This window comes from Rhinichthys klamathensis, unplaced genomic scaffold (genome assembly GCF_029890125.1).
Source record: "Rhinichthys klamathensis goyatoka isolate OS25496 unplaced genomic scaffold, OSU_Roscu_1.1 h1tg000001l_1, whole genome shotgun sequence".
Taxonomy (NCBI): domain Eukaryota; kingdom Metazoa; phylum Chordata; class Actinopteri; order Cypriniformes; family Leuciscidae; genus Rhinichthys; species Rhinichthys klamathensis.
The window spans coordinates 5,224,602-5,296,690 of NW_026606555.1; the positions used below are offsets into that span (position 1 = coordinate 5,224,602).

At 39.9% G+C, this 72,089-nt stretch overlaps 1 protein-coding gene across 1 annotated transcript; it reads left to right on the forward strand.

Moving 5' to 3' along the window:
* The first annotated feature begins 46,712 nt into the window (after positions 1–46,712).
* On the forward strand, positions 46,713–50,428 carry marcksa (myristoylated alanine-rich protein kinase C substrate a). Its single transcript, XM_056251664.1, has 2 exons — positions 46,713–47,086; positions 48,740–50,428. The coding sequence occupies exons 1-2, from the start codon at positions 46,991–46,993 to the stop codon at positions 49,346–49,348; spliced, it is 705 nt and encodes a 234-aa protein (XP_056107639.1). The 5' UTR covers positions 46,713–46,990; the 3' UTR covers positions 49,349–50,428.
* The last annotated feature ends 21,661 nt before the right edge of the window (positions 50,429–72,089 follow it).

The following is a 72,089-nucleotide window of genomic DNA, read 5'->3' on the forward strand; positions in this document are numbered from 1 at the left end:
CCTCTCAATTCCTGGCGACTCACCGCTTTGCACATTTTGAATGTCTCTCTTATCTGACACTCTCCCAATGAGCTGATGATCTGAATTAGGTGTGTTTGATAAGAGAGAAATAAATAAAATGTCCACAGCACTGGGGTGCCAAGAATGGAATTGAGATACACTGGTGTAGTCACTTATGAAAAGTGTAAAATCTGTGATTATAGTCTGTAGTCTCTCTCTGAGATTTTAATGTTTATAGTTCCATCATTTTTGTTAATTCAACCAAAAATTAAAAAATTGTCATCAATTACTCACCCTCATGTTGTTACATTTCACTCATCTTCAAAACACAAATGAAGAAATTTACCGGTAGTCACCGGTAGTGAGAACCTGCTCAGTATCGCTCAAAATGCTGAACGAGTTTGTTTAACGAAAGTTTAAGTTCTACACGCACACAAATCCTCTAAACAACAAAAAAAGATTGTAGTCAAGATGGTGTTTATATGAGCAGGAGACAACTGTGCCCGCATCGTAACTGAGTCCCATACTACCCCCAGAAATGTAGTTCTCTGTTGAGGAATTAGTGAACTCTTTTTGACATTGAGTCTCAGCCCCAGGCACCTCAGATGGTGCAGAACGACATCTCAATGCCGAACCGCCATCTCCTCTGACTGTTCTAGAATGAGCCAGTCATAGATGTAATCGACGAAACGAATACCCTGAAGTCTTAATGGAGCTAAAGCAGCATCCATGCATTTCGTCAAGGTGCGAGGGGATAATGCTAGGCCAAACGGAAGAACCCGATATTGGTACACCTTTCCCCCGAAGACAAACCTCAGGAATCTCCTGTGATGGGGAAGGATGTATATGTGGCAGTACGCATCTTTTAGATCTATCGTGACAAACCAGTCCTCTGAGCTGATCTGACTCACGATGACAGGTATAGTTAGCATCTTTAACCTGAATCTCCTCAGAGAACGATTCAATACCCTGAGTTCTATAATAGGACATAACCCCCCATCCTTTTTGGGAACTATGAACTACTGGCTGTAGAACCCGGATGCTCTATGGCCTTGTTTGCTAAGAGGGACTGAACTTCCTGTTCCATAACCCGATCCTGCTCGGGGTTGACAACAGTGTGAACTATTTATTATTGAAACAGTGGCTAAACTAACGAAAAAGAAAGCTTCACGCCCAGAAGTGTCCAAGCAACACAGCAGTAATGACTTTATGAACTTCTTCACTTATAAGATCGATAATATCAGGGACAAAATTATAACTATGCAACCGTCTACTACAGTATCGCATCAGGCAGTGCATTGTAGTCTCCCTGAGGAAAAATTTGATTAATTTGTTGCCATAGGAGACGAAGAATTTTCTAAACTCGTTAATTCATCTAAATCGACAACTTGTATGTTAGACCCTATACCGACTAAGCTACTGAAAGAGAGGGTTCCAGAGGTCATATATCCTCTTCTTACTATCATTAATTCGTCTTTGTTTCTAGGATATGTACCAAAAACCTTTAAGCTGGCTATGATAAAACCGCTTGTTAAAAAACGCAACTTGATCATACAAAATTAGTCAATTACAGGCCGATCTCGAATCTACCTTTTCTATCAAAGATATTAGAAAAAGCAGTGTCCTCACAACTGTGTTCCTTTCTTGAAAGAAATGATATCTGCGAGGATTTTCAGTCAGGATTCAGACTTTACCATAGTACCCGAGACAGCTCTCATCAGAGTTACAAATGATTTGCTCTTATCATCCGATCGTGGTTGTATCTCTCTATTAGTGTTACTTGATCTTAGTGCTGCATTTGATACTATTGACCACAACATTCTTTTGAATAGACTCTTAAAATTATGTTGGGATTAGTGGAATTGCATTAGCATGGTTTAAATCATACTTATCTGACCGTTATCAGTTTGTAGCAATAAATGAAGAGATGTCTTATCAATCACAAGTTCAGTATGGTGTACCACAAGGCTCAGTACTAGGACCGCTGCTGTTCACTCTGCTACCATTAGGAGATATCATTAGGAAACATGATATTAGTTTTCACTGTTATGCCGATGATACTCAGCTGTATATTTCTTCAAAACCTAATGAAACTTACCAATTCACAAAATTAACGGAATGCATAGCTGACATAAAAAATTGGATGACTAGTAATTTCCTACTACTAAATTCTGAAAAAACAGAGATTCTAATTATTGGACAAAAAACTTCTTCACGTAATAACCTAGAATTTTGTCTAACACTTGATGGCTGCTCTGTCAAGTCTTCGTCGTCGGTTAGGAACCTGGGTGTGCTCTTTGATACCAATCTTTCATTTGAAAGTCACGTGTCTAGTATCTTTAAAACTGCATTTTTCCATCTTAAAAATATATTAAAATTACGCCATATGCTCTCATTAACAAATGCAGAACAATTAGTTCATGCATTCATGCCATCAAGACTAGATTATTGTAATGCTCTACTGGGTGGTTGCCCTGCATTAATAAACAAACTACAGCTAGTTCAAAACGCAGCAGCTCGAGTTCTTACCAGAACCAGGAAATATGACCATATTAGCCCGGTTCTGTCAACACTGCATTGGCTCCCTATTCAACATCGTATAAATTTTAAAATATTGTTGATTACTTACAAAGCACTAAATGGTTTAGCTCTGCAGTACTTGAGCGAGCTTTTAAAGCATTATAGTCCTTCACGTCTATTGCGATCTCAAAATTCCGGCCAGTTGATAATACCTAGAATATCAAAATCGACTGCTGGCGGTAGATCCTTTTCCTATTTAGCACCAAAACTTTGGAACAGTCTTCCTACCATAAGTGATAAAATAAACCGAAATTCTTTATCTAATGTATAGGCAAGACAAGTAGTTTGTTTAGGCATGGTTTGTAGGGAAATTACAAACCTGCGCACATATATTCAAACGAATATAACTATAGAATCAATTCTTAATTTAATGCGCATGTGAATACATGTGAACGCCATCAGGTCACAGGTTCGCGTTTAAAGTCTGTTTAGAGAGAACGCCGTCGTCTTAATCGCCCCTAATTTAATAACAAATGATAATTTTGCTGGAAATGAATCAATCAAAACTAACTTTAGCTGGAAATAACATTATTCAAAAATCGCTATAAAGCCAAAACAATCTCTGTTACCGTAAACTGTATGTTTATCTCTGTAAAGCTGCTTTGAAACAATCTACATTGTTAAAAGCACTATATAAATGAAGATGACTTGACTTGACTTGACTTGAACTACCCCCGCTGAATTTCAGTGGACGATACTCGAACTGAATTCTGTACCCTTTTTCAACTGTGCGCAGGACCCGCTGAGATATATTTTGAAGACCTTTCCAGGTGTCTAGATATTCTACTAGGGGGGATCAGTCTCTCGAGACTGACCTCGGATGTTGTGTAGCAGCATGATTTCGGTGCCCTGAAGCGACTGATTGGCAGGTGACAAACGATTTATATTTTCTGCAGGCCATGTGAGAGGAAGCGAACTCGACAGGCCCGCAACGTTTTCGGGCGGACACTGTGATTTGCGGTCGCTGGAAGCCGATGCGTCCAGAAGCACGCGAGGCAGCTGGAAGCATACATAGATTTCCTGAGGGCTCCGTGGAGGTGCGAGATGTTGCTGCTCGCTCGCAGGGGTGGGGGTTGGGGGGGACCGCCCTCAGAGGCCTGCGCATCAGGACCTCTTAGCCGAAGCCTTCCTCGCCTGAATGACAGCCCTCAGATCTGCCTTCGGTTTAGAGGACTTCGGCTGAGAATGTTGCCTCGAACCCCAGGCCTTTTGTGGGGGGGGCTCGAGAGGCAAACCTCTCCCTCTGCTGCTGCAGGTACGAGGAGCTGGCGGCTGACTGAACAACGGCGGGGGATTAACTTTTTGAATGCGGCTGACTGTCGCGTCCCCTCCTGAAACCTCTCGAAGACAGAATTAACTGCGTTGCTGAAGAGGCTAGAAGGAGAAAGCGGGGCATCAAGGAGGAAGGCCCTGTCCTTCTCCCCTAAGCCCGACAGGTTCAGCCACGTGTCTCTCCATGGCTACCAATGCTGCCATGGAGCGGCCGATGGCACGGGACGTCTCCTTAAGGAGGTCGGCCTGGTATGCCTGCAAAATCCCCATCATATGCCGGCATGCAACAGCCCGACCCGCCGCCATATATGCCTTGCCCACCAAAGCCGATGTAGTACGGCAGGGTTTGGAGGGCAGCGCCGAAGCCTTTAGGGATGACACAACGTCGGGTGAAAGATAAGATCCCAGTGTCTCTTCCACCGCATAGCAGTTCTCTTTTGAGCCCAAAATCGAGGAATATGGACATTTAACAGAACGGCTTAATCCACGATCTCGACACCTCGGTGTGGAGATCCTACACATATAGATCTCACTTATCCAATTCCCACCTAACTTGGTCAGCATGAAGTCAAGACATTGATGATGCTAAATTGCAAGCGGATTTTTGATTTTGGTATGGCCGTGGCGTTGAAATTAAAGGTATAGCGGAGGATTTTCTTTTTCCGGGTGGGTAGCCTATACTATTGGTCCACCTAAGTGTCAATCATTCTGGTGATAAGTTTACGTAAGGCCGTCGTACGTGCTCGTCCCTATGTACTTTTCGCTTTCTGCGCATGCGCACTTTCAGGTGTATTATGTGTGATGAGTTACGGTTTTAGCCATTCCTTTGAAAATGGCTGAGGGTCGAAAGAGAAAAAATGTATTCGAAGTGTATGATAAGAAGAGAAAGGCCCCAGAATATAGAAACAAGACCAGAGTGATTTTGGGTGAATATTTCACACGCTGACGTGCGCTAAAAGCACAGGTTGGGCTTCCCACTGATGCCGCAGTCGCGAAGATTCTACTAGACAGGTAAATTTTGTCATGCTATTTGGTGAAATCCATTTAAAATCACTGCTAGTAAAAGTCAATGTAAGCTATGATCAGTTATTAATAGCCGTTCCCTCTCGGGAGCAAATAGAGTGTTGCGCATGTGCATTTTTTTAAAAAATTGGAGATTGCGGGTCTTCTCTAAAATTTGGAAAGATCCTCCTTTAACTTATGGTGAGAAAAGGGAAACACGAAGTGTGTTATAACTTCTGCTTACATTGACTGATTTGGTTGATACTTCAAGCTGTGTGTTCATTGTAGGAGGCCGATGTGACAATTGTGAGTCAAAGTCATAGCGCCACCAAAAGGCAGCAGGAAGTGTGTCACTTTTCAAAACGCTTTGAGATCACCCTCTTATTTTTACCTGATTTGCTTCAAAGTTCATCAGTATAATGTCAAAACACAGCAGATGTAGGCCTGTGAAAGGATTCTTGATATCTTAAATACTGTTGCCATGACAACATGTCAAACTTTAATAATATTCCTGGATGTTTTTGAGACTCTTAGCATGCTTCAAATTGTATGAAACTCGACACACACATTAGAGTTGTCTGCCAGTAGACATGGGCAGAGTGGAGTAGCAATAGTGCCAGTCACCAAATTCAGTACATATATTGTTATCATCAAGCTGGACAACTTTCTAATTTACAGTGATTAGAGTTTATATGATTCACACGAAACTTTTTCAACATGATGCCAAGACATTGAAGATGCTAAATTGTGAACAGATATATCTCGAACGGTGTTGCCATGGCAAGGGATTCAAATAATGTCAAAAAAGGGCAAGAGGAAGAGTCCCATATCTTCTCAACAATAAATTATACACCATTTACTTCTATATAAAACAATACACATTTTAGAAATAAACACATTTTATTCTTTTTTTTTTTCAATTCAAGAAGTATGTGTAAAAATTGACAGATTACTGCTATCTGTTTGAAGTTAATAATAAAAAACAAATTGTTAACTAGATGGGCCTATTTTTAAACAAGGTTGAGAAAACATGGTTTTCAGGTATAATTACGTTTAGTAGGAATAGCATTTTTGATGTATATTAACACTTTATCAAAAAGAGCATTTTTGGTTAAAAAGTATATAAATATTTATTTCTTTTTAGAAAATGACCAATCGTTTCGTTTGATAAGACCCGTATTCTCCAGCTGGTATCGTGTAGACTAGAGCTCTTTGAGGCTGCATTGAAACTGCAATTTGGACCTTCAACCTGTTGATAATCGTTGAAGTCCACTATATGGAGAAAAATCCTGGAATGTTTTCCTCCAAAACCTTAATTTCTTTTCGACTGAAAGGGTGAGTAAATTATCAGGAAATGTTTATTCTGAAGTGAACTAATCCTTTAAGGCCTTAATCCCTCATATTAAAAATAAATAATAATTTAAAAAAATCCTCATATTTTGATGGTTTAATCAAAATTGTTGGGTCATTAAAAACAAATATCCCCTCCTGACATTGTGTCGTCATAGGAGAGGAATGTGGACACACGTTGACACAACAAAGGTTGGCTTGCTCATCCTAAAATTCTGGACCCACTGCGCCTCGTTAAAGCCCGCCACAATCTCATGAAAGTGTGTATATTGCACAATTTTTTTTTCACGTACCATTTACGCCAAAAATATTTTTTTCTTGCATGATACGCACTTTATGGCGTTCAATACGCACGTTTACAGTGCCTATCATATGCAAGCAAAAACTATTTTTGGCGTAGCCTATAAATGGCAAGAGAAATAAAATTTGTGCTATATTCACTTTCATGAGATCATGTTGTATGTTCCCACCAGTCCTGAGATCTCGTCCGTCCATCTGTGCAAGAAGACCCCTTTAAACATGCGCGATGTTTCAGTCAAGTGTAAACACATGACTCGGATATGGGTCACAATTTAAAGAACGTGTGTAAACGGACGGTCAAAAAAATCGGATATAGGCAACAAATCAGAATTGGGCATCAAGACCTGCAGTGTAAACGAGGCCTAATGGTGCGTTCACACCGGACGCGAATAGCGCGTCAGACGCGAGTGATTTCAATGTAAGTCAATGCAAAGACGCGTTACGTGCGTAAAAAATTCCTGCGGCGCGAATGAGGTGTAGAGCGCGGCACGGTAGACGCGAATACGCCTCATTCGCGCGTGAAGTTCGTGAATTGAGCGTCTGGCGCGTTAAGCGCGTTACGCGCGAATGATTTAGTTAGTGCTATTTGTGCATTCACGCGTTTGACGCGAATTCGCGTCTGCCGCCTGAGTTGAAATATCTGAACTTCTGCGTCAATTCGCGCCGTGTTAACCAATCAGGAGCCTAGCTGCTTGCTGCTGTCACGTGGTGAAGTATCTGGATGCTTTAATAAATTATTTTGTAATATATGACTGTGGTTCTAATGCACAACAAAGCAAATATTTTATCACATAAAACTTGATTTCAATATATGAGACATATTCATTTTGCATTGAATGCTATTTATTCCATATCTAGATTATATGAAATATTATTATAATGTAAAGACAACCAACATATAAGTTCGTGTCTGGACAGTGATGTGTGAGAGAGAGAGAAAAATCACAGGACAGATGAATCACTTTTGGAGGCTGGCTTCATTTATTATCAAAACAAAAATAAATGACAGATTAGGTGGATGCGGGCGAGGGTGAACCTCGCGCCGGGCTGTAGAGCGCGGGCTCGACAGGCATAGCTAGACCACTCGAGGCCGAGGGCTTATACGGCCTACGCTGTCCTCGTCAGCGTCCTCACCATTAGGTCCACCAAACCTATCTCCTGGAGCAAATTGTGAAACTCCTGAAACCCTCCGGAGGTTCTGGTGGACCCGAGTACAGCGACGATGTCCCCTACGGAGCTGTATCTGCTCTCCAGAGCATATACGAGCGGTGACTCTCTCGAATAATGCTAATGCTAATGCTCGATAAACATCTAAAAAGATGGCCGCACAACGGGTTTCGAAACTTTCGCCTCCGGATTTCGCCTCTGACGCGCGTAAATTTCGCTTCAAACTTTTGTTTTTACGCGCGTCAATTTCGCCATTGACACGCGAATTAACACAAAGTGGTCAAGCGTCAAACTACACGCGGTAGACGCGAATTTGACGCGCTATTCGCGCCCGGTGTGAACGCACAGTAAGACTCTTTGGTGCCCCTGGGCACTGACACGACACCTAGAGTTCTGACGTCAACCCAACTTTGATTTTCAACCAAAATCCAACATCTGTCTGATGTCGGATGTTGACGTCAGTATGATGTTGGGTTCTGACGTCAACCCAACTTTCGCCACTGACACCTAGAGTGGCCGATTCATTTCGATTGAAAGGACGCAAAAAAACGCGAAACCGCAAAGCACACTCCCAGAATCTGTATGGTGCGTTTCCACTAGCCTAGCACGGAGCAGAGCGAGCGTTTTCAGTTCATATAGAAGATTAGCTTCACGCTCACACGCAAGCTTAAAACTCAACTTCCATTGGAATTAATTGAAAACACTCGCTCTGCTCCGTGCCAGTGGACCCGCTAGGTAATATGGGCGTTGAAATGAAGTGCGCGTGCTCACGCAGTAGTGTGGAAGTAGATCTGGAAGTAGATCGCGCGTCCACAAAAAATGATAATGAAAATAATAAACTTTCAACAAAACATTCAGGGAATTTAGAACGTTCTGATGAATACGACGATACGAAATAATGACCCTAGGCCTATGAATGAATCGCTTGTTTTAAAATGGAAACAAATATTTGCGTGATGCATTGCCCATATGGTTAATGGCTCTGTTCAGTTCTCATACAATGTTGTCAAGGCAGGCAGATCTAAAATATTATGAATAGCACATGACCCCAACTTAGCAAGCCAGAGGCGACAGTGGAAAGGAATTGATGAAAAAACTAGCAAGACAGAAAACAGGAAATGAAGGCAAACTAAACAACACAGGGAACATGTGACAATAAATAAATGGTTTTTAATTCCAGTCACTCGGAGAGAGCTCCATGAACAGAGTTTCTTCTTTCAGACGAATACAATTGGAGTTATATTAATAAACACCCTGACGCTTCCGTGCTTAATAATGGCAGAAGAATGTCATATATACCTAGGATGACTTGAGGGTGAGTAAATCATGGGGTAATTTTCATTTTAAAGTGAACTACTCCTTTAAATTTAGTTTCAACGCTTAAACAAAAACTGTCATTATTTCAACCACATTTCAGCTTTGAAGGTCAGTCACATCATGCCAGCTAGGAAGGTTGAAACTTCTCAGACCAGTCATCTGACTCCTCATGTTGTGTTATTTTGGCATGCTGGGAGATTAAAATTGTAAATATTATTGAGCTAAACTTGTTTCTCTTTGAGTCAGTGGTTCTCAACTCCGGTCCTGAAACCCACCGGCTCTGCGCATTTGGTTTGTCTCTCGTAAATGACTCATTTCACTGGGGCTGGTGCCAGTGCCTAGCCTGGCAGTGAGAACCACTGATGCCACGTGTAAACATGCTGTGGGGGGTTTATTGGTGTGCTGTCTGAGGCTGAGACTAGCTAAGGCTACTAGTGAGCTATCACCATTTTGTCCCTGTTGACACTAACCTTAACCCTAACCTCAGGGGGACTGCTAAATTCACAACTTACGTTTTGTTGAGTCTGGTTGTGTTCCGGCTCTGAAGTAGCAGCAGGGTCTTTCATCCGCACCTGAAAGGTCTAACCCTCCAATATGTGTGGTGCACAGGGGCGTCACTAGGCCCTTTTTAGGGGGGCTTCAGCCCCCCTAAACTTCTGCCAAGCCCCCCTAAAAATGTGAGATTAATGTAGGCTACACAAATTCGTGTTCGCTTCAGTCTTGTTATAATCAGATTCAGCACGTTCTCAATCCACAGCTGCGCCGTGCAGAGAGCACGTCAGAAACAGAGGACAGGGTGTGTGTGTTCATTTGTGTGTTCATCTGAGCCTCATTGGTCTGTCACTGCTCGTCAATGTCAGAGACGACCAATCAAATCAAAGTAGGCGGGCTTTATGTTCACAGACGCTGCTGAGCGCGAATTTTAACAGTGCGACACGACCATTTTTTACAGTCTATGGACTCGACGCGTACGGTCAAGTGCGAGATAAGATGTAAGTAGCTAAACTTAACATTTCATATTTTACTTTTTTTAGGTCATAAATGTTAAACGAATGACAAAAAATAATCAGGCAAACTAATATAGTTTTGTCTAATTTCGCCATTTTGAACTGAAAATAGGCCTATACACTCATGTAACTCATGTAATGTAATAATTAGTTTACAAGAAACATTAACAAATTAGTTTTCATCATGTTAGGCACAAGATTAATAATGAATGTGTACATATTGAGAATATAATACAAATTGTAGCCTTTAGTAAATTAAAAAAGCTCAGCTTTAGGAGGGGAAGAGAAAGGGAGGAAGTGACTGAGAAAAAAAGGAAGAGTGATGGAGATGAGAAGAGAGGAGGTATTGACAAATAATCTGCCCACTGACATGGTTTTAAAGCTATTTCTTATCCTTTTTTTATGGTCTTCAAACGTCTTGAAATGCACATATCAGAAATAAAAAATTTGAACCCCCTACCAATCTCAAATTTAGGACCTCTGTGATTATAAAGCCCTGTCTACGACCCTGTATTAGGCATAAGATCAATAATAAATGTGTAGCCTACATATTGTGAATGCATTTAATAAACTTAATTACCTTTAGTAGCTTTCAGTAAATAAACGCGTCTGAGAAAATGATTCATAGGCAAAATCAACCTATCAGTTGACCCTATGTTTACTTTCTTCACTGACAGACAAAAATGAAAAGCCTATATCAGTCAAAGCTCAGCTTTAGGAGGGGAAGAGACAGGGCAAGAGAAAAACAAAGAGAAAAAAAGTGATGCTGCTGATGAGGAGAGAAAAATTGTCAGCTGCCCACTATCCAAGTTTTTTGGCCTTCAGAACATCTTAAAATGCACATATGTAGATCAGAGAAATCAAAATTTTCTCGGGGAGACCCCGAACCCCCCTATTTGCCCTGCCTCACATTTGGGACCACAGTTATTATAAAACCGTGCCTTTGCATCGTAATGAAAATGGTTAATAGTGATCTTTAGATCCTAAACTAAAGTGTTACCTTTTTTTATAATTTGTTTAAAAATCATATTGGGGGCTTAGCCCCCCTAAAATGAAAATCCTAGTGACGCCCCTGTACGTAGCTAAACTTAGCATTTCATATTTTACTTTTTTTAGGTCATAAATGTTAAACGAATGACAAAAAATAATCAGGCAAACTAATATAGTTTTGTCTAATTTCGCCATTTTGAACTGAAAATAGGCTGTAACGTGACTCATAATGTAATAATTAGTTTACAAGAAACATTAACAAAGCCGTTTTCATCATGTTAGGCACAAGATTAATAATGAATGTGTACATATTGAGGATATAATACAAATTGTAGCCTTTAGTAAATTAAAAAAGCTCAGCTTTAGGAGGGGAAGAGAAAGGGACGAAGAGACAAAAAAAAAAAAAGAAAGAGTGATGGAGATGAGAAGAGAGCAGGTATTGACAAATAATCTGCCCACTGACATGGTTTTAAAGCTATTTCTTATCCTTTTTTGGTCTTCAAACGGCTTGAAATGCACATATCAGAGAAATAAAAAATTTGAACCCCCTACCAACCTCAAATTTAGGACCTCTGTGACTAAAGCCCTGTCTACGGCCCTGTATTAGGCATAAGATCAATAATAAATGTGTAGCCTACATATTGTGAATGCATTTAATAAACTTAATTACCTTTAGTAGCTTTCAGTAAATAAACGCGTCTGAGAAAATGATTCATAGGCAAAATCAACCTATCAATTGACCCTATGTTTACTTTCTTCACTGACAGACAAAAATGAAAAGCCTATATCAGTCAAAGCTCAGCTTTAGGAGGGGAAGAGACAGGGCAAGATAAAAACAAAGAGAAAAAGAGTGTGATGCTGATGAGGAGAGAAAAATAATCAGCTGCCCACTATCCAAGTTTTTTTGGCCTTCAGAACATCTTAAAATGCACATATGTAGATCAGAGAAATCAAAATTTTCTCGGGGAGACCCCAAACCCCCCTATTTGCCCTACCTCACATTTGGGACCACAGTTATTATAAAACCGTGCCTTTGCATCGTAATGAAAATGGTTAATAGTGATCTTTAGATCCTAAACTAAAGTGTTACATTTTTTTACTTTTTAAAAAAAAAATCATATTGGGGGCTTAGCCCCCCTAAAATGAAAATCCTAGTGACGCCCCTGGTGGTGCACAAATAGTATACATCTGTTCTCACAAAGAGAACTTCCTGTCTCTCATTAGATTAGTAATGTCCCATATATAGATCACAGAGTCTTTTCCTCTGCTTCTCTGCACACCTGAAAAAACAGGAAATAGATTTATGAATCTGCCACTGGATGTGTTTTTTTATTTTTAGATTTAAAAAAAGAAATCAGACATATTTCATCAGATTCTAACCATTTATCTATTTAATTATGGCTAGGTTAAATACATCCCTTGTCAAAAGGCAACCAAATATGTTTTCGGAAATGTTAATTGTAATGAAAAAAAAAATGTGTAACTTAAATTAGCTACAATTTTGAGCAGAGGTCTTCAGCTTCGCTCCCGGGGACACAGAGTTTAGCTCCAGCGCTAATCAAAATACCTGAACCAGCTTATTAAGCTTTCCTGGATCAGAGATTGTTTTATTTTAGGGAGATGAGAGGGTCTGTATCTCTTACCATTGGAGAAAGCATAATGGCTAACTTGGATCATGTGAAGCACCTCAGCCTATCGTGTAATGGCAGTGATGTCAGTGCCCACAGTTCAAAGCTGTATGACAGTTGGTTACAGTTTAAGCTAATTAGCGCGTTTGTCTTGTGAATAATGTTTGATATTTTTGGCGATATATCGCTAGTAAATTAGTACAGTAGGACTGCATTGTTTGTGGAATATGCTTTACTGCAGAAAAAAAGCGTGAATATCTCTATTAGCTGCAAATTAGATACAAGTCAATGCAGGGCGCATAAAAGTACATTTAAGATTACACTAAACACTTAATTGTAATTTAATACACATTTAATTAATTAAAATTAAATGTATTTTTTACCATCATTCATTAAAAAAAACATTATATTGTCATCATTAGGAACACAGCAGTCATAAATCATTACAATACAAGATTAACCTGGCAGCGATGGAAAGAACACTTCATGTTTTATTTTCATTAAAGGTGCACTGTGTGATTTTTAGCGGCATCTAGTGGTGAAGTTGCGAATTGCAACCAACAGAAGTTACGATGGCAGATAGGAAAATATGTCGTCGTCTGAGACAGCAGAGAGTCGCCATTAAGCAGTGAGGTTTCTTTACAAAGATAGATTAAGAAATTAGGTTTACTTTATTATTCAGTAAAACGATATGTTATTGCGAATATTATTGTTACTTGCTCATCATTGTGTCAGAGTTTTATTCGCTGACTTTAGCTAGCTTCCTTGCACGAAGAACAACATAGAAACGAAACGCGTTTGTCCGTTCAGGGCCACTGTAGAAACATGTCGGCACATTTCAATGTAAGGGGACCCGCGGTGTATCTAAATAGAAACGGCTCATTCTAAGGTAATAAAAACATAACGGTTCATTAAGTAAGGTCTTTATACACCACTGGAAACATAGTTATGTATATGATATTGCATTTCTGTCAACAGATCCTCCTACATATTACACAATGCACCTTTAAATAACATACAATATAACACAAAATTTACAAATAAATTAATTTTCTCTTTATTCATTAAAATGCATAATATCAGTGTCATATGTATACATGCAGTTATAATAGTCATTACAATTCTAATCATAACTGGTAAAACCTGAGAGCCAAAGAAAGAAAATCACGGTATTTTTTACTTTCTTTAGACAATATACAATATCACTCATTATTACTATTAAATACTATGGTAATGCCGTAAATGAGTCTTACCCGTCGCGACATTCCCTACTCTGCCTTTTATTATAGCCTACAATAACCTTTTTATCATAGAAAAATCTACATATCTTTCCTAACAAAAGTATTGTTTGGTGTAAAATATGTGGACAGACAGCCAATTAAGCTATTTCCTCACAAGCGGGTTATTCGGTGTAGTGAAGCCTCTTCTCCATTGACATGTGCACTCAATCACCATCATTATCTCCACTCAAAAAAATGATATGTTGGCTTTACTTAACTTTATGTAAACAGGTTCCACCGGTTCCACATAACTATGTTTAGTTAAACAAACATAATATGTTCATGTAACTTCAACATCATGGAATTTGGTCATTTTAAGCGACCCAATTAAACTCTGAGCTAATGAGTTAATTAAGTGGATAATTGAGTGATGATTGAGCATTATTGAAGACACCTGATGTTAACAAGCAGAATCTCTGAAGGAGAAAACCAGAATGTTTAAGTCACCATTATGGAGATAAGTATTTGTTTTAGTTGGGCTCTTGACCATTAACTTATTAACTTTAGATTTTGTTTGGTTGCTGTACATGAGTTATAACAGCCAGATGAACAATGAACTGAGGAGATCTGATGGTGTTGGATGTGATTTAACATAATCATTATTTCACAATCATTTGACCTCAATCACTGAACTTATATTGAACCCAATTTCTGAGTTAAGTTTACCTTACTGTCATTGTAGAGCATACTATTTTTAGCCTTTTCAATGAAATTCAAATGATCAAATCAAGAAATAAATAATAAACTTCTTAAAAAATATCCTGAGTAGGCACACACAGACATCAAGAATCAGCATATGAATCTCAGCAATGGTGACAAAAAGATCATAAGCTCATCATTTATTCATGCAGCAATGCATGATGGGAGCCATGAATGAGTTTTGATTGGTGGCACCCAGAATGCACTGCAACCTGCTTTATAATTGTCACCATTGTTGAGATTCACAGGCTGATTCTTGATGTCTGTGTGTGCCTACTCAAAATATTTTTTAGGAAGTTTCCTTTTTATTTATTGATTTGATCATTTAAATTTCATTGAAAAGTCTAAAACTAGTATGCTCTACAATGACAGTGCTGCTATTATTCGTAAGGTAAACTTAACTCAGAAATTCGGTTTAATATAAGTTCAGTGACTCAGGTCAAATGATTGTGAAATAATGATTATGTTAAAACACAGCCAACACCATCAGATGACCTTTCTTTATTGTTCATCCAGCTGTTATAACTCATGTACAGCAACCAAACAAAATCTAAAGTTAATAAGTTAATGGTCAAGAGCCCAACGAAAACACACACTTATCTCCATAATGGTGACTTAAACATTCCGGTTTTCTCCTTCAGAGATTCTGCTTGTTAACATCAGGTGTCTTCAATAATGCTCAATCATCACTCAGTTATTCACTTAATTAACTCATTAGCTCAGAGTTTAATTGGGTCGCTTAAAATGACCAAATTCCATGATGTTGAAGTTACATGAACATATTATGTTTGTTTAACGAAACATAGTTATGTGGAACCGGTGGAACCCGTTTACATAAAAAAGTTAAGTAAAGCCAACATATCATTTTTTTGAGTGTAGGTTCGGTTCTGTTTCGGTTCAGTGTCCAGTGTTGTCGATTGTGGATGTGTTGTATGTTGCTCTGTTTGTTTGGATTACCCATTGAATTTATTAAATATTACCTTATTGCCTTCATCTTTGAGTATGTTTATACATCCAGCCCCGAAAAGATCAAAAAAAAAAAAAAAAAAAAAAAAAGAGTATTGTTAAGTGGCAGGATCCTGTTTACAATTATTTGGCTCAGATTTGGCGTATTTGTTGTTGATCTGAAGGGATGGAATGTTAACTGTTTTGCTTACTCTCATGGCTTGTGGAATTGTTTTTCTCTTGGAACTTGAACAGGAATTTAGATTCTGCCTGCTCTAATTAATATCAGATGTGGGTGATCAGGGAAAAGAGAGAATAGACCACAATGCACAGCAGTAAGTCATTTATTTGTGTGTGCGACCACAGTAATGGAATAAAGAACAGACAGTATTGTAGACTGACAGAAGAATGCCTTGATATCACTGTCAATGAGTCCATTCATCTGGAGGAGCAAATAGTATTCAATGTCCAAGGTCAGACCATGAACATGCAGCTGCTGTCACACACATTTTTTCTACTGTATTACATAAAGCGGGCTCATATATGGATGAAGACTGTGGCAGCCCTTGAATTGTAATACTGACTCCAACCTTCCCCACTATGACCTCTGACCTACAACATGGTTCAACTGACACAGATATTTTAAACTAGGGTTTAGAATTCACTAGCTGTCTTGTGGGTTTATCTTATGAAACACTTGCGATGTTCAGGCACCTAAGTTTAACTATATGATGACATTACAACAAGCTGTAACAGGTAACTTGCAGTTGGTAAAGTGTATTCAAATTTGGAGAAAGGTGACCTAGTATTAATTTGTTAACACTTTAGAATAATGGTCATTCATTATTAGGTATCTATGGAAGTAATATAGGACAAATGAGTAGTACTACATTAAAGGGATAGTTCATCAGAAGCTCATCCGTATATGCTTGACGAGCGAGAACAAACCTCTTGTGGAAGCTCAAATGTGCTGCATAACACGAGAATGAACCTCATTGGTTCTTTCAGAAGTTCAAACATGCTGCGTAACACGAGAATGTACCTCATTGGTTCTTTCAGAAGTTCAAAGATGCTGCGTAACACGAGAATGAACCTCATTGGTTCTTTCAGAAGTTCAAACATGCTGCGTAACACGAGAATGTACCTCATTGGTTCTTTCAGAAGTTCAAAGATGCTGCGTAACACGAGAAGGAACCTCATTGGTTCTTTCAGAAGTTCAAACATGCTGCGTAACACGAGAATGTACCTCATTGGTTCTTTCAGAAGCTCAAACGTGCTGCGTAACACGAGAATGAATCTCATTGGTTCTTGCAGAAGCTCAAACGTACTGTGTAACACGAGAATGAACCTCATTGGTTCTTGCAGAAGCTCAAACGTGCTGCGTAACACGAAAATGAACCTCATTGGTTCTTGCAGAAGCTCAAACGTGCTGCGTAACACGAGAATGAACCTCATTGGTTCTTGCAGAAGCTCGAACGTGCTGCGTAACACGAGAATGAACCTCATTGGTTCTTGCAGAAGCTCAAACGTACTGTGTAACACGAGAATGAACCTCATTGGTTCTTGCAGAAGCTCAAACGTGCTGCGTAACACGAAAATGAACCTCATTGGTTCTTGCAGAAGCTCAAATGTGCTGCGTAACACGAGAATGAACCTCATTGGTTCTTGCAGAAGCTCAAACGTGCTGCGTAACACGAGAATGAACCTCATTGGTTCTTGCAGAAGCTCAAATGTGCTGCGTAACACGAGAATGAATCTCATTGGTTCTTGCAGAAGCTCAAATGTGCTGCGTAACACGAGAATGAATCTCATTGGTTCTTGCAGAAGCTCAAACGTACTGTGTAACACGAGAATGAACCTCATTGGTTCTTGCAGAAGCTCAAACGTGCTGCGTAACACGAGAATGAACCTCATTGGTTCTTGCAGAAGTTTAAATGTGTTGCGTAACACGAGAATGAACCTCATTGGTCCTTGCAGAAGATCAAATGTACTGCGTAACACGAGAATGAATCTCGTTGGATCTTGATAAAGCTCAAACATGCTGTGTAACATGAGAATACACATTATTTCTTGCAGAAGTTCAAACATGCTGCGTAACACAAGAATGAATGTCATTGGTTCTTGCAGAAGCTCAAGCGTGCTGCGTAACACGAGCTGCGTGGACTCATTTAAAGTAACACATTACTTTAAATGTGTCCACCCCGCAAGATTACGGTTATAAACATGATCCTCGTCTGAAAGGCAAAGGGGGAGGTGTTGCTGTAATTTATAGTAATATTTTCAGAATTACTAAGAAATCGTTTCAAATATAATTATTTTGAAGTGTTGATGCTTAATGTAACAATATCTAGTGTAAATGATTAATCACGTTTGAGATTTGTGCTGGCTACTGTATACAGGCCACCATACAGACTTTATCAAAGAATTTGCTGACTTTCAATCAGAGTTAGTACTCGCTGCAGATAAAGTCCTAATTGTTGGTGATTTTAATATACACGTAGATAACGAAAAAATGCATTGGAATTGGCCTTTAAATATATTCTTAACTCTATTGGAGTTACACACAACACGTGTCAGGACCTACTCATTGTCGCAATCATACTCTAGATCTAATATTATCACACGGAATCAATGTTGATGCCATTGAAATTCTGCAGCAGAGCAATGACATCTCAGATCATTATCTAGTCTCGTGTAAACTTCATTTAGCCAAGGCTGCAAAGCCGACTCCGCGTTACAAATATGTTAGACCTATCAATTTTTCCACTAAAGATTGCTTTATTAATAATCTTCCTGATCAGTTTCATCATCTCAGCATCCTAGATAGCTTAGAAGAACTCACGACAGAAACTTTTAACTCTCTTTTCCAGTACTTTAGACACAGTTGCTCCGTTGCGCTTAAATAAGAATGAAGAAAATAGTCCAACACTGTGGTACAATGAGCACACTCAGGCCCTTAAGAGAGGAGCCAGAAAAATGGAGCGAAACTGGAAGAAAACAAAACTAGAGGTATTTCGCATTTCATGGAAGGAGAGCTCGATTGCATACAGAGAGGCCTTAAAAGCTGCTAGATCTGCTTATTTCTCAACCCTATTAGAAGAAAATAAACAAAACCCTAGGTATTTATTTGAAACAGTGGCTAAACTAACGAAAAATATAGCTTCAAGCCCAGAAGTTTCCAAGCAGCACAACAGTAATGACTTTATGACCTTCTTCACTTATAAGATTGATAATATCAGGAAAAAAATTATAACTATGCAACTGTCTACTACAGTATCACATCAGGTAATAATAATAATAATAATTCATTACATTTATATAGCGCTTTTCTTGGTATAGGGTCTAATATAGGTAGTGCATTGTAGTCTCCATAAGGAAAAATTTGATTCAATTATTACTATAGGAGAGGAAGAATTTTTTTAACTCGTTAAATCATCTAAATCAACAACATGTACAGTATATTAGACCCTATACCAACTAAGCTAATGAAAGAGATGCTTTCAGAGGTCAAAGATCCTCCTCTTAATATCATTAATTCATCTTTGTCATTAGGATGCATACCAAAAACTTTTAAGCTGGCTATGATTAAACCCCTTGTTAAAAAAACACAACTTGATCCTACAGAATTCGTCAAGTACAGGCCGATCTCGAATCTACCTTTTCTGTCAAAGATACTAGAAAAGGCAGTATCTTCACAACTATGTTCATTTTTAGAAAGAAATGATATCTGCGAGGATTTTCAGTCAGAATTTAGACCTTACCATAGTACCGAGACTGCTCTCATTAGAGTCACAAATGATTTGCTCTTATCATCCAATCGTGGTTGTATCTCTCTATTGGTGTTACTCGATCTTAGTGCTGCATTTGATACCATCGACCGCATTCTTATAAATAGACTCGAAAATTATGTTGGCATTAGTGGAATTGCACTAGCATGGTTTAAATCATACTTATCTGACCGATATTAGTTTACTTTGTAGCAGTAAATGAAGAGATGTCTTATCGATCACAAGTTCAGTATGGCGTACCACAAGGCTCAGTACTAGGACCGTTGCTGTTAACTCTGTACATGCTACCATTAGGAGATATCATTAGGAAGCATGGCATTAGTTTTCACTGTTATGCTGATGATACTCAGCTCTATATTTCTTCACGTCCTGACAAAACTAACCAATTTACAAAATTAACGGAATGCATAGCTGATATAAAAAAATGGGATGACTAGTAATTTCCTACTACTTAATTCTGAAAAAACAGATTCCAGTTATTGGACAAAAAAACGTCCTCACGTAATAACCTAGAATACTGTCTAACAGTTGATGGCTGCTTTGTCAAGTCTTCGTCGTCGTTTAGGAACCTGGGTGTGCTCTTTGATAGCAATCTTTCATTTGAAAGTCACGTGAATAGTATCTGTAAAACCAAATTTTTCCATCTTAAAAATATATCTAAATTACGTCATATGCTCTCAATGACAATGCGGAACAATTAGTTGTTCCGCATGCGTTCAATGCGTTCATGACATCAAGGCTAGATTATTGTAATGCTCTACTGGCTGGTTGCCCTGCACGCTTAATAAACAAACTACAGCTGTTCCAAAACGCAGCAGCTCGAGTTCTTACCAGAACCAGGAAGTATGACAATATTAGCCTGGTTCTGTCAACACTGCATTGGTTCCATATTAAACATTGTATACATTTTAAAATATTGCTGATTACTTACAAAGCACTAAATGGTTTAGCTCCCCAGTTCTTGAGCGAGCTCTTAACACATTATTATCCTTCACGTCTATTGCTATCTCAAAATTCCGCGCCAGTTGATAATACCTAGAATATCAAAATCGACTGCTGGCGGTAGATCCTTTTCCTATTTAGCATCAAAACTTTGGAACAGTCTTCCTACCATTGTCCGGGAAGCAGACACACTCTGTCAGTTCAAAGCTAGACTAAAAACACATCTCTTTGACCTAGCATACACATAACACATTATAAACGTCTATAATTCAATGTTAGGCTGGATAGATTAGGTCAGACGGAACCGGGGACACTTCCCATAAATCCTGATGTATTCGTTTCATCATAAGAAAAAATGGCGTCTAAGCTAATATTAGTCTCTCTGTTTATCCCGAGGTTTCCTGTATTCCACCGGACTCAAGCCGTATCCATATCCGATGAAGGACCTGCGCTTGGACATGACGACAGCGCAGTCCTGAAGTATCGACTAGACTCTCCCCTGTGAAGGCCTCCTTCCCTTCCCTTTACCTCTGTACCGATAAAACGTTGTAAAAATAATTCCAGTTCACATGGCTAAGTGGAAGCGATAAATAATTCTGTATTATACATTAAGGCCAGACAAGTAATTTGTTTATGTCAATTTTTAAAGAAAGACTACACGCACATATATATTCAAACGTGCATACTAAACACGTAATACGCATGTGCACACCGTCAGCGTTTTTGAAGTTTGCGCAGAGAACTTTTTTTCACCCAAAATTTTCAAGGCTTGCACCTTGGAACCTATTTCAAGGTTTGCGTTCTCGAGCCACCAGGCACTGTTGTTGTGCGAATTAGCAGCCGGAGCGTGTCAAAGGTTTTCTGTTAGAACGGTGTCGTGTTAGCGGCCCTTAGTTAATAACTAATGATCTTTGCAACAGAAGTGAATCCATCACAACTAACTTTAGTTGGACAATAACTTTATTCTAAAGCTGCTGTAAAGCCAAAACAATCTCTGTTACTTTAATTTCCTATTATCCCTGTAAAGCTGCTTTGAAACAATCTATATTGTTAAAAGCGCTATATAAATGGTGACTTGACTTGACTTATGGGTTTGGAACAACATGAGTGTGAGTAAATGACAGAATTTTCATTTTTGGGTGAACTAACCTATATAAACACTTCAGCTATACTACTATAAACTAATATGGAAACAGGTTTAACTAATCAGTAAGTAATATACAATTTTGGACTAAGATAGTTCCGAATTACCAATTAATTACTAATCACAACATTCTCTTGTGTCTGAGACAAAAGCAATCATCTTTTTTACTCTGATTATAGTAATAAAATGCATCACTAATTACTCACGTGTTACCTAATCACTCTGGATGCATTAATCTGGACCATTATTCAGAAGTGAAAAAACATCACTTTAAAATTATGGTCCAGATCTTGAAGATTGTGTCTTTTTTTTTTAAACACAGAACATTATCATAAAATGCATCATAATTACTCGTGTTACTCACTCAAAAACCTTCCACAGACAGTAATAGATGGTTAAATGACTCAGTGAATGATAATTCAAATAATAATTAATGTGTTTGTCAGGGGCCCATTAGTTATGCAATGTTGAAATCTTGAGCAAACACTTCTTAAATGTGAAATGATTTCTGTAAATCCAGTAATCAAATGCTGTGTGGATCTCAGTTTTCAGTGATCGTCTCATGACTAGTGGCTGGTATGTGTGTGTGAAATTCCACAAATCTGGAAAACCTTATGAACATATATTAGCTGTAGGTTTTTTAGAAAGGAAAATTTTAAAGATAAAATAGTAGTACAGAGAATCAATGAATTATGAATAATTTTCTGCAATTGTGAAAATAACATGTAATCATGTCATCCATAAAAAAGTAACACGAATACAAGTATTTTAAAACGTAATATACTAACAAGAACTTAATTTTTGGAATCTGATTACGTAATCCTTACATGTAATGAGTTACTACCCAGCACTATGTATAAAGCATAGGCTATAGATATAATAAGGGACTTGACGATTATACTGCCTCATACTGATAACTTGTATAATATTTATACTCTGTACTGTTTGTAATACTGTTCATGTTAACATACTTGCTCTTTGTCTGTTTAATTTTATACCCCAAATTCCAACATGCATTCAAAAATTCCTTCCTTAATCCTTGAACTTGGACATCTGTCCATCTCCAACCAGAAACACACCCATCCATTTCTGTACCCAACCCGAATACTTTGAGCGCCACCTAGCGTAATTTAGTTGAATGATTGAATAACTGATGACAGACCAGGCAAAATCCCATTGATCCCTTACAGAAAAACCACATACATTTCACATGTGTTCCACATGTGATCACAATAGTGGCTTTTGACATGTGGATCACGTTAACACATCACAAATACAGCTTCACTGCTGTTACGTGTACCCTGGTGTTTTGTGTGTGTAATGTCTTGTTCTCGTTTCCTGTCCAGTGGTGGTTGAAGTACCTTGTAGTTTTATATATTTATTTATATAACAATGTCAGTTTCATTTCCTGTCTCCAGAAATAGCTTTACAAATTCACTTCCACAAATTCAGTGGTTCAAATTCAACATTTCACATCCGGGAACTGCAGGAAAAGCAGTAGATTACTGATAATAATCTCCATCTGCAGTAAGTCTGTCTCACCAGTTAGTGAGTCAGTTAGTAAACTCGTGTTGATGAAAAAAAGCGTAACAGTCAGTCATTTATTTATTTCATTCAGAAAAACGGATTTACAGAAATGGAGCAAGCGGTAAAGCCGGGTGCACACTGTGCGATTTATAATAGTCCTTTACGATTGTTGCTTGTCAGACTGTACGAACATGATCATCGCTGTAAACCATGCCACATTGTAAGATCTCAGCAGTCATGCGTCTTGCCTCGCCTGAAATGTAGTCGAGAGTAGGCGGCTGCAGTGAGAGGAGGAGTGAAAAAAGCGCAGGCAAGCCGGACAGATCTCGCTTCTCGCTTTTTTGTTACACACAGCAAACATCTCCTCACTAACCGCTGGCTGCCTGTCCCCTGAACACACTGTAAAGAAACGCGATCTCTGTAGACAGCCCAGGGTCCACAAACAGCAACAAAAACAAACTGGGCTAACCCGCTCCACGAAACATGACAAACAGTTCCAGCCAATCACCGACAAGAAGGACTTGGGGGCGGGGTTTGGGGGGGTTAGTGGGTGGATGAGGAGGAGGGAGGGTCTAGCTAGCCTCCGTTTTGTTTGACAATACTTTAAACGTCAACAAGAAGTGACGTCACCCGACATCGCTTAGAGAACCTTTAACTTTATATTGCAGTACTGTGCTGCAGTACTGGGAGTTCCCTCAATACCTCATACTCCGGGATTCAGTCTGGATATATAAAATGAACATAGATTATAAGATTAACATAGCAAAATGGACTAATACAGTGATATAAAAGTCCAAACTCACACCTCATTGTAGATGTAGGCTATACTAAATAGGCCACAGGCAAGCAGATGGACTCTGCTTGAAATATGAATGTGAAATTTTCAACAATTTTAATTTAATTTGAATGAAATTAAATTTGAGCGAAATACTGGCATAAAGTTGGCTTGACATTGGATGTTCGATATTCGCGAATTAAGGGGGCGTCTCTTAAGTTACATACAACATTGGTATACACGTTCCGAACTTCAATAGTTATACTATACTAAATAGGCTTGCCTGTAGCCTAATTAGTATAGCCTACCATCCACAATAAGGTGCGAGTTTGGTCTTTTATATGTATTAGTCCATTTAGCCACGTAAATCGTTTTGAGGGAACCCCCGTTATACAGCTGCTTACATGTACAAATAATGTACAAGACATTAAATTAAACATAAGCGCAGCTTTTGTGCCTTTACCAGCTATTCCATATATTTACTGGCCCTGATAATCATCACACATACACTTGCTTGCTCCATTTCTGTAATCCCATTTTTGTAAATTGTCTATCCAATAATCATCATGTCATTCCAACTATCAGTCAACAATCAGTAATCAACATGTCTACCCAATCAGAGTGGAGGCATATATATATATATATATATATATATATATACGCAGTCGACTCACCTATGTTCCTCAACGGTTTTCAGCATCCTTCCACCACCCAGTCTCTTCACACATGTCTGGTTACTTTCCTAGCCAGAAATACGGGGGGAGTACTCTGGGTTCGGGCCAAAATACAGAACTCTGGGTTCGAGCCCTCTCTTCGGACAGCACGCCAAATATGCATACTAATTTAGTCTATCTGATTATTTGTAAGTGTGAACTCGTGAAGTAAAAAATGCGAACCTGTGAGAACGTTGACGGCGTGCTCATGCGTATTACGTGTTTAGTATAGGTATGCGCGTTTGAATATATATGTGCGCAGGCGTCTACAAAACCTCAACAAAATAATTGTCTGGCCTTAATTTATTATACAGAATTATTTATCGCTTCCGTGTAGTCATGTGAACCGGAATTATTTTGACAATGTTTTATCAGTACAGAGGTAAAGGGAAGGAGCCCTTCACAGGGAGGGACCAGTTGACACTTCAGGACTGCGTTGTCGTCGTGTCCAGGCGCAGGTCCTTCATCTGATATGGATACGGCCTGGATCCGGCGGACTGCAGTAAACCTCGGGATAAACAGAGAGACTAATATTAGCTTAGACGCCATTTTTCTTATGATGTAACGAATACATAAGGGATTTATGGGGATTTATGTTCCCGGTTCCGGCTGACCTAATCTATGCAGCCTAACATTGAATTATAGAAGTCTATTGTGTGTATGCTTGGTCAAAGAGATGTATTTTTAGTCTAGATTTAAACTGACTTTTGAGATCGCAATAGACGTGAAGAACTAAAATGTGTTAAGAGCTCACTCAAGTACTGGGGAGCTAAACCATTTAGTGCTTTGTATACATTTTAAAATATTGCTGATTACTTACAATGTTTAATAGGGAGCCAATGCAGTGTTGACAGAACCAGGCTAAAATGGTCATTCTTCCTGGTTCTGGTACACTCGAGCTGCTGCGTTTTGGACCAGCTGTAGTTTGTTTATTAAGCCTGCAGGGCAACCACCCAGTAGAGCATTACAATAATCTAGCCTTGATGTCATGAACGCATGAACTAATTGTTCTGCATTTGTCAATGAGAGCTTATGACATAATTTAGATATATTTTTAAGATGGAAGAATGCGGTTTTACAGATACTAGAAACGTGACTTTCAAATGAAAGATTGCTATCAAAGAGCACACACAGGTTCTTAACCGACGACGAGGACTTGACAGAGCAGCCATCAAGTGTTAGACAGTATTCTAGGTTATTACATGAGGAAGTTTTTTGTCCAATAATTTGAATATCTGTTTTTTCAGAATTAAGTAGTAGGAAATTACTAGTCATCCAGTTTTTTATATCAGGTATGCATTCCGTTAATTTTGTGAATTGGTAAGTTTCATCAGGGCGTGAAGAAATATAGAGCTGAGTATCATCAGCATAACAGTGAAAACTAATGCCATGCTTCGTAATGATAGTTCCCAAGGGTAGCATGTACAGAGTGAACAGCAGCGGTCCTAGTACTGAGCATTGTGGTACGCCATACAGAACTTGTGATCAATAAGACATTTCTTCATTTACTGCTACAAACTGATAACAGTCAGATAAGTATGATTTAAACCATGATAATGCAATTCCACTAATGCCAACATAATTTGAGTCTATTTAAAAGAATGTTGTGGTAAATAGTATCAAATTCAGCACTAAGATCGAGTAACACTAATAGAGTGATACAACCACGATTGGATGATGAGACCAAATCATTTGTAACTCTAGTCTCAGTACTATGGTACGGTCTAAATTCTGACTGGAAATCCTCGCAGATACCATTTTTTTCTAAAAATGAACATAGTTGTGAGGATACTGCCTTTTCTAGTATCTTTGAGAGAAAAGGTAGATTCGAGATCGGCCTGTAATTGACTAATTTTCCTGCAGGATCAAATTGCGTTTTTCAAACAAGCAGTTTAACCATAGCCAGCTTAAAAGTTTTTGGTGTGTATCCTGATGACAAAGATGAATTAATGATATTAAGAAGAGGATCTATGACCTCTAGAAGAATCTCTTTCAATAGTTTAGGGTAGGGGTGGGAATGGAAAACCGGTTCCACTCGAGAACCGATTCTAAGTTTTATGAACCATCGATATTGTATGCCCTCGACGTTAACGAGTCCTCTTATCGATGCTCCTGCTCCGACTCCCAGCCATACAGACCGTGAACTCACAACTGTCCCTTATGTCCTTTATCGGGCACCATAGCATGGCATCCTACGCATCTGTGCGTCATGACGTTAAAGCGATTTGAGCAAAGGAGGGGATCATGGAGAGGAAGAGATATCTAAATCATGGCTTTATTTTACTAAACGGGACGAAAATTATGCCGTTTGCAATAACTGCAAGGCTGTTATTTCGTGAAACGGTGCAAATACAAGCAACATGCTTAAATATATCTACCCATGTGTGGCGAGCAGGACGATGTTGAGGGCCGTGGGAGGCCGGTGCCGTGATTACTGATGAGTGACACCAGTGCGTCTCAATCATGAGACTGGTGCGTCGCGCAGGTGTCACTCATCAGTAATCACAGCACCGGCCTTGCGCTGTCTTCCCATGGCCCTCGAGATCTTCCTGCTCGCTACACATCGTACTAAATTGCAGGAATGCCTTGTTTTTGATCCGCTGCGTACATCTGCCCAAGCTAGCAGCACCGTAACCTCCATTGAACAGTGTAATTCAATGTTAAATATCACTGGCGTCTTACAAATAACAGGCATATTCTAAGAAAACACTGTATTATGTATAACTATTCCATCCCTGTTTTTATAGAGAATAGTTTTAATTCTATATTAGGAGGAAGAGTTTCTGGCCTGTATACTTGTGTTTACAGAAGTTTTTTGTTGTTTTTTTGTAAATCTTATTATTTAGTTTGCTTACTCAAGTGTAAGCTTTAAAACAAATAAAACCACTTGGGTTTTTTTGGCAAAAAAGCATATGACTACAGTGCTATCAGGAATCGATAAGAGAATCGTTAAAGAATCGGATCGATCAGCAGAATCGTCAGTGGCATTGATATTGATAAAGTCTTATCAATTCCCATCCCTAGTATAGGGTTTAACATACATATTATCGATTTAGATTTAACGAGTTTAGAAAATTCTTCCTCTCCTATAGCAATGAATTAATCAAATTTTTAAATCAAGGAGACTACAATGCACTGCCTGATGCGATGCTATAGTGGACGGTTAAATAGTTATAATTTTCTCCCTGATATTATCAATCTTGAAAGTAAAGTAGTTCATAAAGTCATTACTGCTGTACTGCTTGGAAATGTCTGGGGTCGGGGTGGAAGCTTTATTTTTCGTTAATTTAGCCACTGTTTCAAATAAATTCCTAGGGTTTTGTTTATTTTCTTCTAAGAGGGTTGGGAAAAAAGCAGATCTAGTAGCTTTTAAGCCCTCTCTGTACACAATCGTGCTCTCTTTCCATGTGTGGCAGGCGGTGGGGCACTGATATAGATATAGTATTCACTAATGTAGATAAAGAGCAGATTACGCCACCCCGTTTCACGAACGGGGAAATTTCATAAGACCCAGGTTCGCTACCACAGACGACAAGAGACGTGGATATAAATACAAAATACTTTATTTTCACAACAATAATTTAACATGTATAGGACAGTTGACTCAGAGGGCAAGAGTTTACACCGCTACGGTGTGTACCAAACAAAAAAAACAAAAAAAAAGGACTTTCAGGCTGAGGCTTACCAGTAGGGCTGCTAGCTGGGCAGTGAGTATCCTAAAACACCACTCACCAAACTCCACTCAAACACACTCACACTCGCTAAGTGAAGGAAAAGCAGGTGCCAACGGCAAAACACTCAGTGAAGCACCACCACCAAAAGGGCAAGAACAGCTAGCCTCCCTACACCGGGGGCCTTCAGCTCCTGAAAGAAACAATATACACTCACCTAAAAGATTATTAGGAACACAATACTAATACTGTGTTTGACCCCCTTTCGCCTTCAGAACTGCCTTAATTCTATGTGGCAGTGATTCATCAAGGTGCTGAAAGCATTCTTTAGAAATGTTGGCCCATATTGATAGGATAGCATCTTGCAGTTGATGGAGATTTGTGGGATGCACATCCAGGGCACGAAGCTCCCGTTCCACCACATCCCAAAGATGCTCTATTGGGTTGAGATTTGGTGACTGTGGGGTAGGCTTGCCGCGATAGACGGTGTTGACGGTGTTACCGGTTTTAAGCCCCATCACCGGTGACATCACTTTCCGTGACACCGCGATGTCTTGACTTTTTTAAAGTATTAGTTTTTGCTAAAATATTTATTTGAATTAATTAAAAATAATAATTATCAATTATTTAGTTCAGAAGAGAGCATACATTATAATTAAAAACTGAACTGCGCAGTGCGTGCCAAGAGCCAGTCACGTCACAGATCAGCAAGCATCAGGATTCCATTTAGCACGTGTGGAGAGAACGAGTCAAATTACAGAAAAGCAAGATAATGGCGGAATGTGTAATTTATTTAGGCCTGTTTTATTTTCTTATTCGTTAATAAACGTTTTATGGTTCTTATTTGTTTGGGCCCACAGTTTGACGATTTTCAGCCTATGCATGGGGTTATTTTTATTCGTTCGTTATGCTAATAAAAGTTCTGTCTATAAATAAAAGTTTTATTATCAGCGAGCCGAGTTGTTGTTTTTTTGTCCATTCAAGCAATTGACGCTGAATTGCCAATTGACGCTTATTTCGAAAGTGAAAGTATAACGCGCACGCATTTAAAAGCTATTTAACCCCCCCGCCCCCCACGGTGACACCGGGATTACCGGTGTTGTGACACGTCGATTAACCGGTGGGAAATTTTCCTCACCGCGGCAACCCTACTGTGGGGGCCATTTTAGTACAGTGAACTCATTGTCATGTTCAAGAAACCAATTTGAAATGATTCGAGCTTTGTGACATGGTGCATTATCCTGCTGGAAGTAGCCATCAGAGGATGGGTACATGGTGGCCATAAAGGGATGGGCATGGTCAGAAACAATGCTCAGGTAGGCCGTGGCATTTAAACGATGCCCAATTGGCACTAAGGGGCCTAAAGTGTGCCAAGAAAACATCCCCCACACCATTACACCACCACCACCAGCCTGCACAGTGGTAACAAGGCATGATGGATCCATGTTCTCATTCTGTTTACGCCAAATTCTGACTCTACCATCTGAATGTCTCAACAGAAATCGAGACTCATTAGACCAGGCAACATTTTTCCAGTCTTCAACTGTGCAATTTTGGTGAGCTCTTGCAAATTGTAGCCTCTTTTTCCTATTTGTAGTGGAGATGAGTGGTATCCGGTGGGGTCTTCTGCTGTTGTAGCCCATCCGCCTCAAGGTTGTGCGTGTTGTGGCTTCACAAATGCTTTGCTGCATACCTCGGTTGTAACGAGTGGTTATTTCAGTCAAAGTTGCTCTTCTATCAGCTTGAATCAGTCGGACCATTCTCCTCTGACCTCTAGCATCAAGGCATTTTCGCCCACAGGACTGCCGCATACTGGATGTTTTTCCCTTTTCACACCATTCTTTGTAAACCCTATAAATGGTTGTGCGTGAAAATCCCAGTAACTGAGCAGATTGTGAAATACTCAGACCGGCCCGTCTGGCACCAACAACCATGCCACGCTCAAAATTGCTTAAATCACCTTTCTTTCCCATTCTGACATTCAGTTTGGAGTTCAGGAGATTGTCTTGACCAGGACCACACATCTAAATGCATTGAGGCAACTGCCATGTGATTGGTTGATTAGATAATTGCATTAATAAGAAATTGAACAGGTGTTCCTAATAATCCTTTAGGTGAGTGTATATTTACAATTAGCAAACAGACACATGTATCAAGTTATAGAAGTTCAAAAATGACAAATTACTGGCCACAGAAGTTAACCAGGCTGGTGTAACACAGTTTACAGCACATAACCATTACATTTAGTAGACACACACTAACTGCTATAAACAAAAACAGAGCAAAACACACAATAAGTAAAACAATACAAAATGTAAACTAATAATTGGACCGATTAAATCACAGAAAGCAAGTCCAAAGATAGTTAACCGACTGCTGGTGGCAATATAACAAAAGGTGGGGCTAGTGTGCAGAATTACCAGCACGTCACACTTTAAGGGACAGCTCGGAGACTGGCCGCTCTTCACCTAGACCACCAGCAATAGCATTAAGCTACAAATACATACATTTTGGTGTTCTCAGGTACGGAATACTACTCACTTTTCCCACAGTCACTAGGAAAGCGCCGACCAAAGAAAAGCACCAAAGTAATACAACTGATGGTGGCAATATAACAAAGGGTGGGGCTAATGTACGTTACGTAATTAACAGTACGTCACACTTTAAGTGACGGCTCTGACACTAGCCACTCTTCACCTAAACCACCAGCATTAACATGGAACTACAAATATAAAAAAAGAACGAGAAACGGTCACACCGTAGGTAAAAATGGCAGCAGAACAAACAGTGCAGTCTAACAGCGTTGTCTAGGGCACATTTGCCCCGCAGTCCACTGAGACCGACTGCTCACGAGCAGATTGATGCACTAAAAATAGATACAATTTAATGAATGAATTAAAAACACCCACCCCATAATGTTCAAGTGGTTAGATATACATACCCAGTAGTGGATGGCTAGACCCGCAAAATATTCGGTTACTCACAGCTTCGTTCATAATAGAGGGTTTTCACTACGCGTCATCAATCCGGAAGTCGGCCATTTTGGAGGCATTGAACAAACAATGCCACTGAACTGAACGGACTCGCAAATTTGGCAGATTATTGCTGCTGAAAAATGGTCGAGTTTTGGTCTGTACTAATCGGTCGCATCGGGAAAAAACATTGAGTTCTATAGACTGTCAAAAGTTAAAGAGAAGAGTGCAAAAAACTGATGAAAGAATGCATTTGTGGTTGAGAGAGGTACAGCATCAGCCACATGTGTAAATGAAGCGTTGACTATGGCTAACATGTTGACGTAGTTAACTATGGCTACATTCACACTGTCAGTCCAAATCCGATTATCTTTGTATCCGATTGGAATCGGATCTAAAAATGATGTCCACACTGTGTATCGCAACTGTTTAGATCCGATTTGTGTCCGTGCAGCTCTTGGGCAATATGGCACTGACATTGCGTTGATGGAGGGGTTTGAATTTGCAATAGAGATGTTGATTTATTTAAATTTTACAACATGGAAATGTGTAGCCGCCGCGCTGGACTACTACGTATTGAGCTGCAGAACTGTAGGAGGCTGTTATGTACAGCTTTTTTTCACGCTCTTGTCTGCGCCGGTTTCAAAATAATATGTTTCAGAAATAATCATTTTCTGCTCGTCCGGCACTTTGCAACAACTTTCAGCATGTTTCCTCTAACAACGTCTGACGTTTACATTTTTACGTGGCGTTAAATTTTTACCACGCGAAATCCGATCGTTTAGATTGAAGCTGCTGTCCTGATATGCGATTTGAATAGGATTTCAAACCACATATGGATATAGCTTGAAACTGATTTCATGTGCTTTTTTGGACTGACAATCTGAACGTAGCCTAAGTCGGGATATGAAATAGAAGGAAGAATTGCAGTACGGGCTAGAGAAGCTAGCTCGTTTGGACCTTTACCACATATTAACTAGTTTGTCATTTTTTGCGCTCTCTCCTGCTTACTAAGCCCTTCTCTACATGATTTCGCACCTATCACATGTTTTTTTCGTGGTTTTTTAGTGTAACAATGTGTTCGGTAGTACATAAACAGTGCAATCCATGCTGTTGTTTACATCCGAGTGCCTCCATAATGGCCGCGCGGTTACCGCCCAGAACGTGACGGTGAAAACCCTCTATAGGCAAATCACAAATGTACAGGTGTTCCATCTGATCACACACATCAGCTGCAATAAGATGGAAGGTTACCAGGGGTCACATCAGAACAAACATTAGTCCGTTGGAATAGACATGCCTGTTGTAAAAGACAGCCCGCACCAAAAAGCAAGGTCGCACCAATCCTAGCCATAACCTGGCTAAAACAAATACATCCCCACTTTAATAGTGCATGTGCACTAGCAGCAACATTAGCCAAACAGCTAGGTGCATACCTCCCGCAGAGCTGTGCACGCACCCACACAGAAGCGATTGAGACAATGACGCATACACAGGTGGCCTGAACTCCACCTTAAATAGGCCAGGGACGGCTGCTAATAGGCTGTCACATCCATCACTCATGTGATGACCACAAATAATAGGGTGGGATCTAACCCGCCCTGCCACACATGGAATGCGCAAAAAACTCTAGTTTTATTTTCTTCCAGTTGCGCTCCATTTTTCTGGCTGCTCTCTTAAGGGCCCGGGTGTGCTCATTGTACCACAGCGTTGGACAATTTTCTTTAATCTTCTTTAAGAGCAAAGGAACAACTAGGTCTAAAGTGCTGGAAAAGAGAGAGTCAAACGTTTCTGTCGCAATATCGAGTTCTTCTGAGCTATCTGGGATGCTGAGATGATGAAACTGATCAGGAATATTATTAATAAAGTAATCTTTAGTGGCAGAAGGTATAGGTCTAACATATTTGGAACATGGACCAACTCCAACTCTGTAGCTGAGGCCCTCATCCACTCATTCATCACCTCCCGACTTGACTATTGCAATGGCATCCTGTTCGGTCTACCCAGCAAAGCCACTGACAGACTACAGTATGTGCAGAACTCTGCGGCTAGGATGCTCACACACACAAAACTTGGTCTTCACATTGCTCCCATCCTGATGAAGCTTCATTGGCTGCCAGTTAAGTCCCGCATCAAATATAAAATCCTCCTCCTGACGTACAAGTCCCTTCATGGACTTGCACCCCAGTACATTACTGATCTTCTCCATCCCTACACTCAGTCACGGTCCCTGCGTTCCTCTGACAAGGACCTGCTTGCTGTTCCTAAGTCCAGGCTTAAGACATTTGGTGATAGAGCTTTCTGTGTTGGTGCTCCTTCACTTTGGAACAAGCTTCCCCATGAGATCCGCTCTGCCTCCTCACTTTTAACCTTTAAATGCCAGCTCAAAACACACCTTTTCAATGAGGCCTATGGACTCTAGCTCCCCTGGCCTTTGCCCTTATCTTAATTCTACCCTTCCCTTTCTCATGTTGATTGTTAAGCGTCCTTGGGTACTTTGAAAGGCGCTATATAAATTGAAGTTATTATTATTATTATTATTATGGAGTCAGGTTTGTAGCCTTGGCTAAATGAAGTATACATGAGACTATATGATGATCTGAGATGTCATCGCTCTGCTGCAGAATTTCAACGGCATCAACATTTATTCCATGTGATAATATTAGATCTAGAGTATGACTACGACAATGAGTAGGTCCTGACACGTGTTGTCTAACTCCAATAGAGTTCAGAATGTCTCTTAATGCCAATCCCAATGCATCTTTTTCATTATCTATTCTACATGTATATTAAAACCACCAACAATTAGGACATTATCTGCAGCCAGTACTAACTCTGATAGAAAATCAGCAAATTCTTTGATAAAGTCTGTATGGTGCCCTGGTGGCCTGTGATGGCCGATGACGTGGCCACACAAAAGGATGGTAACTGAGAACATACATGCGTCCTTCTTTCTGGGTTGTTTACACATTATTATTGCACACCATGCGGCCAATAACATCGGAGGACAGACTAGGATCATACCATTATGTGAAAGAAGAAAGGGGGACACACGCTCCAAAGATGGTGTGTGCAGTGGTACAGGCCAGGTAAACAGAGCGACGGGGAAGCCGGATTTAAATGCTAATGTTAAGATTTTTGCCTTTATTTTATTTATTTGCTTTGGTTCTGTGTTCAATTGTTCAATTAAAGTTTTATTAAAATGTTAAATAATAGTAACTGTATTTTTTTTGTAATGAACAAATGCAAAAAAAATAAGGCTTTTATGAAAACACTGAATAAAAAATAGCTTACCAACACACAAATCATTCACAATTGCTAAATTGAGCTAAAATAGAAAGCTCCAAGTGATACTAACTGAAGACCCATTTGGGAGCTCTTCTAAGTGATCCGAACCAAAAGAGCCGAATCTTTGAAAAGAGCTGGACTTCCCATCACTAGTTTAAGTTGCTTACGTGGGAAGAGCAGAGGTTTGGCGCTGTCTGGGGCACGGCGCAGCGCTTCGGTGGAGGTCCGTTCCAATAATGGACCGGCTGGCATCAGTTGCCGCCATTTTGTTCTGTTGGGCTAATCCATGCTGCCAATTAGCTGGGGGGTGCAGGAATAATTGTATGTTTGTTAGGGTTAGGGTTAGATCTTTGGGTATATTACTTTGTTTATGACCCATTTCTTCATATTTCTGAAATTGATTACTTTATTTATTTTAATTGTGTTAAGTGATGTTTGTGTTATTCCCTGTGTGTGTATAATGGACTAGTCCTTTGTGTATATAAGTTCCCCATGTGTTTCATTTAGGAGGTCGTGTTTTTTGTTAAGTTTGGTTTGCTTAGTTGGTTTGATTACTGTTAAGTTTTGTTCTGTTCAGTTGATCCTTTTTATGGGCCAGACCTGACTTTATTTCGTTCAGTTTTCAAGTAATTTAATTTGTAACTTTGTTTGGCATTTAATGAATAATGTTCTTTGTTTGTAAATCCTGCGTTCTGTGCCCTTGACTGCTTGGTCCCTCACATGGCCTGTATACTGTAGCCAGCACAAATCTCAAACATGATTTATCATTTACACTAGATAAATGCACAGATACACTAGATATTACATTAGGCACCAACACTTCAAAATAATTATATTTGAAACAAGACTTCTCAGTAATTCTGAAGAAATTACTATAAATTACAGCAACACCTCCCCATTTGTCTTTCAGACAAGACTCGTGTTTATAACGGTAATCTTGGGGGGTGGACTCATTTAAAGTAATGTAATCTTCTGGTTTTAGCCAGGTTTCTGTCAAACACAGCATTACAGGTTATAATCTGTAATCATATCATTAACAATAGGTGCTTTTGAAGGAAGGGATCGAATATATTCAGCAACCCGAGCTTTATCATTTGTTCATCTGTATTACATCTGTTTTTTATTTGTTAAATTTTTACCCTTAAATGGGTTTGGGAGTTTTTTGTATTTCCTATTTCGGGGAACAGACACAGTCTAGATATGATGATATCTAGGTGAAAGAGTCTCTATGTGATGGGATTTACCTGACTTATGTGACGTCTTCCAACTTCCAAGCCTAGTTGTCTAGATGAAAACATTTCCACATTTCAGGTTGTGAGTGAGCGAAACTCTTTGGCCCAGTCAGATGCCCGGACACTTTTCTCTCATCCGCCCTCCATGGGATCACTGCAGTCGACCTGGAAGACAGTAAGAGAAGACAGTGACAGTTATTTATTTATTCTGTGTAGCCTTAAATAATTTGCACTGTGATATGTGGTACCATGGTAGTTTCCCTTTACCTGTTGTGGCCACACAGCTGTTGCATACAGCTTTAATTTCATATGGCCATCGGGGTGTGAAAGCACCTTGTTTCACAAAAACGTGTACCATTGCCATGTCCCCTTCTGAGAATTTTACCTTAGAGTTTGGGTCGAACTGTGCATCATTAACTACAGTAGTCAACATTTGAAGTGGATCAAAACCTTTCATCAAAGTTATACATGAATTTTGAACAATACCCGTTCATGTCTTAGGACAACTTTGATTGACTTTTTTGATCCACTTCAAATGTTGATTACTGTAAATCTGACTGTTGTTGTTTCAGAGGGGCAGGTGCATGTAGCACTTCCAGCCTCTCTTGCAATTGTTTTAACACAGACTGTTGAGTTGCAATCATTAGAGGCCCCAGGTCTGCTGGGGTAATTTCTGTGTCTATGGGTACATAGGGGACTGATACCTGTGGCTTTTGAAGGGGTTGCCCGCAGTACTGTTAGAACTGTGGGCAAGGCGTCAGTCCATTTCTTTTTGTGTTGTGTAATCTGTTTCAAGATGCTTTTTTTATGGTACGATTTACATTGAAATCTTTGTTTGATGTTCAGCATCTGGCATTTGTGTTTCATCACCTGACCACACTCAAAAAAATGATATGTTGGCTTTACTTAACTTTTTTATGTAAACAGGTTCCACCGGTTCCACATAACTATGTTTAGTTAAACAAACATAATATGTTCATGTAACTTCAACATCATGGAATTTGGTAATTTTAAGCGACCCAATTAAACTCTGAGCTAATGAGTTAATTAAGTGAATAACTGAGTGATGATTGAGCATTATTGAAGACACCTGATGTTAACAAGCAGAATCTCTGAAGGAGAAAACCGGAATGTTTAAGTCACCATTATGGAGATAAGTGTGTGTTTTAGTTGGGCTCTTGACCATTAACTTATTAACTTTAGATTTTGTTTGGTTGCTGTACATGGGTTATAACAGCCGGATGAACAATAAACAAAGGTCATCTGATGGTGTTGGTTGTGTTTTAACATAATCGTTATTTCACAATCATTTGATCATTTGAGTCACTGAACTTATATTAATCCGAATTTCTGAGATAAGTTTACCTTACGAATAATAGCAGCACTGTCATTGTAGAGCATACTATTTTTAGACTTTTCAATGAAATTTAAATGATCAAATCAATAAATAATAAATAAACTTCCTAAAAAATATTTTGAGTAGGCACACACAGACATCAAGAATCAGCCTGTGAATCTCAACAATGGTGACAATTATAAAGCATGTTGCAGTGCATTCTGGGTGCCACCAATCAAAACTCATTCATGGCTCCCATCATGCATTGCTGCATGAATAAATAATGAGCTTATGATCTGTTTGTCACCATTGCTGAGATTCATATGCTGATTCTTTATGTCTGTGTGTGCCTACTCAGGATATTTTTTAAGAAGTTTATTTTTTATTTCTTGATTTGATCATTTGAATTTCATTGAAAAGCCTAAAAATAGTATGCTCTACAATGACAGTAAGGTAAACTTAACTCAGAAATTGGGTTCAATATAAGTTCAGTGATTGAGGTCAAATGATTGTGAAATAATGATTATGTTAAATCACAACCAACACCATCAGATCCCCTCAGTTCATTGTTCATCTGGCTGTTACAACTCATGTACAGCAACCAAACAAAATCTAAAGTTAATAAGTTAATGGTCAAGAGCCCAACTAAAACAAATACTTATCTCCATAATGGTGACTTAAACATTCCGGTTTTCTCCTTCAGAGATTCTGCTTGTTAACATCAGGTGTCTTCAATAATACTCAATCATCACTCAATTATTCACTGAATTAACTCATTAGCTCAGAGTTTAATTGGGTCGCTTAAAATGACCAAATTCCATGATGTTGAAGTTACATGAACATATTATGTTTGTTTAACTAAACATAGTTATGTGGAACCGGTGGAACCTGTTTACATAAAAAAGTTAAGTAAAGCCAACATATCATTTTTTTGAGTGCAGTGAAGTGTGTACCCTGGTCAGATTCAATTTGGATTGGTGCTCCCCAGAGTGGGAGGACAGGTGCCACTGTGCTTGCGTTGTTATTGCAAAAAGGAATCGCTTCAACCCATTTGGAAAATTTGTCAATTATCACAAGGCAATAACGATACCCTCCTTTGGCACTGGGTAGTGGACCAATAAAATCAAATTGTAATGATCCCAACGGTCCTTTGGGTGGGTCTGGTCTACATAATTTACATAATGTTGGTTGATGGTGGCACATACGATGCATGTGTCATTTCTGGCCGCCAGAAGTTCTTTTGTATCAGCTGTTTTATCATCTCTTAAAATCATGCCTTCAGTGACTTTGACTTGTTGGTTCTGCTGCAGATGCGGTGCTAGCTCTCCATCAGAAGTCCACAGTTCTTGTTGGTACTGTTTCAAGTCAACAGGCATAGTTTGAACTCACAGCAGGAACTATCAGTTTGTCAGACTGCCATTCTTCTGGATTTTTGTTCATGTGAGCGCATACTTTAGTGAAGTGGAGAATCGCACGTTTTAATCTCATGCCAAATTGCCACTGAGCCATAAAATCATGTACTCTGCCGAATGCGTACTGGCTATCAGTGAACACGCACAGCGGTTCATGGTGTATTCTGATTGTTTCAAGCAATGCAATAAGTTCAGCTTCTTGCGCAGATGTGTTTGCTGGTAATTTAATTAGCAATTGGTTAGTGTCTGAATTGGGAGAGTAAGGAGTCCACACTGCACATCCTGTATGGAATTTACCATCATGCCAGTATCGGGAGCTTTCACTGTACACTTGTGTCTGATTTGGACACATATTAGAATCCATTGGCCTTAAGTTGAGTGTCCAAACAGGTTTGAAGATTCTTTGAAATTTATACATTTTTGTTGCCATCTCGTCGAACTGTCTTGCCCACCCTTGTTGCTTGTATGCGAACACTTTGATTTTAATTTTTCCCCCTCAGCCGAATACCAGGAAATAATTTAATTATTGCTCCACTATAGATTTAATCCTTTGTCGCTTAATTGAACAAGGAGGTCTTGTAATTACACGTCTAGAATCTCCATAATCTCCTCATCTACACCGTCTTCTCAATCTTCCCGTCTTATTCTTATGCCACACCGGATTTCGACGGTATTATGTCTAAACAGAGGGTATTCCGACAAGTACCACAGATGTGTCTATATGTGAGGTGCAAATAAACTTTCCCTCAACAATTTTAAAAAGCAAAAAGAATTGACTTAACACAGCAGCTGGAGATAGAGGAGAAGGAGATCAAACCTCATGTCCCGTGCAAGAATCAAAACTCAATATCGTGCTGGAAAGAAGTTGCTCGCCTAAGTTGCAAGATCACGTCGGGGTCACCACTTTGTAAGGGTCGCCCACTGGTCCAAGCACGGCAGCCTATGGCGCGGTAGAAGGGTATTTGCGTGTTACTGTATTTCCTTTTATGCAACAGGCGATTGACTAATATTCTAGATGGCCGTACTCTATTTGCTCATTCTAGAATATATTATTTAGTCCCCATATATCTGAACACACTTAATTAAGGGAAGATTATATCTACCCAGAGGTCATAACCATACAACCAAGCTGACCAACTTGACTTCCTCTATCAGTATCCAGATCAGATGGAGGACCTACGCCTAGACAGAGAACAAGATGGCGCCTGTGTGTTCGGCTGGCCACCGGTTTCTCTCGTGTATATTTATATGGATGTTTATCTGGACTTTAATCGCTTCACACATCTGGTCTATGACCGACAGTCACTCCTGGTCATTCATGTCTCTTTTTATGGACATAAGCAGGATGTAGCGCACGTTTTTAATCAAACGTACAGAAGCTTCACTACGGATATTCCAGAGTGTTTTCACCAGTGGCCTCTCATTACTTCGCGGAGGAAACGCTAAAGGAAACACGGGAGTCGGGGTTGACGCACCATCAGACCTGAAGCGCATCTCTTCAAGCTGGGATCGATTTAAACCTGTGTAATGGCGGCTTTGCTGCCTGTCGGCCGCGAGTTCGGCCTCATCGGTGGCTTCAACCTATTATCCCCCTGCGCCCGTCTCCTGTCTCTTTGGATGGCGTCCCTCGGATTGGCCTTTATCGTCCGTGAAATGGCGTGACTCCTGGAAATCTGCGTTCGTTGAGGAAAGCTTTGTTTTCCCCCGATGTTATTCCTCCGACTAAAATGGCTCTGATCAACGCTCAATCCATGGTGAACAAAACCTTCCTGCTCAACGACTTCTTCACACAGCAAAATCCCCAGAGTTAAATTAACTCTGCTCAGAGAACATTTGGTCCCTCTCTACAGAGAGTTAAAATAACTCTGAATCGGAGTTAAAGTTAATGAGATACTTAAGTGATTAATTAAGTGATGATTGGGCATTAATGATGAACACCTGCTGTCAACAAGCAGAATCACTGAAGGAAAGAGAAACAACAAGAACAGAAAAAAAGATAAACACAAGAACTACAACTGACTTCAGCCACAGCCTTAGATGAAATCCAATGTAGACAAAAGACATTAAATCTCTCTAGTTCTCAGCAGAGGAGGATTAAACAACTCCACAAACAGCATTACCAGCTTCACTTATTACTAACCAGACTGACTTTATTTCTGTTAAGTCTACATAAGGTCTTATTGAGAATTAACAGAAGTTTAGATGTTGATGATTTATTGAAAATGTTTGATCACCATTATGGCGATGAGTGTTTCCTTTAGTTGGTCAGATTTGACTCTTGGTTTTTGTTCTGAGTTTGTGGTTTTTGTAACAGGTTTTACCATAACATGTAGTTTGTTACAAAGAAAGCCAAGAACAGTGATGATCAGGTGATATAGTTTTCAACAACAAAAAATAGAATAATGCACTTATCTCATCACTGTCCAAAAGTGGTTATATGATGTTAATACATTATATTCACTAACAATCCTCTCTTGCCACAGATCGGACATTCTGATTTGTGACTTTTAAAATACATTATGGGGATTTTTTTTTTCCAAGACACAGACATCAAGAATCAGCATATGAATCTCAACAATGGTAACACGCTTCATGCCGCAATGCATGCTGGGAGCCATACGTTTTATATTATTGTGGCTCCCAGCATGCATTGCGGCATGAAGCATGTTACCATTGTTGAGATTCATATGCTGATTCTTGATGTCTGTGTCTTGAAAAAAAAAATCCCCATAATGTATTTTAAAAGTCAAAAATCAGAACGTCCGATCTGTGGCAAGAGAGTATTGTTAGTGAATATAATGTATTAACATCATATAACCACTTTTGGACAGTGATGAGATAAGTGCATTATTCTATTTTTTGTTGTTGAAAACTATATCACCTGATCATCATTGTTCTTGGCTTTCTTTGTAACAAACTACATGTTTTGGTAAAATCTGTTACAAAAACCACAAACTCAGAATAAAAGCCAAGAGTCAAATCTGACCAACTAAAGGAAACACTCATCGCCATAATGGTGATTAAACATTTTCAATAAATCATCAACATCTAAACTTCTGTTAATTCTCAATAAGACCTTCTGTAGACTTAACAGAAATAAAGTCAGTCTGGTTAGTAATAAGTGAAGCTGGTAATGCTGTTTGTGGAGTTGTTTAATCCTCCTCTGCTGAGAACTAGAGAGATTTAATGTCTTTTGTCTACATTGGATTTCATCTAAGGCTGTGGCTAGAAGTCAGTTGTAGTTCTTGTTTATCTTTTTTTCTGTTCTTGTTGTTTCTCTTTCCTTCAGTGATTCTGCTTGTTGACAGCAGGTGTTCATCATTAATGCCCAATCATCACTTAATTAATCACTTAAGTATCTCATTAACTTTAACTCTGATTCAGAGTTATTTCAACTCTCTGTAGAGAGGGAACAAATGTTCTCTGAGCAGAGTTAATTTAACTCTGGGGATTTTGCTGTGTATGACCGCTTTGTATTGGTGGATGATTTTAATATCCACGTGTGCTGTCAATCGAACACTTTATCAAAAGAGTTCCTCAGCCTCATTGAGTCTTTTAACCTGGTCCAGTGGATAAATGACTATACTCACATTCAGGGTCACATTTTGGACCTTGTACTTTCCTATGGGGTGGCAATTAGTGAGGTTGTTATATCTGATTTTATGCTCTCGGACCATAAGCTGTTATTATTTTCTACATCTCTTCCCTGCCTTTCTCATTCCACTACTGGAGATGTAACATTGTCTCGGTCCTATTCCCCTCAGTTTGGCTCAAATTTTAACAAGCACTTTATGAAATCCTGCTCATTCACCGCTACTGGACTTGGATGCCGACCAACAACTTGGTCTATTAAACTTTGCTTGGCTGGATGCCTTAAATGAAACTGCTCCGCTTAAGCCTTATAAACCCAAACTTAAATCTGAACCATGGCTCAACGCGGATATCCGTCGACTAAGTTAGTAGCTTCTTGAGATTTTTCATTGACAAAATTTCTAATCTGAGACTCAAAACAAGCCCTTCTCATACTGAACCCTCTAGTCAGTTGTTGCATTCTGTTTCCTGGGATGCTTTTGAACCCATTTCTCTGAAACTCCTCAAAGACATTATAGTCAATATGAAACCATCGTCCTGCTCTCGACATCATTCCGCCTAAGTTTCTTAAATTAATTGTTGATTCGGTTGGGCCTGGATTGGTGTCCTTTGTAAATAAGTGTCTCTTCACTGGCTCTATCCCTGCTGCCCTTAAGGTGGCCACTGTCACTCCGTTACTCAAGAATCCTTCACTTGATCCTGCTGTTCTAAACAACTTTCATCCTATTTCTGTACTACCTTTTGTTTCGAAGGTGTTGGATTTTTTTTTTTCTAAAGTGCAATGGAATTTCTGAAAGATTTCAATCTGGTTTTAAGTCTGCTCACAGTACTGAATCTGCTCTTTTGAGAGTTTTAAATGACATTTATCTATCCACGGACACTGGTGACTCCGTGGTTCTTGTACTCTTAGATCTATCAGCAGCCTTTGACACTGTTGACCACTCTACCCTGATATCCAGACTAGAGTATTATGTGGGGATAAAAGGTATCATCCTCCAGTGGTTCCAGTCCTATCTCTGTGATCGGAATTTCCTAGTCAAGTTAGGCCATTTTTTCTCTTCTGTTGCACATCTAACCTGTTTATCCCGAGGTTTACTGTAGCTGGATCCGGGCCGGATCCAGATCAGATGGTGGACCTGCGCCTAGACACAACCAAACTCATCCCTGAAGTGTCAGCAGAGATTGTGTCAACTAGACTGACCGCTGTGAAGGCATCATAGACACGTCAGCCATCGGCACTGATCCTCAACAAACCCGTCTCCAAACCGCCGTGATGAATCTGATCTTCAACCAGATGGAACTGGATAAATATTCGGAATGTTCCGATCCAATCTGACTTCTGACTTGTAATGCTGCCTGAATCATAATCATACACGGGTCATTCGTTAACCAGCCCCCTAACTAAGCCTAGTTTCTCCCAAGGTTTTTTTTTTCTTCATTCTGCCACCTGATGGTGTTTTGGTTCCTTGCCAATGTCGCCTTTTTCCACCTTTGTTGCCATTGGCTTGGCTTGCTTAGTTGGGGACATTAAATTTAACATTTAATTTAATATTCAACAATAATATTGATCTGCCTGCATTGAGACTATTATACAAGAATTGAACTGAGCTGGACTTTGACATCACGGTTTACTCCAGAGCGGCAATATATATATATAAATTAACTAAACTTTTTTAAAACAAAAATTAAACATGAACTTATTTAAGCTGGACTGAGATTTGACTGAGAAATTAGATGCTCTGCACGGGGGAGAGCTTGCTCTTCTCCCAGTTGACCCGAAGTCCCAGCCAGGCTAAGTGCCGAATGACCAGGTCCCTGTGTTTGCATACCAGCTCTCAAGAGTTAAATTTGCCAGTCATCAAGGTAGTTGAGTATTCGAATGCCTACTTCCCTTATTGGGGCCAGGGCGGATGCCCTTGGCGACGGGCAGACGAGCATTTCTCGTGGCCTGGAGGCATCTGGACGAGGCAAGATGTCCTAAACACCTCAGTCTACTTTTCTACTACTGAGAACTGCTAGGCAAAGTCCTTTACAGTGTCACCAAATAGGCCACCCCGTGAGATAAGGAGATGAGCTCCCTCATCTCTGCAAGGTAAGCCAAGAATGGCATCCTAGGACCACATATGTGGACATCGTCTGGCCGACAGATTGCGCCAGGACTTTACTTGTTCTGAAAGCAACGACAGCCGCCGAACACAGTTCCTGCATCAATCTCCACTCAGCACTACCCTCGGCAGCTCTCTGCCTGATGGACCTGCAGGACTGCCATGGCACGCAGGGTGGAGGCGACCTGTCCAACAGCACTGTAAACCTTCATCCCAAGGGAGGAAGTAGTCCTACAGGCCATAGATGGGAGTTAGGACAATTCCACCAGGTGGCGGTGCTCTGCGGCCATAAGTGCACTGCGATTGCACAATCACCTGGGGAACCTCATCCATTTACCCCACTGTCGAGGGTAGTGAGGGCAAGGGTAGTAGTGCTCCCATACTTTGTGAGCTCTTCGATTGTGGCCGTCCGAGGATGAGATATCGACCGCACCCACACTGAAGAGAGAGAGACCTGTATTGTGCTGAAATCTAGCAGCAGATGCTCCATTGCAGAGGTGAATGGATTTGCTTCTCATGCAGAGTGAAGTGATGCTGGCTTAGGCTCCAAAGAACAAAGCTGAAATGTGTAGTGCATCCGGCTCACCTTATATACCCGTATGTCTGGGGGCTTGGCGTGCCCTGGCATGCAAATTCTACATGGCAATTCCATTGGCCTTTTTTTGAACATGTTAGAGGTGTTTGGGGCTCTAAAGGGTGGTATTTCAACACAACGTCGAAAGTGATCGACAGAAAGGCAATCAAGACTACACATCATATCAGTATTTTGCCGTTACAGAAATGCAGGGTTCCAACAAAATCCCTGTCTTCGTGTCATTGTGTGTGTGTGTGTGTGTGGTCCTTGTATTCCCTACGTGTATGTGTCCTCACAAAGATGGCAATATCCGAAAGCTTATAAATCATACTAAGTGATTTTTTTTTAAGTTTTCTGTGATGGGGTAGGGTTAGAATAAATAGAATATAGATAGAATATAGAATATCCAGTTTGCAGTATAAAAATCATTATGTCTATGGAAAGTCCCCATGAAACATGAAAAAAACCGTCACAGAAACCTTGTTAAAAAGTCTTAGAGTCTTAACTGACATTTAATTAATCCATAGTGATTTATTTAATTAATAGTACAAACATATTGACTGAGCCACAGCAAATTGTGAGTAAAAATTACCTATGACATAGATGGATTTATTCTTCTTTTTAATTGTATCTATATGTCCCTCTAGTCTTGTCTGAGTCATCACCATGGAAACTGCACCACTCCTGGTTCTTCTCTTTCAAATGGGAAAAAAGGTGATTGTTTTCATTTTTTCAATGGTACCTGATGATATCAAGAGTTAAACTGAAGAGTTATTATCTTTGCTCCATTAAAGGGTTAGTTCACCCAAAATTTTTAAATCTGTCATTTATTACTCACCCTCATGTCGTTCCAAAACCGACTTTAGTTCATTTTCGGAATACAAATGAAGATCTTATTGATGAAATTTGAGCAATTTCTGTCCCTACCACTTTGACGCTTCAAAAAGTTCATAAAGAGATTGTATAACTAATCCATATGGTTTAGTCCAAATTTTCTGAAGGGCGCTTTATATGATGAACAGATTGAAATTAGGCTTTTATTCACATTCATATAAACAGCGACCATAAAGGGAAGGGAAGCTCTTCCGAACCTGATTTGAGCGCAAGAACAAACCTCTTGCGGAAACTCAGGCGTGCTGCATAACGAGAATGAACCTCATTTTTGCATGTCAAGAGAATATGCTCGAGCTTCCATTTACCACAACTGATGTGTGAGCTGATAAATGTTTATATGTGAATAAAACTCTAAGTTCAATCTGTTCATCATATAAAGCGACTGTGTCTTTTCAGAAAGTTTGGACTAAACCGCTCAATTCAAATGGATTAGTTTTATGATCTTTTTATGAATGTTTTGAAGCATCAAATTGGTAGTTGCGTAGCTGTCAATGGAGGGACAGAAATCTCTCAGATTTCATCAAAAATATCTTCATTTGTGTTCTGAAGGTTTGGAACGACATGAGGGTGAGTAAATTTCATTTTTGGATGAACCGTCCCTTTCTTTAACATGCCATTAAAACTAAATAAAGCATTGAACTGTCCCCCTTCTTGCATGTGTGACTGCTAACATGTTATCGCTCATGCAAATTATTTAGGCTACATGAATAACAGTGTCACTTTACAAATTAACAAAAAAAAGTGATGATGTTATGCACAAAGGTCTATCTTTTTATTTTGCATCTTAAATAACTTTTATTTTGTGAATATTAACTTAGATTTGCTGGAGATCAGTACACATTTGGCAGTCAAATAAATAAAAGGGACGTGTTTCTCAAATTATTAGAAACAAGATTATTACTAGAAAAATCACGTATCTTTAAAAGTAAAATGTTGCTTAATTTTTTTTAATGGACAAATTAAAAGTTTTGATGATAACCTCATGATGAATGCTGGGACAGATGTATGGATTCTCTAAAATGATTCTTGGTTTTATATTTACAACAATGTCAGTTTCTATTGTTCGCTTCAGACAGTAAGACGCGCCCAGATTCAGACGCTCTGCTACGTTTGGCTGGTTCAGATTTAAGTCGCGCCCTCTCGCTGATAGTCGATCCTGATTGGTCGACGACGGCTCCGAGTGACGTCATCGCGCGGAATGCCCATTCATCGGTGCAGTTGGGCGTTGGACTCCGCATCTTATTAGCGACCAGGGAAATTTCTCCATTTTCTGTGCAGTCTGGAGTGTTACGGGCACAAATCTAGGATTTAAATAAATACTTGCACTTGCCAGGGTTTTTCCTACCGGTTTCCTTCTCTGAGACTGGGTTCGCTCGCTTCGTTGACTCGCAGTGAGCTCGTCGGCCAGGTGTTTATTCCGGGGAAGAGGCTTCGCTTGTTGCTCTTTGTTCTGTGCTGGGTCTGTTGAGCTCTTTGTTGGAGTGAAAGCATGGGAGCGCAAGTCTCTAAGACAGCTGGAAATGGAGAAACAGCTGCAGAAAAACCCGGAGAGGCTGCAGCTTCACCATCCAAAGCCAACGGACAGGTAACCGTTATAAACCCGGTCATTTCACAGGAGAACTGGTTTAATCATGTTGTGTTCATTATTGGAGTTCTGCTGGAGACCCCCATCAAACAACCACACGAATTATGCCATGTTTATTACCCGGGCGCTTTGTCAATCCTTAATATCCAATATATAAGAAGTTCTTATGTATTAAATATATGTATGATCGTAAAATCTTGCTTAAATTGTTTCCGAAATCAGATTCGGCGTTATTTGTTCAGGAGAAGCCTTTGTTTCGAATTGAATAGCGGTTTTTTTTGTGGGGAGTTGAGGTTGTGTTGGGGTTATGCGGACAAACTATAGGGGATTGTGTGGGTAATAATTTAATTTGCTGTTTCAGTGTGTGTGTGTTTTTTTACCGTCTTGAGAACGAGGGGGAAATGTGGGGGTTGATTGTTAGAGTAACAATGACTCGCCACGCCTTTATTCACAGAGGTTAGACAGACGCTTCAGGATCACAATGGATGGAATCCGTCCATAGGGGAAATCGCATCAGAGCAACGAAAACGGCTGTAATCATCAAATACATTATAATGTGCCATGATGGCCATTCATACAATCGCTGTTTTGTACAGGTTTTTGTGCTTTTTTTGGCGCGGCGTTGGTGGCGGAAGTGCGCCTCTGGCGGTTATGTTGTGTTTTACACTAAGTGTAACGCGCCTCGACTCCTATGGCAAGCCGTTTATACTTTTAATCATTCAGGATATGAATTCTTCATATCAACAATTCAATTTTCACTAGTTAAAATGCTAATTCTTGATATCAGGAGTTAGATTTCTACTAGAAACAATGGCCATTTTTGATTTTTTCCTCAATTTTCCTCACTAGCTAGTAAAAATGTTAATTCTTGATATAAACAATGACGTCAACACTAGCAGAAGTACGAATTCTTGATATCAATAATTCAATTTCAACTAGTAAAACCTATATTTCTTGATATCTGTAATTGTATTTTCACTAGTTAAATGTCTCCATAGGCTGCCATTGTTATTCAATTATTGATATCGAGAATTTATTTCTTAATAGTTGAAATTCACAAATCAGAAATGTAACTCTTAAGGTCCTTGCACACTGAGTTAGAAATTTCTGCACATAAAAAAAAAAAATACAACCTCATGTTGTGTCAGTCACGTTTACACACTGCCTCCGAAACTTTTGTCCGCCATAAAGATATTCGCATCGGGTTCGATTTTCTGCGTTTTTCGCATCCGTAGCAATCATTTTGAGAGGTGTTTTGACAATCCAGAACCACCGAATGACGAATACGAAAATTTCAGACTTTTACTATTACAAATCCTACTGTTTGATATCATGATTGTCATTTTAGATATCTGAAATTACTCTCCTTATTATTCATATCAGAAATACATTTTCAGATATAACAAATGTAACATGTCGTAATACATTTACAGATATCAAGAATTAAAGGGATTGTTCACCCAAAAATGAAAATTAGCCCATGATTTACTCGCCCTCAAGCCAATCTAGGTGTATATGACATGCTTCTTTCAGACGAATACAATCGGAGTTATATAAAAAAATGTCCTGGCTCTTCCAAGCTCTGTAATGGCAGTGAGTGGAGGATGGGAGTTTGAAGCTGGATGTGTAATAATGCTCTGTGTTTTGCTTCAGGAAAACGGTCACGTGAAGGTGAACGGAGACACGTCTCCAGCGGCGGCTGAGGAGAAAGCGGAGGTTCAGGCTAACGGCAGTGCAGATGGAGAGACGCCTGAGGATCCTGCAGAGAAGGAGCCCGCGGAGGGAGAAGAGGAAAACACAGAAGTGAGCGCTCCCGCTGGAGAGGAGTCCGCCAAACCTGAGGATGCTGCAACTCCCTCCGCAAGCAACGAGACGCCGAAGAAGAAGAAAAAGCGCTTCTCTTTTAAGAAATCCTTCAAGCTAAGTGGCTTCTCTTTTAGGAAAACCAAGAAGGAGACTGGAGATGGAGCTGAGGATGCGGTGGAGGAAGACAAAACTGAGGGAGCTGAAGCTGTTGAAGGACGAGCGTTAGAAGAGAACCCCAAACCAGCAGAGGAGCCAGCCGGAGAAACCAAACCAGTAGAGGAGAAACCAGTAGAGGAGCCCAACGCTGCCAGTCCTGCCACTGAAGAGCCCAAAGAGGAGGAGAAACCAGAGGAGTCCGTGCCAGATCCCACTGCCTCTCCGAGTGAAGCGCCTGCTCCCACGGGACAAGAAGCAGGAGCCAGTCCCGAGGACCGCCCCGAACCGGCCACAGAGTAAGAGAGAGAGAGAGATGGAGAAAAAGAACAGATAATCAAGGAATATTTCCGTTGTACAATGGAGTAGTGCCAGGGTATTGGACTTTGGAGAACTTTGTCTGCAACAAGGAATATTTTAATGATTTTTTTAGTCTTTAGGGTTTTTTTTATATCTGCCCCTCCACAAATCTCGCTCGACCAATGTGGTTATTCCTAGAGCTGTGAAATAGATGGCTGAATTGAATACAGAAAAAAAGTGATATTTATCTATTTTTGGCATCAGTATTAACTCTTTGTTTTTTGGGGGGGATTTTTATACAAATAAAACTGTAAACTTGTTTAAAATGTCTGGACATGACTGTGGATAAAAGGCAGCTTGTTTAGGGGTCAAAAGGGGATGCAGGTATTAGGAATGGGAGTTTTTTTTTTTTTTATATATACATGTGGCACCTTGATCACTCAACATTAAACCACAGACGTAAAGAAAAGCCCCAAAACAGAATGACCATCAATTCATCCACTACAGTTTACAACACTAAAGTGATTTCATTTTTTTATATGCTAAATTCCAGCCAGTATAATCAACAATGCCAAGTTTATAACTACATATTTTGGGAACTTTAAACACTTTTAGCTATCTGTGATTTCAGTAGGAAAGCGATTTGCATATGCTTTATGGTGTATTGCTGGTTCTATGAGCTTATTAAAGTGTAAGTATGTATAGAAGGGGTGTTTTAACTGTGATTATTGTACAAATGATATCTTGATCTCAAGAAGCACATGCAGCTCTTTTATCATCCTTAGACCATTGGAGCAAATTTTGAAGTCAAACCAAGCTGTGACACGTGTTCTGGTTCCTGTTTATACTGTGCTCTGTTTTGATTACAACAGATGATGCCTTTTGACAAAATTAAGGAACTTGTCAGATGCAATGTTTGTGTAGCATCTTGTCTCTTTCTTTTGTAAATATTGGAGAAGCTTTTACGTTTGACTTAGAGATTGAATGTAACTTTGCCTACAAAATTTCAATGAAACTTGCTGAAGGTGTTCTACATTTTTTGTGAGTACACTAAAAGAAAAATAAATGTGAATAAAATTTGAATCGTTTCATCTCTTTTATTTACAAGCCATTGATAATTAGTTGCCATTAATCTTTAAAAAAAAATGCTTTTTGTTTAAAACATTTAAAACAAATATTTTAGACAATAGTATGTTGCATTGTCACATGTCCTTACCAAGTGGAGCAAGTGAAGGATTTAAGATTTTAAAGTAATTTTGTGTACAAAAACCTTCATCCTTCCCTCGCGTTCTGTAACAAATCCTTTCCTCAAGGGTGAAAATGATCCGAAGCCCTAAAATTATACTTTATTTTTTTTTTTCAAAAAGTATTTCTTTTTTTGTTCTTTTTTTTTTTAATGCACTTTTGTTCTTTTTTATTATATATACCTTTAAATTACTAGATTTGATCAATAAATAGTAATTTAAGCCCATTCCTCACTAGCCTGGCTAACGTCAGACCACGTCTCATTGCGATTGAGATGTGGTCTGGGAACCACATGTTCATTTTCTCGTATTTGAGGCGTGGTTTACGAATGCCCAGAGCCGTTTATTTGGTGCTACAAATGTCTATCAAATGTGCCTGTACGTAGCTCATAGCCAATCGTTTCAATTATACCAGATGACGTATGTAGAGCGACAGAAATTAGACGAGGAAGAAGACGATGGGTCAGAGATTTATGTGTACACGAATGGCATATCTAAGGCTGCATCGAAAGGTAACTTCGCGTTTGATCCATAGGTATAAACAAACTGCTTCAGTGTGTCGCATAGATGTCGTCATCGTCTTGCTGCTCCCTCCCTGTTCTGTGATTGGTCCCCTCGCTGAGGCAAAAATCTGGTCCATGGTATCCAGACTGCCTAGCAGCGTGAATAAAATCGCGCTGCGCAAAGGCAGCATGAAGAAACCCAGGCTAATTCCTCACATTCTTTCAACTTAAATTCAAAATGACAATTTCATGCATAACCATTTTAATTCAGCTCAAAATATCTTCCATTGGGTGTCTTTGCCGAACTCTTCTGGAAAAAAAAGTATATAACATGATATTTCATGACTCTTGCCACTAGATGGCCTTATAGCTCTATATGGAGCAAATGAGCTGTTTCTGCTGGGTCCTAAAGTCAGTTTTTCTTCAGTATGCATTCCGATACACAATACACAAGTTTTAGCATTTTTTGTTTGAATTTTGAGCATTTTTTGTTTTTTTTTCTATGTGTACTGAAGCATCCCTCGCATTCCATTCATTCCTATGGACGAATGATGGGAACTCTGAACTCCGATCGATTGCTCCTGTCTGCCTTGCTGCTGGTTTGCGTCTGTATGCTCCGTATAGCTTTCTGCTTTGAATCTCTATTTACTATCATTCCTTGTTGTTTATATTGTTAAATATAACTTACTCATCAACATATATTAGATATTGTCTAATATTGCCTATCACATTAATTTGACATCCCTAGCTTTTATCTAAATCGTTATCGCTATCACAACACGCTAGTATCTTGCTAGCATGTTAACCTGCCATCCATGCTTGCCGTCTTGACTGCCTTTTATGAGTCTATTAAACAACTGGTAAGAAGGATCAGTCAACAAACGTGGTGAGTAATGTTATTGTCACTTGCACTTCGTGTCACATGTATGGTATAGCCTTCTCTGTCAGTGCCGAAGGCTTCACATGTGATAAATGCAGGGAGATAGTCAGGACGTGAGATGCTGTAGTCGCGGGACAAATCACAGCTCTTCCGTTCCGATTACAACATTAAACCGGTTCTCCCCACTCAGTGAAACACCCACTGAGAACCATGTTGAATGTTCCCTAGTTATTGGCGATTCTATTACACGGAACGTGAAAATAGAGACACCAGCCACCATAGTCACATGTTTGTCGGGAGCCAGAGCGCCTGACATCAAAGCAAATTTAAAAGTGCTGGCTAATGCTAATGGTAAATTTTCTAAGATTATTATTCACGTCGGCACTAATGATGTTCGACTTGGCCAGTCGGAGATCACATAAAATTAACATTAAAGAGGTGTGTGAACTTCAGTGTTGTGTGTAACGCGTTACAGTAACGTAACTACTTTTTCGGGTAAAAAGTAGTGTAACACGCTACTACTGAAAATTTGGTAACGAAACGTGGTTCCTTTTTCAATTCGGCAAAACGTTACTTTTCCCAGGGAAAGATTTGACAGCGATCTCCGTCATTTGACAGATTTGACAGCGATCGCCATCTCAGTGAACGCCTACAGAGAGAAATGCACACAATGGATTACATAATCAGAGAGTAGCCTATTTCTTTTCGTTTTGAATTGTTTCGTTTAAAGACATTTCAAGTTTTCTATATATAGATATATTTCTCATGTCTGTGAGGCATACGCTGAGTTTCAGTTAATTTATGATGAGATGCGCTCCAGTTCACGCGCAACAAGTGACCGCGCCGGCGCCTCCATGTCATGATTATATTGTCTGCTATATTTGCTTCTTATTTATTAAATCCAGGCAATTCGCCTTTGGCTAAGCCCTGCCCCCCTTAGTTACTGTTGCTACGTCCGACAAACAAACTTCATCTGGGCTCTGGTATCAACATGGCTTATGCTGTGACAGCTCTTCCTGCTGAAATTTTATCAAACTTTTATAAAGCAGCAAATAAAGTGTCCGATAGAAGTAGGCAAAAGGGGCTGCAATATACGTTCGAAGGCTATATTCACGACACATACAGGTGAAACGCAAGGAACAACAAGGCATCCAAATAGAGGCAAAAGTATACCGGTCACAGTCAAAAAATTAACCACCGCATATCCTACTAATCGAGACAGAGGCTGGGACTAACAATATCAAGGAGCAACACTGTTCATGCAAAGCTGGGTAGGTCTCTATTCACTTCTATAATCGTTATTACAAAGCAAACGGACTACGCATAACGTTGTATTTATTAGCAGCGTGTGCTAGACGACACTTGTCAGGATTTGACTTCGGTTTGGGAAGGGGAAAAAACGGACACCCACCTCCAACCTCTCTGGGAAACGCGTATCTGTGTTACAAATTTCCCAGGCACAACGTTTAACCATATTTTTGATAAAACTATGACAGTAATAGCCTGCCGAGACCAAAAATATGAGACGCCTGTGTTAAAGTCAATGGAGCGCTGTGAAAAAGTGTCGGACCACTGTGGGAGCTTGTTCTTGGCTGCGCTGTGATTGGTCAATTTACATTCTAGGGTGTGGCTTAGCCAAAGGCGAATTGGTTGATAAAAAATTTATTAAAATTATGATACAATTTATACAAAACGAAATTCACTTTAACGAAATGCTTTCTTCAAAACTAAACTTAATGAAGTGGTCAAAATCATGTCTGACCGAATGTCTCCCGATATATTGCGCATCCATCTTACAAATGCGGTTCACTTTTCATAATCAACATAGATGGAAAAAAAATAACATTATAATATTTTAACAAATATGAAACTAAATGCGCTTATTTAATGGCTACAACACGTATAGTAGGCCTAGACTCTCTATTTGTACAAATTGCTGCACATTCATTTAATTCTGAATTTTGCACATAAGTTGAAAAAGGCATTTGTTTACGTGCATAGTAAAACATATCTGCAACATTTATCAAGTTCACGGATAATTGTGCGTGCATTTATTAATCATTATGATACTAAAATCATAATAATGTAGGCTATACTATGTACAAAAAATCAGATGAGCCCAGAATATGAACGCAACGCGTTTAATTACACGTTAAGCATTTTCCTCCCATAGAAAACCATTATAAGAAGAACGCTTAGTTTGGCTCAATGTAGATTAGAATATCCCCTTATTATGTCGAAATAACAAGATAAGTTTTCTTTTTTTTCTTCACCATGCGGTTCAGGACTTCCATAGAATACAGCCTGAATATAATTGCTTCCAGAAATTATTTTTGGGGGTGTTAACGGGGTGCTTTGGTCTTTCTTGGGGTTTCTTTCTTTCTAGCCTCTCCCTAGCGCCACCCATGAATATGCCTATCCATTAACGGGCATTTCTTCATAAATATAAAAATTGATAAATGCATTATGCATTTATGGCATTATATATGGCATTATGCACAGTAGAACTTTATGTAGGCCTACGCATTTAGGAACAGATATTGGGTTCTGCCCAAAGTCAAGCAACATAAAAGTAATGTAAAAGTAACGAGTAACGTAAAAAGTTACTTTCCATATGGGGTAACTAAGTAAAGTAACAGATTACTTTTTTTAAGAAGTAACGAGTTACACTACTTTTTAAAAGTAACTTCCCCAACACTGGTGAACTCGCAAGTACGATGTCAGGCACTGTAATTTGCTCTGGCCCCCTTCCTGTTCGAAGGAGTGATGAGAGTTAGTAGACTGTCCTCACTCAATGGATGGCTGTCTAAGTGGTGTCTGCAAAATAATATAGAATTCATAGACAATTGGAAAAGTTTTAGGGGCAAACCTGACCTGTTGAAAAGAGATAGTATTCATCCCTCCTGGTATGGTGGGGCTCTTCTCTAGTAATATGGCACATAGTCTTAGAGTTCAAATATGACAATCTGGGGCTCCGGTCAGGAAGCAGACAGACTGGCTAAACCGACCGTCCGCCAGCTGTCTCACGTCACTGAGGGCAGATAAATCCCATCACATAGAGACTCTTTCACTTAGATATCATCATATAGAGACTGTGTCTGTTCCCCGAATTAGGATAAACAAAAAACTCCCAAACCCATCTAAGGGTAAAAATTTGATTGATGTTCAAATATAATGCAGATGAACAAATGATAAAGCTCGGGTTGCTGAATATTCAATCCCTTTCTTCAAAAGCACTTTTTGTTAATGATATAATTACAGACCATAACCTAGATGTGCTGTGTTTGGGTAAAACCAAACCAATTACTTTACTTTAAATGAGTCCACCCTGCAAGATTACTACTATAAACACAAGGCTCGTTTAAAAGGAAAAATTATTGCTGTAATTTATAGCAATATCTTCAGTATTACTCAGAAATCTTGTTTCAAATATAATTAATTTGGAGTGATGGTGCTTTCTGTGCCGTTACGTAGAGTAAGTGATAAATACCGTTTGACTTTTATGCTGGCTACTGTATACAGGCCACTAGGGCACAATTCAGATTTTATCAAAAAAAATTCTGATTTTCTATCAGAGTTACTACTGGCTGCAGATAAAGTCCTAATTGTTGGTGATTTTAATATCCATGTAGATAATGAAAAAGATGCATTGGGATTGGCATTTAAAGACATTCTGAACTCTATTGGAGTTAGACAACACGTGTCAGGACCTACTCATTGTCGTAATCATACTTCAGATCTAATATTGTCACATGGAATAAATGTTGATGCCGTTGAAATTCTGCAGCAGAGTGATAACATCTCAGATCATTGTTTAAACTTTTTTGAACCGCTCTTAGTCTGACCCGTCGCCTAGGACCTGTTTGCCTTGGGAGACCCTACCAGGGGCATATAGCCCCAGACAACATAGCTCCTAGGGTCATTCGGGTACTCAAACCCCTCCACCACATTAAGGTGGCAGTTCAAGGAGGGGAAGAATTGTCTAAACTCGTTTAATAATCGACAACATGTATGTTAGACCCTATACCGACTAAGCTATTAAAAGAGATGCTACCAGAGGCCATAGATCCTCTTCTTAATATCATTAATTCATCTTTGTCACTAGGATAGTGACAAAGATGAAATCCTAGCGACAAAGATGAATTAATGATAATTCCATCTTTGTCACTAGGATAGTGACTAGGATATGTACCGATAACTTTTAAGCTGGCTGTTATTAAACCTCTTATTTAAAAAAAAGCAACTTGATCCTAGAGAATTAGTCAATTACAGTCCGATCTCGAGTCTACCTTTTCTGACAAAATTACAAGAAAAGGCAGTATCCTCACAACTATGTTCTTTTTTAGAAAGAAATGGTATCTGCAAGGATTGCCAGTCAGGATTTAGACATAGTACTGAGACTGCTCTCATTAGAGTTACAAATGATTTGCTGTTATCATCCGATCGTGGTTGTACTATTAGTGTTACTCGATCTTAGTGCTGCATTTGATACTATCGACCACAATATTCTTTTAAATAGACTTGAAAATTATGTTGGCATTAGTTGAATTGCATTAGCATGGTTCAGATCAAACTTATCTGACCGTTATCAATTTGTAGCAGTAAACGAAGAGATGTCTTGTCGATCAAAAGTTCAATATGGCGTACCACAAGGCTCAGTACTAGGACCGTTGCTGTTCACTCTGTACATGCTACCCTTGGGAGATATCATTAGGAAGCATGACATTAGTTTTCACCGTTATGCTGATGATATTTAACTCTATATTTCTTTGCGCCCCGACGAAATGCATCAATTAAGCGGATATAAAAATTTGGATGACTAGTAATTTCCTACTACTTAACTCTGAAAAAACAGTGATTCTAATTATTGGCCAAAAAACTTCCTCACGTAATAATCTAGAATACTGTCTAACACTTGATGGCTGCTCTGTCAAGTCTTTGTTGTCGGTTAGGAACCTGGGTTTGCTCTTTGATACCAATTTTCATTTAAAAAAGTCACGTTTCTAGCATCTGTAAAACTGCATTCTTTCATCTTAAGCCTTGATTATTGTAATGCTCTACTGGGTGGTTGCCCTGCACACTTAATAAACAAACTACAGCTGGTCCAAAAACGCAGCCGCTAGAGTTCTCACTAGAACCAGGAAGTATGACCATATTAGCCCGGTTCTGTCAACACTGCATTGGCTCCCTGTTAAACATCGTATACATTTTAAAATATTGCTGATTACTTACAAAGCACTTAATGGTTTAGCTCCGCAGTACTTGAGCGAGCTCTTAACGCATTATAGTCCTTCAAGTCTATTGCGATCTCAAAATTCTGGCCAGTTGATAATACCTAGAATAACAAAATCAACTGCTGGCAGGAGATCATTTTCCTATTTAGCACCAAAACTTTGGAACAGTCTCCCTAACATCTCCCTAATGCGCCTGGACACGGCCACAACGCATCCTTGAAGTGCCAGCCTCATCAGCCCTGTGAAGGCATCATGGACACCTCAACAAACTCGTCTCCATACCGGCTTGATGACTCCGACATCCAACCAGATGGAACTGGATAAATATTGTGAATGTTCTGATCCAATCTGATTTCTGACCTGTAATGTTTCCTGAATCATAATCATAAACTGTTCGTTCGTTGGCCAGAGGAGAACTGGCCCCCAACTGAGCCTGGTTTCTCCCAAGGTTTTTTTTCTCTATTCTGTCACCTGATTGAGTTTTGGTTCCTTGCCACTGTTGCCTTGGCTCTTGGCTTGCTTAGTTGGGGACATTTAATATTCAACAATATTATTGATCTGCCTTACTTCAGGTGGACGATGACGCAATTTTCTTCTAGAAATTTTCTTCTTGTTGTATTATTTTAATGTTATTTTAATGATACAATTTGTATTGTAAAAAGCGCTATATAAAGGTGACTTGACTATAACACACTACACTGAATTTGTAAAACTATAAACGTTTTTAATTAAACAAAAACACAAAACCATAAAATTAAATGCAACAACATATACACTTTCGAAAACTCACAATTCACCCTTGTCCTAATGTGGAGAAAGGACCAAAAGGTGAAAGCTGGTTACTGAGATTTATTGCTCAGTAGCATAATAATAATAATAATAAACTTTATTTTCTATAGAGCCTTTAAAAGTAGCATCTCAAAGTGCTTCACAAGAATAGAAACATGATAAAACATACAATTATACAAACAATGCATTAATGACAGAAAAAAATAAGGCAGTCTACCATTCACCTGCCATCTTGGCAGATGCAGAACTAGAGAAGGAAACTCAAAAATGTCCTGGCAGCAACCAGGTGGAGTGTAGGAGGTATGCTGTAGACAGGAGACACTTAAGGAGATATGAGCGAAGACTCGGCAAACAATAAACTGACAAAGAAGTGAAAAACAGAGACTTATATAGCAGAGAGATCAAAGCAAAGGAGCAACAGGTGTAATTTTCATGAGCACAAGTGCAAAGCATGAACACTGTTTACAGTTGTGCCAGAGAGCATGTGCAGGATAGTGAGCCTAAACAAGATAACGACAAATCCTGGTCTATAATTCACCTTGGTCTATGTAGTAAAAGCTGGGCAATAATAATCTGCCTCTGCTGGTGGGTTGCCAACACATGACTGGTGGTGCCACCTGTCACGTCCATCACAGGGAATCTGAACGATCATACAATATCATTTCACAAAATAATTGTATTTCAACATTAGATTAGATTAATCTGTTACAACTATGTTTTAAATAAATAAACTAAAAACTCATTTAAAAAAAAATGTCCCATTACCCAAGCAAGTGTCAAGACTGGATCACTTGGGTTGTCTTCTCCACAGAACCTACAGAGATCACTTAAATCTTCTACAAAAGTGTACAGTGTCAATAACATTTAGACACTGGATTAATCATAAAGCAATCAGCCATAGAATTAAAACCACTGACAGGTGAAGTGAATAACATTATCTTGCTACAGTGGCACCTGTCAGTTCTCAATGTTGATGTGTTGGAAGCAGAAGAGAATGAGCAAACGTAAGGATCACAATGCTAACATTAAATTCAAAAGTATACTTAACCATTTGTAACAATCTGACCGTACAATACAGCCGAGTTACAAAATAATTAAGAACGCCTGTTCTATCTTCCTTTTTTAAGATGGTTGAAATCAGAGTTCATTGAACATACTGCAAATTCAATATCTCCTTCCGTGTATTTCACACCAAACATAGAAACAAACAATAATACCATATACCACAACAATATAACCCGTTGTATGAGTGTATGTGTGTATGCGTAAGTTCGAACGCAAGTTCAATAGTCCCGCGTGTGTGTGTTAAGATCAGCCTCACCAGACGGAAAGTCAAAACCGTGAGCGTGATCAAATGCGGGGATGACAGGCTTTTGTCCTCGAAAAGTAATCCTGGCAACGAGCCAATAGAAGTTCTCCACGGAGGAACGGCGACTCGGCGCTTCTAAGACAATCGATCCCGGGAAAATCCACATAAACACCGGCCGGTTTGTGAATGAGAAGACGCTTCTCCCGAACAGCAGCTTTTCGGTTCCTTTTATCACAAACTAAAAGTCTTTTCCTGTTTAACTGTGACAAACGCCCACGTGACAAACCTCATCACATGTTCAAGCACGCACAGACCTTGGGATCCAAATACAGTACAATAGCAAGGCATACAGAGTACAGAGTAAAGTAGAAAAAGTTAGGAAATTCCAGTGACTAAACATTAAATAATAGTCACTAACCTTATCTAAACTTTCCTCCTATGTGGCCACGCTACATAGATTCCCCCCCCCCCCCAGCCTTCGGCATAGGAGGAGATTGTCCGTACCAGCGCTTTAGATTAACCACATTTACAACATCTGATTTAAGTGGATTGCCCCAACTCACTGTGTAATTTATTGGCCCCATCCTTTTTAATATCTCAGCTGGACCCTCCCACTTGGGCGCTAGCTTGGCAGCAAATCTAGTGGCGGCAAACGAGAGAGGGTGAGTCCTAATCCAGACTAGATCTCCCGGCTTGAATTGCGCATCCTTCCGTCGGGCATTATAATATCTAGCTTGTCTGGTTTGTTGTACCCCAACTCGGAGTTTTACCTCCTCTGCCATGTTGTTTTGACGTTCGACTAGAGTATAGAAAACTTGGTCAGGCGTGGGGGGTCTAAGGATCAACCTCTCCAGAGGTCCATTAAGCTGACGACCCAACATTAACTCAGCTGGAGCTCTACCGGTGGTCTCTTGGTGAGCAGTATTGATGGCGAACCTTAGCTCCGGTAACCACTGATCCCACGTCTGATGATATTGTCCTACATAGGACGCAATCATGGTCTTTACTGTCCTGTTGATTCTTTCAGTCAGGTTGGTTTGCGGATGATAGCTGGTAGTGAGTTTCTGGATGCTTCCCCAAGACCGGCATAGTTCAGCTAGTACCTTGGATGTGAATTGTGCTCCTCGGTCCGATACCAGGTATTTAGGCACCCCCCATCGGGTAAATATTTCTTCTCTGAGTATTTTAACTACTTTCAGCGTCTTGCTATCTCGCAGGGGAAACAACTCCACCCACTTTGTGAAATAGTCAATAATCACTAGAAGGTATACGTTTCGTTTCTTACTCAGAGGAAATGGACCCATGAAATCCATCCCCAAAGTGTGTCTTGGTTCATTAACCTGGGTATGCTGTAGGAAGCCGCTTGGTTTTGTATTTTCAGGTTTATATTTTTGACATATTTCACATCCTTTGACATACTGCCAAACATCCTTACGGACGGACGACCACCACGCTACTTCTAAAAGCCGCAGCAAGGTTTTTAGTCGGCCTAGATGTCCTCCCAGCGGGTTATCGTGGAAGTAGTGTAAGAAACCCGGTATCAGCTCCTGAGGCACAACCAACTGGAACCGCTCTCCATCATTCTTGATTGGTATGCGCCGATATACCACCCCCTGGTGTTCTACTGCTGTGTCCATTTTTCCATTTTTTTCTACGAAGGTAATCCGTTGATCCTGCCGCTTACGAGTTTGGGGGTTCCCCAGCAGGAGAGCAATATTACTGTCACGGCTTTGGGCCTGCGAGATTTCTCCTAGAGTGTGAGGTATGTCGGATGCATATCTGGGTGGGGTTATAGTCATACAGTGTGCACTGTCTTTTTCCAACGGCCCATAAGCTCGAGACAAGGCATCTGGTCCCAAATTGAGACATCCTTTCCGATGATGCACTTGGAACGTAAATTGCTGCAGTCTCAGAGTCCATCGAGTTAACCGTGAAGAGGTTTTTGGACAATTAAAGGCCCACGTTAAAGCAGCATGATCACTGTAAATGTCAAATGGCCTTCCTTCCAGATAATGTCTCCATTTTTCCACAGCCCAGACCACCGCTAGACACTCTTTTTCCGATGTAGAATAGTTTACCTCTGGTCCTCTCAAGGTTCTTGAGGCATAAGCTATTACTCTCTCCCCTTCAGGGGTAAGCTGTGAGAGGATAGCCCCTAGGCCCACATCGCTGGCATCCGTGTGAACCTGGAATGATTTATTGAGGTCCGGCTGCATTAAGACAGGTGGGTCTTGCAATTTCTGTTTGATAGTCTGCAGACTGGTTTGGCATTCTGGAGAACAGTCCCATTTTACTCCTTTCTTCTTTAGATGGTTTAGGGGAGCAGTGATGTCAGCGAAGCGTGGAATGAATTTGTGGTACCATCCAGCTAATCCCAAGAAGCGTTGGAGGGCTTTAAGATCTTTGGGCGTGGGATAATCTGACACTGCCAGGGTCTTTTCAGGATCCACCTCCACCCCTTTCTCCGACACAATGTGTCCCAGGAATTTTAACTGTCGTTTAAAGAAGTGACACTTCTTCATGTTGAGAGTAAGTGAAGCCTGATGAAGTCTGTGTAGAATGGCATTCAGATGTTGTACGTGCTCTTTTCTTGTCCGGGAATATATTATAATGTCATCGATATATACAAAGCAAAACTGCCCTCTCAATTCTCCTAAGACTTTTTCCATCAGCCTCTGGAAAGTGGCTGCGGCATTCCTGAGACCATAAGGCATAGAGCGGAATTGGAACAGCCCCTGTGTGGTGATGAAGGCCGTTTTATTCTTACTTTCCTCCTCCATTTCCACTTGCCAGTATCCTGATCGCAAATCCAATGTGGTGAACCATGAGGCGCCTTCCATGGATTCAAGGATGTCATGAATGAGTGGCATCGGATATGCGTCCGGTATGGTCTTACTATTCAACTTCCTATAGTCGATGCAGAACCTGTAGGACCCATCCGGTTTGGGGACCAGGACTACGGGAGACGACCATGGGGAGAAAGAGGGCTCGATAATGTGGTCTCTTAGCATCTGACTGAATTGCTCCTCAATTATTTTTTTCTTCAAAGGCGACACTCGGTAAGCCCTAGATTTAACAGGCAGCTCATCACATAGTATGATCTTGTGTTGTTCTACCGATGTTTTTCCGAGCAGCTTGGAAGTGGTATGAGGCCAGGTCTGAACCAGCTTCTGTAACTCTTCCTGATCGTCGGAGTCCCAGTTGGGAGTGACTTCCGCATCTGGCGAAGCGAGAGAGAGATGCCCTGTAGAAGGTAAGGCATATTAAAGACTCACTGTAGCAGAAGAGGGTTTTCTCTCTCCTACCGGCATCGTAAGACCTCCGGGATTTATGGTAGTTGTTATAAAAGAATGATACATATACCCTTTGCCCACTTTCAGACCATATCTCCCTTGGCCTACACCCACTACTGCTTCAGTGGCTCTGAGGAAATCCAAGCCAGCTATCAGGGGAAAAGCCAAGTGAGCATCCTTCATAATATATGTATCCACCCCACATACTTTCTCATGCCAGTTGTAACAGATGGTTTTCTTATTGAATGCTTGATGTATCTTCCCGTCCGCCATAATGAACTGCTGAAGAGGTACCGGAGGGTTAGCATTTGGTTCACCACCTAACTGTTTCCACAGACTTTCTTGCATTAGGGTGTAAGTGCTCCCTGTATCTAGTACAGCCTTCACCTCTTGCCCTTTTATTGTTACCGGGACTACTAACAGGGAACTTATAGGGTGTGGTTGCGCAATGGATAATCCTGCTAGACTTTTAGAGATATTCCGCTCACTTGGTCTTTTATTGGTCTTTTCTTTCCCATTCTGACAATCCACCTTCTGCCAGTAATCCTTAAGTCCCATGCAGTCTTTTTCCACCATTGAACCCACTTTTACCAGTTGTTCCACTGTTTTCACCGTTCCCCTCAAACAGCCTGCCACCCTGGGATTCGTGTTGTTAAGGATGCGGCTCACCATCTCTTCTTCAGCCATATCAGGTTTCCATTTAAGACATAGCGCTCTGTAATCATAGGCGAAATCTCTTAGGCGTTGACGCGGCAACTGTACCAGAGACCGCAGCTTATCCTCCACCTCAGCGAGGTAATCATCTGGAAGAAACGCAACCATAAACGCCCCTTTGAATGATTGCCAATCAGTTACCTTTTTCCTCTCAGCCTTCCACCAACTCAGGGCAGGTCCTTTAAGAACAGTGCTCAGGGTGCCAACCAGCTCCACACTGGGAAGGGGTCTGATGTTAAGATAGTTCTCACACTGTTCAATAAAGTTGAGCACATCCGAAGTCTCAGAAGACTCGCCAAACGTCGGAAACTCCAACCGAATTGGGGGCCGCCCGCTGAAGGACGAGATACTGGGAACCACTGGAGGGGTAGGCACATTAGATATAAGATTATTTACAGAGGTTACATCATAAGTAGCATTGACGGTCTGGGAGGTGGGAAATTTAACTCTAGATGTATGCGTGGTAGTTCTATAATCATGAATCGACGATATGGGAGTAGTTGGAGAATAGGGCTGTAATCTAGATAGATAAGAAGGAGTACTGGAGATTCGTAGTTTTTTCAATTGATTCTCCCATTTTGCATCTCTTCTCAGGAAACAATCAAACACAGCTCTCTCCAACTTTTCTTGTGAACTGCGGAAATATTCTTCCAACTCTGCCAAGCCAGCGTCCACTGCCTCACGGAAACTAGTTTCTCTATTAAGTGAACTGTCCACTGACTGTTTATAATCATTTTCATTTGTTTGTACTCTAGCGCTAAGAGCCAATAAATCCACTTTAAGTTTATCAACTTCAGTTTGCATTGTTTGTACCACATTCACATTCAATACACTGCTTTCATCATCATCATCATCATCATCCTCATCATCATCAGAAATATACATTGAGCTAATCATAGATGTTATTTCACCGGTAGGACTACGTCTAGTTACAAACGGACCAGCAGTGAAATCTGCTGCTGGGGTTACACCCAAACTCAATCTTGAGTCTGGAGCACCATCATCAGAGTTATTGGTATTTACAACTGGGATAATTACATTAGCATTTCCATTCTGAGACTTCATCCCATCATTTACATTTATCCCTTCATCCATAACCAGGGACAACAAAGAAACAATTTCACACAAAAAAAACAGCACGTCCCCATACGGGCCACCACTATGTAACAATCTGACCGTACAATACAGCCGAGTTACAAAATAATTAAGAACGCCTGTTCTATCTTCCTTTTTTAAGATGGTTGAAATCAGAGTTCATTGAACATACTGCAAATTCAATATCTCCTTCCGTGTATTTCACACCAAACATAGAAACAAACAATAATACCATATACCACAACAATATAACCCGTTGTATGAGTGTATGTGTGTATGCGTAAGTTCGAACGCAAGTTCAATAGTCCCGCGTGTGTGTGTGTGTTAAGATCAGCCTCACCCAGGGCTGGACTGGCCATCGGGCATACCGGGCATTTGCCCGGTGGGCCGACGTGCTTTGTGGGCCGATACATCTCATACTTATTTTATTTTTTTTTATTTTTTTGTCTGAACGGCCCATAAAACTCGTACATCGGCGGCCCATTGCGTTTAGTTTTGTTTAATTGGCGGCTCTAGGATCTTTGTGCCGGTGTAATGCATTGGACAAAAAAGTCAGCGTAGGTTTTTCTTTTTCTCACAGACCGGCGCATGATGAAACGCATAAATCAGCAGCCCATTGGTTATTTTCTTGATTGACACTGGGCTGGTCCAATCACATCTTTAAACTCCTCCCCCTTTGAGCTCTGAGTGAGCGAGCAGTGTCAGTGTGTATCTGTCAAAATAGTCAAAGCGATGGAGAAGAAACGCAAGGAATGTGCAGAGAAATAGCGTGAAAAAAGAAACTTCAAAGGCCCTTCAAGTGTCTGAGGAGGATAAGGAGAGAGATGAGTGAGTGCAGAGAACTGTGGTAAGCAGAACTAGGCTATACTGTCACAACACTTATGGTGTGTTCACACCGAACGCGAATAGAGCGTCAAATACGCGTCTATCGCGTTTAGTTAGACGCTTGAACATTCGCTCGAGTTCACATTTTTCAACTTGCGCGGAAGACATTCGCGGCAAACGCGTCGCACAATTCGCGTCATTCGCAACGCCCGGCGCAAATGATGCGTCTATTCGCGTCTTTGCATTGACTTTGTATGTAATCTACTCGCCCAAATAATTAAATTCGCGTTCGGTGTGAACACACCATTAGGCTATGTAGGAACCCACTACCCAGTTACAGATTATTTACACATCTGCATATTTGACGATTACGCATTTGATTAGAATTGTAATGAGACAATAATGAGTAATGAGTTTGTAAACCATATTATTCTTCAAAATAAAAGCTCGATGCCGTTTCCGTCAAAATAAAAGATCATGTGCTTATCTCTGTATAGAAATTAGTACGAAACTATTTATGAAAGTTGCTTTTATTTTTCAGTGCATTTGTTTTACAACATATGGCTATTACTGTCATGGGATTAATATTATAACTATTATTATGTAGTAGTGTAATGTAGACAGACACTATATCACAACTAAAAGAGTTTTGAGTTTTTCTTTGTTCAATTTGCACACTGAATATGGGTGTTACATGTGTGTCCTGTGTTTCCCCCCGTCATTGTGATTTGGTTGAGTCCTGTGTTTCCCCCGTTCTTTGTGTATTTGGTTCAGTCCTGTTTCCAGTTTCCCGCTCCTCGTTAGTGTTTAGTTTATTCACCTGTGTCTAGTTCATTTGCCCCAGCTGTGCCTTGTTTCCCTAATCTGTTCTCTGTCTATGTAAACCCTGTGTTCTCCCTCACTCCTTGTCGGTTCTCGTTCGTTTATGTAACGTTTGTGTATGGTGTGTTGCTGTTTCCCGTGATCCTTGTTTTGTTTGAGTAAATTATATTTGAATTGGACCTGTTGACTGCTGCCTCTTCCTCTGCCTGCACCACACCCGTAACAATGGGTTGGAGCTCTTTATTTTTAACTCTCAAAGTGCACCAGATTGATGAATTTAACATTAAAAAGCACAACATTTTCTTACGGGGGGAGAATGCCCCGGAACCCCCCTAGAGGGACAGAGGTGCACTCACCACAGATTTCACAAAAACCTGTGGGAAAAACCGGTATTGCTATCCCAGCTTATAGCTTTCTTTAGGATTCATCACTGTGTGGAGTATAGTTCAACTTAGTAGTTATTTCATCGGTTAACTCTTACTCACTCCTATTCAGTTATGGCATTAGTGGTTTTAATAGGAGTTGGTATACATATTCAAGGGCGTGCAAAGTTCGGTTGTGTTATATAGTGGGCCAGTCTGGGCCAAAATGCCCGGGCTGATTTTTTTGTCCCAGTCCAGCCCTGGCCTCACCAGACGGAAAGTCAAAACCGTGAGCGTGATCAAATGCGGGGATGACAGGCTTTTGTCCTCGAAAAGTAATCCTGGCAACGAGCCAATAGAAGTTCTCCACGGAGGAACGGCGACTCGGCGCTTCTAAGACAATCGATCCCGGGAAAATCCACATAAACACCGGCCGGTTTGTGAATGAGAAGACGCTTCTCCCGAACAGCAGCTTTCCGGTTCCTTTTATCACAAACTAAAAGTCTTTTCCTGTTTAACTGTGACAAACGCCCACGTGACAAACCTCATCACATGTTCAAGCACGCACAGACCTTGGGATCCAAATACAGTACAATAGCAAGGCATACAGAGTACAGAGTAAAGTAGAAAAAGTTAGGAAATTCCAGTGACTAAACATTAAATAATAGTCACTAACCTTATCTAAACTTTCCTCCTATGTGGCCACGCTACACATTATAATAGCATTAACTGTTTAGAAACCTATCCCAAATAATTATCAATTTTATAAATAATAAGAATCTCAAGAAAAAGTTTGAAAAAACAACTTGATGTCATGGTTATGTCTACGCCAGGATAAGCGGAACGGTAGAGCTGATGCTGAGGCGGAAGGTGATGGCCGATGCTAAGGCTGGCTTGCCACCGTATGATCAGGGCCGGCGCTCCGCACACGCACACGCACATCACGCACTGCGCGTAGGGCACCAAGTGCTTGGGGGGGCACCAAAAAATCTGGGTCGTGAAAAATCATCACAATAGGCTACTAGTATAAATAACAAATAAAAAATGTCTAAAGCATGTTAATATACAAAACCAATACAAAAGTAATATAGGCCTAGACCAAATTATTTGAGAAAAAGGTGAATCTCCTGTGCCAGTCTCCCTCTGGTGCCCCCCCTTCCCCACCTCCCAGTGGTCTGTTCGATTATGCCTCAATCAATGTAAAATTTGGCAGACACCGACCTCAGACATGGCCTCGAAAAGGCACCAAGAGTCGGGGGCGGAAAAAAGGAAAAAGAAGAGACAGCGGGATGATACTCGCGCGTCGCTTGCAGGTAGACAATGTTTTAAATAAAAATGTTAGTTTTGTAGCGCGGGCGCCCTTGCGTCGTGAATGCATGTCCAGGGGGGCGTCGCTAGTAGTGCAAATGATCCGGGGCTTTTTTAGCCCTGCATGTTGAATCTTTTATTTTAACGGGGGTCCGGGGGTTTCTCGAATTTTTAAACTTGGGCTGTTTAAGATGCAGTTAGTTTGTTTGAGAAGAAGAGGAAGACCGCTTAGATACGTTTTTTCGTTGTTGTTCTATGCGGATAATTTTCAAGAGGTTCATAGGCCAAGGCCCAAGGGCGACATCTGTTGGTGAAACTGCAATTAGATATAAAAAAAAAAAACACAATCTCAGTGTTTGTATATTTTCGTATTCACAGAGTTGTCAAATTATTAGGGCTGGGAAAAGATTAATCGCATCCAAAATAAAAGTTTGTGTCTACATGATATATGTGTGTGTACTGTGTATAATTATTTTGTATATATAAATACACACACATGTATATATTTAAGAAATATTTGCATGTATATACTGTATATAATTATATATAATTTATATTATATATAAATTTAAATATTTTATATATAAATAACAAATATTTCTTAAATACATACATGCAAATGTGTATATATATATATACAAAATAATTATGCACAGTACACACATATATCATTCATGTTCCAAATCTGTGTTTTTAGTAATTGTGGTGGTTTTTGGTATTTATAATTTTAACCTATATATTATATTTCTTTTCATATTTGGTGCCATTGTTAATGTAAAATTATTTATTTGCAGCAGTTATTTTGGAAGTAAAGAGAACCTAACTAAGAAATTCTGAATGCTTGTTATTACTTGGGTTGGTGGTTGGGAGTGGGGGGGCACCACCAAGCATTTGTGCTTAGGGCACCCAAATGGCTAGCGCCGGCCCTGCGTATGATCCATCTTCTCCCAGTTCTGTTGATTCCAGGGACGGGGCGCGACTGAAAGTCCGCTTAGCCCGTTTGCAATATGAGGCACAGGAGAAAGCCCAGGCACGTCAAGCTGAGCTAAATCTGCGGTTGGAAGTACGCAGGCTTGAAATTGAGGCTGAGACTCAAGTGAAGCTGCGACAGCTTGATCTGGACGCGATGAAGGTCACTGCCCGTTCGACTGCGCAGTCGAATCCAGGTCCGGTCTCTGATGTTCCTCCGCGGTTTGATTCATCCCAGGTGAAATTTGACTTAAGTAAGCACATTGTCTTAGTTCCTCAGTTCATAGAATCAGAAGTAGATTCTTATTTCAACGCTTATGAACGAAAAGCTCAAGAGGTTTGTTCTACTTTATCTTTATCTTTAGAAAGTTTAGAGTATGACTCTATGAAGTCTGCTATTCTTCGTGCGTACGAATTAGTTCCAGAAGCATATAGGCAGAAGTTTCGAGGGCATAAAAAGAATTCGGCCGAGACATTTGTGGAATTTGCCAGAGAAAAAAGGAATTTTGTTTGACAAGTGGTGCACAGCTAGCAAAGTGAGTGACTTTAGTGAGTTAAGAGAACTCGTACTGCTCGAAGAGTTCAAAGGGTGCTTGCCTGATCGTGTTGTGGTCTATCTAAATGAACAGAAGGCAATTTCGTTATCTCATACACCCGTGTTGGCAGATGAGTTTGTTTTAACTCACACAAATGTTTTTTCACTTGTACATTCAGAGAGGTCACAGCCTGTTCCTGTGCACAATCAAACGTTTCGTTCTAAAAATAGCCCACCTCGTGCTAGAGATGATCGAGAATGTTTTTATTGTCACAAACTAGGTCATGTGATCGCAGATTGTTTGACGTTAAAGTGCAAACAGCAGCCTAAAAGCGTAGGGTTTGTGAAAGCTGTTAAGCCGACTGTTAGTGTACCTAATGTGGAGAAAATTGATGACAGTTACCAACCTTTTATCTTGAAAGGGTTAATTTCTTTAAAGGGAAATTGTGATGATCAGAAAGAAATAAGAATGCTTAGAGACACAGGTGCAATGCAATCTTTTATTGTGGCAGGTAGATTACCATTGTCTGAGGACTCTTTCTGTGGCTCAAGTGTGATAGTTCAGGGCATTGATATGAGTTGCATAACTGTACCATTACATCGTATACATTTGCAGAGTGAGTTATGTACGGGATTTGTAAGAGTGGCGGTACGTCCTTCTCTTCCTGTTCAGGGCGTCGATTTTATCCTTGGAAATGATCTAGCCAGAGGAAAAATCTTACCTGTGTTAGAAGTTGTTGAAAAACCAGATGTGTTTAGTCATTCAGATGATGTGTCTAATACTTACCCTGAAGTTGTTCCTGCATGCGCTGTCACTCGTGCCCAATCGCGTAAAGTAGGTGAGTTAGTGGATTTGTCTGATTCTGTTTTTCTCCCTCTTCTTGCTGGTGACAAATCATTGTGTACTGTTACATCATCAAAACTAGATAAATCACAGTCAGAGAAAATCAGAGAAAATGTGTCTGACGCAGACGAATTAAAAATATCCGTGTCACGAGAGAAAATTATTTCTGCACAGAAGGAAGATAAGTCTCTCATTGCTGTTTTTAATTCTGCTGTCTCTCGTGATTTGGCTAAAGACCAGAGAGTTGCTTATTTTATTGAGAATGAGTTATTGATGAGAAAGTGGTGTTCTAACACAACCGATTCAGATTGGAATGTTGTATATCAAGTGGTCGTTCCTTCTCCTTATCGTCAACATGTGTTATATTTAGCGCATGATCATCAGCTGGCTGGTCATTTAGGAATTACACAGACATATAATAGGATTTTACGACATTTCTTTTGGCCAGGCTTAAAAAAAGATGTTGCTCAGTACTGCCGTACTTGTCATACATGTCAAACTGTTGGGAAGCCGAATCAGGTGATTCGTCCTGCTCCACAGTTTCCCATTCCAGCTATTGGGGAGCCGTTCGAGCATGTGATAATAGACTGTGTTGTACCATTGCCTAAAACTAGATCGGGTAACCAGTTTTTGTTAACCATAATGTGCATGGCTACTAGATTTCCGGAAGCAGTTCCACTAAGAAAAATCACCGCGCCCGTTATCATCAAAGCGTTAGTGAAGTTCTTTTCCACTTTCGGACTGCCGAAAATAATACAAAGTGATCAGGGCACCAATTTTTTATCGAGAGTTTTTAAACAAGTACTGGAGTCATTGACAATTTCTCACCGCGTTTCAAGTGCGTACCATCCACAAAGTCAGGGCGCACTTGAATGTTTTCACCAGACACTTAAGTCAATGCTTAAGAAGTATTGTATGGACACTGCTATAGATTGGGATGAGGGAGTTCCTTTAGTTTTATTCGCAGTAAGAGAAGCTGTACAAGAATCTCTTGGTTTTAGTCCAGCCAAACTTGTATTCGGACATCAGATAAGAGGACCTTTAAAAGTTCTTAACCCTTAGGGGACCAGGGTGTTTTTGGGGCCCTTGGGATGTTTTGACAAGCACTAACATTTGTGCTTTTTTCAGTTATTTATAAACATGTTAATGGCAAAGGTGTAAATTCACTCTATATAGCGCATACGGGGCTACCATAATATATGAGCAACATGTATGTACATGTTTGTATTTTTAAGAGAATAATGTTTATGCGTGGTTATTGAAAAAAAAAAAAATGAAAGTTGCTAAAATAAGACCACAAAACACATACTAAATATGTGTCCACAAGACTTTTGACTAATGGATGTTGTCGCTTCGAGTTCTGGCTTCAAAATGATGTGAAAACCATCCTGCCTAATTGTTCACATAAAGCAAAACATGAATTCATACTTTGTATGACAGTTTTTTAGTCAGACGAGGTTTATGCGTGGGGGTGGTAATGGCCTATCAATATTAATGAGATTTAGACCAGGGGTGTGACAGACACTCTCCCAATGGCTAATGGCCCATCAAGTGAGGCAGCCTGAACCAAGAATGAGAGGATTCAAAGGTTTTTCAATCTGTTTTATTGTAATTCCTCTATATGGAGAAACTAAATGTTCTAAATTTGCTCTAAGCAAATCAAATGTGAGTAAAATAAATAAATAATCAGTCGGCTATAAACAAAGCAATTGTGAAGTCATACAGGCTCATATTGTATTAACACTAAGTATAAACAAAATGTAACTAACATCTGTAAAATTGTAGGTAAATATGTACTTTCTTTCTGATTTCTGACTGTGTTGCTAAGCTCTGTCACGTGTAGGAGAGAGGACCCAAAAGCAAAGGGCAGTTTGACAAAGTTTAATAGTTCAGGCAAAATAACACAGGTGGCACATAAGGCGAATAAATCCAACTGAAGATAGTCTCATCCAAAGGAAAACGGAAAGTCCTTCAGTAATAGAACAGAAATGTACGGTCAGGGCCGGCAACGGGAAATC

What these genes read in the sequence shown, in the direction of transcription:
- marcksa (XM_056251664.1), top strand. Translation starts at nt 46,991, where the DNA reads ATGGGAGCGCAAGTCTCTAAGACAGCTGGAAATGGAGAAACAGCTGCA. An exon ending in CATCCAAAGCCAACGGACAG is followed by an intron (nt 47,087 to 48,739) that starts GTAACCGTTATA and finishes GTTTTGCTTCAG; the next exon opens with GAAAACGGTCACGTGAAGGT.